The sequence below is a fragment of the Hyperoodon ampullatus genome (assembly GCF_949752795.1).
Source record: "Hyperoodon ampullatus genome assembly, chromosome: 6".
Taxonomy (NCBI): domain Eukaryota; kingdom Metazoa; phylum Chordata; class Mammalia; order Artiodactyla; family Ziphiidae; genus Hyperoodon; species Hyperoodon ampullatus.
This window is the reverse complement of record NC_136919.1, coordinates 31,631,621-31,703,709: the sequence shown is the minus strand read 5'-3', so window position 1 is coordinate 31,703,709 and position 72,089 is coordinate 31,631,621.

Below are 72,089 nucleotides of genomic sequence, written 5' to 3'. Positions count from 1 at the left end.
AAAATTAATGCATAGAAATCTCTTACATTCCTATACACTAATGATGAAAAATCTGAAGGAGAAATTAAGGAAACACTTCCATTTACCATTTCAACAAAAAGAATAAAATACCTAGGAATAAACCTACCTAAGGAGACAAAAGACCTATATGCAGAAAACTATAAGACACTGATGAAAGAAATTAAAGATGATAGCAACAGATGGAAAGATACACCATGTTCTTGGATTGGAAGAATCAATATTGTGAAAATGACTATACTACCCAAAGCAATCTACAGATTCAATGTAATCCCTACCAAATTACCAATGGCATTTTTTACAGAACTAGAACAAAAAATCTGAAAATTTGTATGGAGAAACAAAAGACCCTGAAGAGCCAAAGCAATCTTGAGGAGAAAAAACGGAGCTGGAGGAATCAGACTCCCTGACTTCAGACTATACTACAAATCTACAGTAATCAAGACAATATGGTACTGGCACAAAAACAGAAATATAAATCAATGGAATAAGATAGAAAGCCCAGAGATAAATCCACGCACCTATGGTCAAGTAATCTATGACAAAGGAAGCAAGGATATACAATGGAGAAAAGACAGGCTGTTCAATAAGTGGTGTTGGGAAAACTGGACAGCTACATGTAAAAGAATGAAATTAGAACACTCCCTAACACCATACACAAAAATAAACTCAAAATGGATTAGAGACCTAAATGTAAGACCGGACACTATAAAACTCTTAGAGGAAAACATAGGAAGAACACTCTTTGACATAAATCACAGCAAGATCTTTTTTGATCCACCTCCTAGAGTAATGGAAATTAAAACCAAAGTAAACAAATGGGACCTAGTGAAACTTAAAAGCTTTTGCAAAGCAAAGGAAACCACAAACAAGTCAAAAAGACAACCCTCAAAATGGGAGAAAATATTTGCAAACAAATCAGCGGACAAAGGATTAATCTCCAAAATATATAAACAGCTCATGCAGCTCAATATTAAAAAAAAAACCAACCCGATCATAAAATGGGCAGAAGACCTAAATACACATTTCTCCAAAGAAGACATACAGATGGCCAAGAAGCAAATGAAAAGCTGCTCACCATCACTAATTATTAGAGAAATGCAAATCAACACTACAATGAGGTATCACCTCACACCAGTTAGAATGGGCATCATCAGAAAATCTACAAACAACAAATGCTGGAGAGGGTATGGAGAAAAGGGAACCCTCTTGCACTGTTGGTGGGAATGTAAATTGATGCAGACACAATGGAGAACAGTATGGAGGTTCCTTAAAAAACTAAAAATAGAATTACCATATGACCCAGCAATCCCACTACTGGGTATACACCCAGAGAAAACCATAATTCAAAAAGACACATGCACCCCAATGTTCACTGCAGCACTATTTACAAAAGCCAGCACATGGAAGCAACCTAAATGCCCATCGACAGACAAATGGATAAAGAAGATGTGATATATATATACAACGGAATATTACTCAGCCATAAAAAGGAACAAAATTGGGTCATTTGTAGAGACGTGGATGGATCTAGAGACTGTCATACAGAGTAAAGTAAGTCAGAAAGAGAAAAAAAATATCATATATTAACGCATATATGTGGAACACAGAAAAATGGTACAGATGAACCGGTTTGCAGGGCAGAAATAGAAACACATATGTAGAGAACAAACCTATGGACACCAAGGGGGAAAGTGGTGGGGGTGTGTGTGAAGAACTGGGAGATTGGGAGTGACATATACACTAATATGTATAAAATGGATAACTAATAAGAACCTGCTGTATAAAAAAATAAGTAAAATAAAATTCAAAAAACACCAAACAAGCCATTTCCTCTCAGATCTCCCTATCATTTGTCCCAGCGATTTCCCTTCCCTGGGATTCCACCCCCACCATCAACCACAAGGCCTGTTTATCATTTCTAGACTCAACTCCAACATCACCCCCTCTAAGAAGCCTCTTAGGACACTCCAGGCAGATTCAGTCATTCTCATGTCACTTTATACTAGGTGGAATGTCCCTAAATAAGTGCTTCCCGAAGCAGGAGTTGACTCAGTATTTTGGCACCTAGTATGGCCAAGTTCCAAGTAAACACTCAATAAAGATTAGTCTTGGTTATCCACATAGAAAGCTTTCGATAATAGAATCATAAAAATCAAAAAGCAATTATGTCAGCAACTGTGGAATGTTGGCCAATGCTAGATTTTTTGGTTTATCATTTTCATAATAAAAATGAAAGTATCCAACAATCAAGATAGCCATTTTAAGAAATGTCAATAACATTGTATCACCCTTCAAAAAACATTGAGGTTGTAAAATACTCATCTCTATGATGGGTCCTAGATATATACAAAGATGTTAAATTAAAGTAGTCATGTTTTCTGAACCAAGAGAAATCTACAGGATCTAAAAAGAAAAAGAACAATAATGATAAAAAAATTCTACCACTTACTGAGTACTATGATGTCTCAAGACTCTACCTGCAATAGTATGTGGATTATTTCACTTTAATCTTGCAAAAATTCTGTATGTTAGGTATTTTTACCTCCTTTTTATAAATGAAGAAACTGAGTCTTGGAGAAGTTAAATAACTTGCCCAAAGTTACAGCTTTGGAAATGGAAATCACAGTTTGAACCCACATCTATTTTCAGAACCTGTTATACTATCCATTTCAGGAATAATTTCTATCTTAATGAGATATAGTTTCAAGTCTTAAGTAACTCTTAGTCTAGATGTTTATGAGAAGTACCAAAACATGAGCAATCAGCATTTAAGGACTTTCTGAATTATCTCTTAGCCTCCAGCCCCTTTCATTTTATGAATCATGGGCTTTATTTCTAAGGCTAGCTTCAATGATAGTGCTCCAGATCCAAGTCACACATACCTCTCCTCACCAAGTCATCCTATATATTATTTCCAAATAAATCACCTTAGCATATCATTTCAATTTTGATAAGGTTAAGGAGATAGACTGGAGCAAAGTGGTGGAGGCCCTTGAGAATTTAGCTAAAAATTATCTTCCTATTCTGGAGGGTCCTATTACATTGAAAGTTTCTGAGCACAAAAATGATATATGCACAGCAAGGTTGTAGAATATAAAATACTAGAATATAAGACAGAATGTAAAATATCTACCAGTAATGTAAAGATAGATAAGAAAGGCAGGGAGACCAGCTCAGAGAAAATATTGTGTTGTGACAGAAAACTAGAGAATTGGTAGCAGAATTAGAATGAATGGAGGAATATAAAAGATGCTCTAAGTGTCTAGATAATAGGGGAGAAAGCAAAAGTGGAGACAGATTGACTTTGAGGCTGGGGTAAGGATTGTGAGTTGCTTTTAAACTATTTTTCCTAAGGTGATGAGAAGATAGCTAATTGCTATGTCTGCAAATAATTGGAGTTGTGACATAGGAAGCAGGAAGACAGATGGGTCAGTGGGTAGCAGCTGAGAGAGTAAGAGTGACTGAGATTTCTAGGGAAGTCAGGGTAGAGAAAGAATTTAAAGATTAAGCTTAAGCATTGAAGTAGAACTCCATTCAGAAGATTTAGTCATCCAGTCAATAAATGTCTGTGGAACAGCAACTATATGCCAAGCACTATTCAAGGTCCTAGAGATACACCAGTGAACAAAGTCCCAGTCCTCCTGCAGCTCTCAGTAGAGTCAGAGAAAGAGCAGCCAGAGAGGTAGAGAGAAAACCAGGATGCTGTAAGAATCAAGAGTTCATAAGAAGTTTCAAAAGGAACTGGTGGTCAACCACATCAACTTACAGTCTACCTTTCTGACCAGAAACTCAGAAAGATAAAACTATGTGTGTTCAAGATGTGACATTACCCAAATGGTCTTCTCTAGAGCCCATACTTGGACTATTAGAAACATCTGTCAGAAAGGCTGAAAGTGATTGAAAATTAAAAAGCGGGTCTCTGAAACCTCTTTAGGATGGATAATTGCAGGCTCATCAAGGCATTACCTTTGGTCATTCAAATAAAGTCCCCAAAGTGGGATAGGATCCTAGCCAGAGGGGAGAAAATAGAGCAGTTGAGGAAATCTAAAATGTGACCTGTCTCAAGCAATTTTTAAGAGGAATGTGTATATTTTAAGAGGAATTTAATCCATATGTTCCAGATTCTTTTACATTCTACAAAATGGTAGCACATAAGAGCTCTTTGATGTTCAGCGATCTTTCCAATTCTTTTTATGAGACTTGTTAAGCCATATCACTGCCAAAATGGAAGTTTTGTTTTACCCAGAGTAAACAAGCTCACACACCACCAAGCCAGAGTTTGGGTCAAAGGAGAAAAGACACAACCCTCATTAAACATGTAGAATGTAAAGATGATTTCCTTCCTTGACTTCTGTAGTCCACATGTAAGGGGACATGAATCAGCTGAGCATAAAACCAGATATAAAGCAAGTACACAGTGTTTAAGACCAGCTGCTATAGGCAGAGACAGGGAGTGGGGAGAGTGGCCAGAGAAAACCCACTTGATAGTGGGACCCATGAAGCAATCATAGAACAAATTATTTTTTTTAATCTGAGGTGAAATAATTATTTTAGCCAACACTCAGCCCAGAAACTGTTTCATCCACCGAAAGCCAGAGAGAGCTGTAAAAACCCTCCCATCACAACAGTGCAGAGAAGGAGGCATTTTGTAACAAGAATTGTACAAAACAAGTTTTCCTGAAAGGATATTCTGCCTCTAGCATTTTCATAGACTTGTTCAATAGCAAATAAAAACAGACATCATTGGAGAAATAGAAATACAAGAAGAAATCTTTACTATATAGATTGAACTTAAGCAATTTCATTCATAAGGATTAAAAACTGTGAAATCGTATTGAGAATCTGCCAAGCAGCTTCTGTTTCTCCACAGAAACTGAAAACAGAAACGGATGCAACTGCAAGATTGGCTCAGCCATCTACAGCATGGGTGTGGCAAGAGGCGTTGGTGATGCATTATTTTTCATTATCATTTATATCTTTTCCTTTAGAATAATTCTCTCTATAGGACATTAGATGAAATAAACTTTCATTGGTCATTTCTGAGATTTTATGTGTTATAAGAAAGAAATGTTTATCATTTTTAATATCCTTCTACCGCCTATGGAGGGTGGGCTCTGACAAATGGAGGACCCATTAGTTGCCAAACCTGATATACAAACATTAGAAAGCTAGGACAGGACAAAACTGGTTAGCATAAGAGGGGAGAACATGAGGGAGAGAGAATATATGGGAAAGGGAAGAAAGGAGACAATGAGATGGGGGGAAAGTGGGCTGGAAGAAACCTCTTTGATGATAAATATGGAAAGATATGAGAGAATGGATTTGAGACTTTACCTGAGTTATCTGCTGTGCCCAATTCAGTATAGCCCCATAATTCTATTTCAAGTAGAATCTGACAAAAGAGTAGAATATTATGTCAAAATGGGTAGGGAATCAAAAAAGAGTCAAGCCATGCAGATGTTAGGGACAGAGACCATCTGGCTTGAATTTGGAAAGAATAATTTCCCTCCCTACCACTTGTTCCTGACCCAGTCCACTGCTCTGATAGGTAGAAAGATGCAGGGAAATATCAAATGTAGACCTGAGGACCAGAGAGATCTGTCTCTATGGAGACTGCTGGAACTCATATCAATGACACTGAAATCCATGCCCATGACCTAACCCAGAATGTCACCTGTGACATATAATGCTTAACACAGTCCCTGACACATAGTAATGACTCAATGAATGTTGAAAGAATGAATGAGCATAAAAAGTATCAGTCGAATGTGAACTGACGAAGGGCAAGGGGATCCACATAGAAGTAGATCTGCAGATGCAACAGAACAAGAGAAGGACAATAAAAAGAGTATCCATTGCCTTGTTACTCAAAGTGTGGCGGCTGAGCAGCACTGGCATCTCCTGGAAGCTTTACCCCAGGCCCCTCAATCTGAGTTTACATTTTAATGAGGTTCCCAAGTGATTGGTAAGCCTGTTAAAGTAGGAAAAACACTGATCTAGACCATAACTGGGATAAGCAATACTAAACGCACACGCGACTAAGGGTCATTACCATCATAGAGCAGTGGAACGGGTGGTTACCTCTACACTATCCTGTGGTGATGCCTGTTCATTTTTACCTGTCACTCTAATGAGTGAACTCTGTCTGCCACCACAACTCTTTTTTCTTGTCTTCATAAATGCCCAGAGAAGAACGTATTTGGATACTGTTATAAGATAGACAGACGACAGATAGATAGAGAGAGAGAGAGAGAGAGAGAGTACTTTCCCCTTCTGTTGGACTCAATGCACATTTGCAGTAGTGAAATCAGCAGCCTAAGGAAAAAACACGTATTTCCAGATATACCGCTTACATTATCTCTTGTGATAGTGATAACTGTAACAATAATAATAACAAGAGTTAACAGGCATTGAGTGCTCAGACGCGGGTCTCATGGTTTACACATTTGACCCTCTTAAGAGCCCGTGACACAGATTCTCTTTTACCCTCATTTTCTCCTTCAACACTGTGACATGTGTATTTTTATGTCCGCATTATGGTTACAGATACACAAGGAAACAGCAAATAAATCATAAGCAGTTCTTAAATTCAAATCCAGACCTCCCTGTCTCCGATGCCTGCACTCTTCCCACTAGATGGTGTGGCCCCAGAGTAGCCAAAGTGGACGCAAAGTAACAGTAAGCAAAGCTTTACACACCATTAACGGATGCTTAAGTAACGGTACTGAGGGCTCTAGCAACCCCTAATACTCTGCAACCAGACTCATTAGAACTTGAGGTCGTTTTCCATGTCAGCTGTACAAGGTGATGGGAACAGAAGCCACCCTGAAGTGATTTTTGTCACAAGATGACAGGAGCAGAAAGTGGGTTGTGCTTCACGTCAGCACATGGAACATCTCACCCACCACCTCTGGGTGCTCTTAACACATTTAGGTATCAGTTCCTTACTTTCCTCCCGTGGAGAGCATGCCCTGTTCTCCCTCTAAGTCTGAGGACTATACTTTCTAAGGATGAGTCTTCTTTTAGAGTCTTGCTTCGTCCCAGGCAAGTTGCTCAGATCCTGGCAGTGCAGAAAAGTAGCAAAGCTGCTCCTGGGGTCTGGGGTGGAGGGATAGGGGGTCAGAGAAGAAAAGCTTTGCACAAGGCTACCTCAGATGGTAGAGATGAGCAGAGTCCTGGGGTCTCATGCTGGATTCCTTAACTGTTCTATTTTCCTGTTTCCCTGCCTATGAAATAGGATCGATTTTACCTTAGCTGGAAGCAGTGCTAGGTACATCAATCAGAGTAGAGCCTACTAAGTACTAAAGAAGGAAATTCTTTTTATCCAAACCTGGTTGTTTTACATTCTTTGTGTCGGAGGCACTGATTGCTCAAGATACGCATGTCATTCTGAAAGCAAGTCATGCAAGCTACAGCTGGAGCTCCCAACTCAAACAATTCTGCAAGCTGGCTCCAAATGCCCCTCTTGTACAATCACTAGTGTCAGTAAAAGTTTATTAAAGAAAAAAAAACCATCAATGGGTGTGTATTAGTTTCCTAGGGCTGTCATAACAAAATACCACAAACTGAGTGGCTTTTAAAAAAAGGAATTTATTGTCTCACTGGTCTAGAGACTAGAAGTTTGAAATCAAGGTGTCAGCCAGGCCATGCTCCTTCTAAAACCTTAGGAGAATCCTTTCTTGCCTCCTCCTAGCTTCTGATGGTTTGCTGTCAATCTTTGGCATTCCCTGGCTTGCAGCTGCATCACTTCAAAATTCTGCCTTCATCATCACATGATATTCTCCCTGTGTGTCTGTGTCTTCACATAGCCATCTTCTTATAAGGACACCAGTCCTACTGGATTAGGGACCCACCCTACCCTAGAATGTCTCATCTTAATTAATTACATCCACAATAATCCCATTTCCAAGTAAGGTCACATTCTGAGTTACTAGGAGTTAGGGCTTCAACATACCTTTTTTGGAAGACACAGTTGGATACCCGATACTATACTACAGGACAATTAAACTACAGCAAACTCCCTATCATCCTCAAAAGCACATTCCTCCACATCAGTCCTCATCCTCAGACTAGTCTGAGTTCACACAGACTCACTAGTTCCACCCCAGCCCGATGATGCAAGGAGTAGGGAAAGTCCAGATCTTGGAGTCAGAACAACCTGCATTCTAATGGCAGATCCAACATTTTACATACCAGGGATTCAGGGAAGGTGAGTTCATTTCTCTCAGCCTCAGTTTCCTGGTTCTTAAAATGTGGATAGCAATTAATTGCAGCAAACACTGTAGGTTCCCAGACCATACTCCCTCAAATCTTCCACCTGCCGCCATCTGCACTTTTTTGCCTAAGGATTTCTCTGTCTTCAGGTGCCCGTGCAGCTCATTCATGGTAGGCCAGCAGCACTGGAAATTAACATGCTCCAGAGCACAGGCCTCAACAAATGAACGATTGGAACGGTGCATAAGACACCCCCGCTCCCTCCCATCTTGGTTGAGACAACTCCAAGACACTTGTCCACTATGTTTTCCAGAGTTGCCCCAGAGAAATAAGCCCAGTTGCCCACAGTGTTAACTTGCTTGACAACACGCCCTTTACTGGCTGCTTCCCGTCCCCACTCACATTTCCAGTCCGTCACCAATGTCTCCTGGATCACCTCCCAAATTAACTACTTGCGTGGGAACCTTGCCTTAGGGCCTGCTTCTAAGAAAACCAAATTATGACAATGGAATTTGCATTGCAGAATTATACTGAGGGTAAGAAATCATGTAGGTAAAGAACTTGGTATGTAGTAGGTACCCAGTAAATAGTGGCTATTGAAATAAACATGTTTCATTCAAGAGTGATTAGAATATTTGTGAGGGACAGTGACACAACAAGCCTTGCCTGCTTCTAGAAATACACTCTTCCTGTCTTCATATAGGAATGTAATTAAACCCCATTCCAGTAGGGGTTAAAGTGAAGTTTCCTTCTAGAAAAGAATAGGAATAGGAAAGGAAAGGGAGGAAAGCATAAGAGAGGGAAAAGAAAAAAAAGGAAAAGAAAAGGGAAATTTTTTTCTTGTTCAAATTCCAACTCCATCACTTGTGAAGAGCATGTCCCTGGACAGGTTTCTGAAGCTAATATTAACTACCGTGAAAAGTTGTAAGTGGTGGAGCTGTGAATCCTTGGGAAAGATTCATAAAATTGCTAAGCCTCAATTTCTTCTTCTCACTTGTTCAAGGTCACATGGGTATTATGGGATGGAGCCAACTGTTGAACCCCGGCAGCCTGGATCTAAAGCCTACATGTGTAACCACTACATGCTACTCCTTCCCCCATAGGAAGTGCATTTAATCACCCAGCTGGGACCTGCATTTAAATCAGTCAAACATGAAATTTTGAAGGAATAAGATGCCTTTGCATTGAAGTTAATGTACTTTCCGAGGTTTCCATAGCAACAAAAATCTAAAATCACCTCTGGTGGTATTACTTACAAAAGAAGAGAGCCGTTCCTGCTGACCCTTTATCAAAGAATTTGTTTCTTCCGGACAGGTCTAGCCACACAGAAAAGAATTGTGCAATGGATTCTCAAAGGTGTGATTGCTCCACTTGACTGTGAGGGCTCAACATTAATCCAATCAACAAATATTTTTGAACACTTATGTGCTAGACCAAAGACATCAAAATATTGTTGTTTATTTTATACAGTCCAGTAGAAAAAACAGATGTATTACAAATGCCACAACAGCACGTGACCTGATTAGTGATATACAAGGGCTAAGCACAAAATGTAATGGGAGAAACAAAGGTAAAAATCATAATTGGCTGGAGAAGCAAAGAAAACTTCCCAAAAGGTAAAAATTAAGTAGCTGTTCTCCAAATGGAGGGCAAACCAATCATTACCAAACACCTTTTGTTTTTCCTCTTTCCCTGTCTTACCTTCCCAATCCCCTCATTTGAGTTCCCTGGGATCACCTCCCAAATAAACTACCTGCACTCAAGGGCTTGTCTTGGGACTCTGCTTTCAAGGGAATCCAAACTAAGATGACATCAATCAGGTTGATTCATTCGGTTCCTTGGGGACATAATTTACAGTTAACTCAAGTTAATGGGCCGGGCCTTGAGCATCCATTAAACCAAGTTCACCTGCATTACAAGATTCAGGGTGACCATCCCCAGCACAGACAGCGGCCCGATGCTGGTCCCTGATCACTTTCCTTCCTCTAGGGGCTAAACTTGGCTTCGTTTTGAATTCTTAGTGACCAAGTAGAAGTAGGTACAAAAGCAAAGCTCAAGAGCACATCTCCTACATCCCCGAGTGTCTCTCTGTTGGGAGCCACAGGATACATGCCTTCCCCTTCGCAGACTGAGTTAGAGGTTGCTGTGGTCCCTCTGCTGTCATCCCAGGGTGCTACAGGGACAGCCATTAGGAATTTTCAATGGGTATGTTGCTAAAAGCATTGCTCAGCACACCCTCCATGCCCTATAGGGTTCCACACCTGTGAACTGCTCTTCCAAAATAGCGTCAGGAAAAGTTTTCCTTCTTGAGAGTGAGCGAAATACTTTTCTATTTCAGTCATAAGATCCATGAGGCCGATTATGTCTTCTTTTTCACTCTTGTCACCAAGAGCTCAGTATCAAATATGAAGTTCACCTACGGTCGAAATCCTTGCACTCTCACAGGAACTCAGCTAGCGTTCTTTCTGTCACCAAACTTCATGTTTTACTTCTTTTTATTTTTCTGCTTTCCTCATTCTAATTCTTTATTTCTATTTGATAATGTTTTATTGCACATGACCTTATAATCAACTGCCTCAAATTTTTTGTGGAATGCGGTCAAAAAATGTTTTGAATGTCTACAAATGCCAACACTATATTCAGAAAGAGGAATAGGACAGTGAACAAGACAGGAATGGTCCCTAGCACCACAGAGCTTGCTTTCAGAGGGAATGAGGTGGAATATAAATAAACAGATTTTATTATGTGGTAAATATTTCATAGAACAAAATTTGTCCACCAAATGGACGCCCTTTCTTCCATCAGGAAAAAAAAGTCCAAATGACTTACTATGTCTTCATTTTTGTCTTTATTATTGGGACACTTGGACAGTGCTTAATGTTCAAGTCCAATAATTCATCTCTAACTCTTTGTACAATTACCTCTTCTTTTTTTCCAAACTGTTTTGGATATTTTTCTGGACTATCCTAGTTTGTATGGTTTAAGCTTGTAGTCCATCATAAATATTTTTCTGCAAGAGTCAGGATACCTATCTTAATAAATAACTGCTTTACTGGAAGCCCTGAAATTTCAGCCCCTATGTTGTTTGGTGTTTTCCTTATAAAATCTATCAATTCAGTTTTAACAGCAAGTTCTGATAACCTGTAAACCCAAGGTTCTCAGTGTATTAATGTAGACTTGAGGTGAGAAGCCATGGAAGGCAAAATAAGATGGCAACATCTCTTTCCTTCCCTATACCTGCAAAGTAAGTATCTCTTCAGGGAAAGCAATGAATTCAAGTCTGGGATCTATACCTTGAGTAGCCTCAGGTGACCAGAGAAAGAGCAGTCAGAATGGTGGAGACCCTCAAAACAACACCTTGGAAGGAACTGATGGAACAACTGTGGAAATTTAACTTGGAGAAGAGAACACTCAGCAGAGAAATCGAGTCTTCAAATATCTGAAGAGGCAACAGATTTGTAATAGATGGCCTCAGTGGACCATGGGTAGAATAATGGATGGAAGCTTCAACTATGAAGGTGGAATAACTTTCTAATAGATGTGGTCATGCTGTTCCCTGCGACAAAGATGGGCTCCTATGCTAGCTTTTTGTTCCTTGCAACAAGATCCAGGAAACCACTCTGTTTTATTTTCCTCTTTGAAACAATGCCATTTGAAGCAACATGGATGGACCTGGAGATTATCGTGCTAACTGGAGTAAGTCAGACAAGACAAATATCGTATGATATCACTTATATGTGGAATCTAGTTTTAAAAAAATGAAACAAATGAACTTCTTTACAAAAGAGAAACAGACTTACAGATCTTGAAATCAAACTTATGGTTACCAAAGGGGAAAAGTAGGAGGAAGAGATAAATTAGGAGATTGGGATTAACATATGCACACTACTGTATATAAAATAGATAACCAACAAGGACCTACTGTATAGCACAGGGAACTCTACTCTATATTCTTTAATAACCTATATAAGAAAAGAATCTGAAAAAGAATGTATGTGTGTGTGTGTCTGTATGTATATGTGTGTGTATATATATATATGTATATATACACATCTGAGTCACTTTGCTGTATACCTGAAATTAACACAACATTGTAAATCAACTATACTCCAATAAAAATTAAATTAAAATTATTATTATTATTTTTTGAGGTACGCGGGCCTCTCACTGTTGTGGCCTCTCCCGTTGCGGAGCACAGGCTCCGGACGCGTAGGCTCAACGGCCATGGCTCACGGGCTTAGCCGCTCCGCAACATGTGGGATCTTCCCGGACCAGGGCACGAACCCGTGTCCCCTGCACCGCAGGTGGACTCTCAACCACTGCGCCACCAGGGAAGCCCTAAAGAAAATTTTTAAAAGCTGCTCTAAGAGGTAATGTGTTCCTCATCATTGAAAGTAATCAAGAGAAAAATGAGACATTTACTTGGTGGGGATGTTGCTGACAAAAGTTGTCTTTCCCAGGTATCTCTCAAAGCTCTGGGATCTGAAAGTATGAGTGTCAAGTGGAGGGAAGCAAGCTCCTCCCAAGATTCTCAGTCTTTGATGAGAGCAAGACGTCTTCCCTCTCTTCTCGCACTCTGCAGAAGCCTTCCCAATTTTTGTAAGTGCATTCCTCTCACCCCCTATTCCAACACATTTCTCACACGAGGTGGAACAGATGCTGGGGTAACGCTGGCTAAAAATAAAAGCAAGAAGAGGGGAAAAAAAAAACCTATTTTACAATAAATATCTCAGCAGAAATTTTATATCCTGAATGGATTCGGCAGCAAAAGAGCAGCTGCTGCCTCTTTTGCAGTTCTTCCTTCTCTCACTTTCATAACCTGATTAATATGCCAATCAGAGTTTTATAATTAGGAGCAAGGGACATTAACCTCTTAAAGTGTATAAACTGTATCTTATCTGAATAAAGAAGGATGTGTTTCATGAACTGGTCTCCTTGCTCTTTTTTATTCCTAATTGCATTGAGAATCCAGCCTGGGCTTCCCTGGTGGCACAGTGGTAGAGAGTCTGCCTGCCGATGCGGGGGATGCGGGTTCGTGCCCTGGTCCAGGAGGATCCCATGTGCCGCGGAGAGGCTGGACCCGTGAGCCATGGCCGCTGGGCCTGTGCGTCCAGAGCCTGTGCTCCGCCGCGGGAGAGGCCACAGCAGTGAGAGGCCCGCGTACCAGAAAAAAAAAAAAAAAGAGAGAGAGAGGATCCAGCCTGCCAAAGAAGACTAAAGACCCCTGCCATCTGCCAGCCCTCCAGGCCCTTAAAGTAAACCCTGGTATGCTTACCCCCCTTAAAGTAAACCCTGGTATGCTTACCCTTGCTCCAATGGGCCAGACAGCAGCATCGCAAAGGACCTCCACTGCACTAAGGGACAATGGTACCCACTAAAACTGTCCCAAAAGACCACAGCCCTGAAATGGATCTTGATACTCTCTGGCTCTCTCTAGCCATTCAAGCCAGAGACTGATACATTAGAAAGGCTGGCCCCGAGTGATCACACCAATTTCTGAACATTAATGAGCTAGGCCAACTTTATGGGGCCTTTGTTCATTCACATACAAGCAGTGATTAAGCACCACTAGGTGCAAGGCTTGCTGAGAAATATAAATCAATAAGGTGTGGCAGCTACTCTTTAGAAGCTTATAAACTAGAGGAAAAGATAGGTTATACACACAACTAAGTAAAAAAGGTAAAATGAAAAGAGGTAGGGGACACAGAAGCACCACTGATAAAATGAATGGGGGCTCGGGGAGGGGGGAATAATACTTCTATATTGGGGGGGAGAGGAGAGATACATTTAAAAAGGAGGAGGTGCATTCTGGAAGGAGGTGGCATTGGGTCAAGTCTTGGAAAATGAGTAAGCTTTGGACAAGCAGAGATAGAAGGTGGTGGTGAAGAGTGGGAGACGAAAAGGAAAGATAAAATGAAGGAGAAATCCTGAACAAAGACAAGGGTAGGGAAGCACGGGACACGGTTCTGATGGTCAAGTCAACAATTCAACTAAAGCCGGGAGGAGAGGAGAGAAAAAAGAGCAGGGGGAGGTTGGAGCCAGGGAATGGAACAGAATTCCAGGTTTTACTTTCTATGACTCCAGGATGGAATGTTAAACCCACAGTCTTTACTCCACCCTGTTGGCTAATCAATGCCACTCATTCCTGAATATCTTCCCAACCCTGTCAAAAAAAAAAAAAAAGGCGGGGTGTATCCAAGGTCAGTCCTAGACAGTAGATCCTGCAACATGCTGCCCCATTTAAACCTTGATACACAGAATCTGTAGTTTCCTCTGAAATCATCCAGCAAATAAATGCGTGTGTGTGTGTGATGAGCATATGTGTGTGTAAAGCATATGTGGCAAAATGTTGATAATTGTTGAATCTAAATGATGGACATATGTGCATTCATTATTCTCTTCTTTTTGCTCTTTGTCATTATGAAAGGTTTTAAAAACAAAGTTTTTAAAAGGTTAAAAAGGTAAGTAATTAAATCCTGGGTTACTGGCCTAAGACTCAGTGGAGGACCTCATTTCCAGCAGTGTCCGGCCAGGTTTCCCCCAAGCCCGAATTTTGTGTATAAAAACCAACCCAAAGGCCATGCTGTGCTCAGACTGGGGGGTCATTGGGATCCTTGGTCACGTCTCTGTGATGCCTGTGATGCAACTGCAGAGTTAATAGGCAATGAAATATAATCATGTGTGGGAAGCAAAAAGAGCAGAGCCGTTTGCCATGTGTTCATTTTCACAAGCTGTAGGCGCTTTCAATGGCAAAAATATTCATGGGGTTAAGAATCAGCTTGTTTGGTAAACTGCAATTAGCATGAACTGGGTCTCCTCAGCTTCTGGAAAAGGGATAAATATAGATGTCGATATTTTCTGTGGGAAGACAGAGCCCCGAGCTTCTATTTTAGAATCTCAGGAGAAATGCTTTGGTGAGGGGCATCCCAGCCAGGAAGGCAGACCCACTCTGAAGACGGGGGTGGGAGGAATGCTGCTTGTTTGGGTCAGCTGGCTCAAGGGTCCAGGGCCCAGAAGTGTGCCCTGGACAATCCCTCAAAGAACTCTGGTACAGAGACAAAGCAGGGGAGTTAAACACGGACTCCAGGAAACAGACAGCCGGGGTTTGATCCCTGCTCTGCAGCTCACCAGGTGTGAGACTCTGGCCAAATACAGCTAAATCTGTCTGTGCCTGTCTGTGTAAAATGGAAATGGGATCGGGCACAAAGTAAGCAGCAGATATGTGTTAAACTTTGTTCTTCCATCTTCCAAAGAGTAAAAGGGAAATTTACATGAATATTACCTAATGTACAGATGTTACTTGAATGTCACCAATTTTTCCACTATTTTTCTTTTTCTCTTGTTTAGGATCCCGGATTACATTAAATCATCATGTTTCTTACACTTCTCCAAATCGGTAACAATTCCTCAGTCTTCATCTTTCAGAACCTTGACACTTTTTAAGGGAACTGGCCAGTCATTTCGCAGAATGCCTCTCAATTTTGGTTTGTTCTGTTTTGATGATTAAATTGAGGTTGTGTACTTGGGGCAGGAATATTGCAGAAGTAATGCTGTGCCCTTCTCAGTACAACATACCAGGAGGTACATGACTTCAATATGTCTTATTACCAGAGGTGTTCAATTTTACTACTAGATTAAGGTGGTTCCTATCAAGTTTCTCTGCTTGGGAAAGCTACTATTTTTTCTCCAAGTAATTAATAAGTATCTTTGGAGGAAATACTTTGAGGCTATGCAAATGTCCTGTTTCTCATCATACTTTTGCCCATCATACTTCTGCTTTGCTCACCATACTTTTAATAGCAATGATTCTTGCTTTCCACAATTATCAATGTGGTGTTTGCCTAATGATGATCTTCTATATCCATCATTTCTACTATATCTATTAATTGGAACTCTACTTTAAGAGCTGCCCTTTCTCTCCTATTTATTTATTCAATTATTTCTATAAATACAACTCATGGATATTTCTTTTATCCTATGGGTTAAAGGCTATTGTTTTATTTGTAGTAGTTGTTATTGTTGCTCAAATCATCCAAGTGTTGGCCCTTAGGAGCAAGTTCGAGTTGGTTCCTGTTTCTCTTTGATAATGTATTATGGTTAGTTCAGATGTTAACATTAGGAGAAAGAGAGTGAGGGATATACAGGAACTCTCTGTATTATTTTTTGCAAATTTTCTGTAAGTCTAAAACTATTAAAAAATTTTAAGGTTAAAAAGAACTAGAAGGGAGCATGAAGATAGTTTCTGGAGACCTGGTAATGTTTTATATTTTATCCAAGTGCTGGTCACATAGGTGTAGTTGGTTTGTGAAAATTCATCAAGCTATACATTTATGATTTGCATATTTTTCTGTGTGTTTGTTTTGCTTTAGCAAAAAGTTTTTAAAAGGAGGTCATAGAGTTTATAAATACGGTTTGAGGAGAATTCAGCTGTAAAATACATGGTAACAGAAAATAACACGCAGGGATTTCTTCATGTTGTTGAGTTCCAAACCTTCCTTGATAACCTCTAGGGAAATTCTCAGCCAAGAGTAGCTTAGATCAGGGTTTCCATCTAGATCCTACTCAGACCCCTTCTTTGCTTCTTTTATGTTCTGTGTCATCTTCTGTGTCATTTGCATTCCCCAAGGTGACCCATCTAGCTGGTCACTTCCTCAGACCAGAACTGACACATTATTAGGCTTCAGTCTATCTACAATTCCCTGATGCTCCATCTCTAGGCTATACAGATAGTCTGCTTTGCACTATATCATTTTCAGAAAACTTGCATTGATTACTGTAGTTATTGACATTATTTATTGATCATTTCAATTAATTACTCCTTACCTGTGTTGCCACAGCCCTTTGTATACACCTCTATTTTCCTAAAAAAACTAAAAATAGAACTACCATATGACCCAGCAATCCCACTACTGGGCATATACCCTGAGAAAAACCATAATTCAAAAAGAGTCATGTATCACAATGTTCATTGCAGCACTATTTACATAAGCCAGGACATGGAAGCAACTTAAGTGTCCATCGACAGATGAATGGATAAAGAAGATGTGGCACATATATACTATGGAATATTACTCAGCCATCAAAAGAAACAAAATTGAGTTATTTGTAGTGAGGTGGATGGACCTAGAGTCTGTCATACACAGTGAAGTCAGAAAGAGAAAAACGAATACACATATATATGGAATCTTAAAAAAAAAAAAAAGTTCTGAAGAACCTAGGGGCAGGACAGGAATAAAGACGCAGACATAGAGAATGGACTTGAGGATACGGGGAGGGGGAAGGGTAAGCTGGGACGAAGTGAGAGAGTGGCATGGACGTACGTACACTACCAAATGTAAAACAGATAGCTTAGTGGGAAGCAGCCCCATAGCACAGGGAGGTCAGCTAGGTGCTTTGTGACCATCTAGAGGGGTGGGATCAGGAGGGTAGGAGAGAGACACAAGAGGGAAGGGATATGGGGATATATGTATACATATAGCTGATTCACTCTGTTATATAGCAGAAACTTAACACAACATCGTAAAGCAATTATACTCCAATAAAGATGTTAAAAAAAAACCCATACACTATATTGTTTCTATAGACTATGAACTTCTCAAAAGAAGAGAATTAATCTTTCCCATGTATGCATCTCCAGTGCCATATTGGGGCCTCTCCTTGTAGCACCTGACTTCACCAAGGGAAGCAAATGAGAGGGCCAGGGAGAGTGTGTTAACAAGATGAAAGTCACAATATTTTATAACCTAATATTGAAAATGACATATTGCCCTTTTTGTCACAGTCTATTGATTAGAAGGAAGTCACTAGAACTAGGTCATACGCAAGAAGAGGGGATTACATGAGGGCATGAGTCCTAAGAAGCAAGGATCACTGACTGGGACTGTGTCAGAGAGGCCTACTACAAATGACATTAAGAGATGGTGATCAAGCATAGGTAGCTTCAGAAATCTTTTCTAGAAACTGTTGGTTCCTCTACTTCTTCATTTGTATCAGCACCTATGAGCACCCAAACATGGCTTATTGTTCACTTCTGATAGAAGAAGATAAGAGGTGTTTCCATGGCTCAGGATGCTTGCAAGCCATATAATAACTTTCTCAGTTGTTTCTGTTAATTCCCTTCTTGATATGACATCATCTCACAGCAGCCCACGTTTCATCTATTTATATTAATAATCATGTCAACAAAGATAATAAAAGATTATAATTCAAATTCATAATATATGTATTTTAGGATATTTTACATATTTATATATTTATAACTGAGAATCATTTTTTCTCCTACTCTGCCCTCACCAAAGCACAGATAAAGGTGCAAAGCAATCCCTGATCTAAATACAAGACAGAAGTGTTTGCATGCATTCTTTCATACCTCTAAGGACCATATTTATCTGAAGATGGAGAAAAGAATGAGAGGGCAGTGGAGAGGCTGAAACGGGAGAGGGAGGAGTAGAAGCAGTTAAATATCAGGGAAAAGAAGGACCCATCGACTTGAGGGCCAGGTGGGACTCAGCACCGATTTCTTTTCCAGTATGAACACTCCAGGATCCATTGTCCAAGATATTTGTAAGCTCCCTGAATAGATGGTAGAGGTCTTGGACACCTTGTATGGGGGTAGGTCTTGAAAGGAAATCCTTGCTCCTTGACCAAAGTGGAACCTAAACAAGTATTAATTAATTTGTTCCTAATTAATAAACTACAAGTATCTAAGTTGAGGATTAACTCCTATGAGCTAAGGTAGCAGTGAAAGCATTACCGGTTTTTATAATTATAACTAAGCAATAGTAGTAACTATCATTTTCAAAGCTTCTGTTTGTTTTGTCCTGTATTTTTCTAGATAGAATGATTATTTTCTTCCTGTACTCTCTGTTAGGATTATTTCTTGCTTATGCAAAGTTGGGTCAGTGGCCTTCCTCCATCCTGTAGCTACGCCATCTGAAACACATGGCATCCAACGTCAGCACAGTAGGAGAAAACAGACATAGAGAAGGTATGTAGGTTCTTAATGGCCTTGACCTAAAGGGACCGATATCAGTTCTGCTCACATTTCATTGGCCATAATTAGTCATATGGTCAGAACCTATCTGCAAGGGGATGTTGAATGTAGAGGAAGACATGGATATTTAGCACTAACCTATTCTCCTATATGGTACTTAGGGCAACACTGAGGCTCTGGGAGTTTAAACAACACATGCAAGATCATGTAATAATGAGTGACTATTTTCCTAATTATTTTTCTATGTTCTGTACTTATGTATATCTCAAATTCTTTTTGACTCAGATTACCTTCTTTCTGTCTTACTAATCTCTACTCATCGGAAAACCAAAATGCTGGTCAACACCACTGATAATGTCATTCTTACTCAAGCTCACACATGTAGTGGTTAGAAACCATTGTTATGAGCTCAAAGGAGGCATATTATGGTCTAAATATGGTACCATTTGTTTGTGGATAGCAAAGAACATTTATAACTGAAGACCCCAGTATGTGTGAGAAATAAAAGTATCCAAGATTTCAAAGGGAAGGAAACATTTTTTTCATGAAAAAAAATGTTAAAACATTTTCCTGGCCCATCAGTCACAATGACATAGGCTTTAATTATTCAAAAAGAAATTTTATTTCTGGAATCAAAGATTTGGATCTTTCTTCACAAGGTAAAATTTTTGAGGCATCCACTTCATTGAGTGATCTGTAAGCTTTTCTCTGACCTTATTAGAATTTAACACTCTGTGAGATAAATTGGTGCCCATGTCTCAGAATAGGAAGGCTCTCTCAATCTATTTTCCAGAAAGACCATCCTAAACCACAAATCACACCATGTCATTCCTCTGCTTAAAAATCTCCTTACCTTCCTTGCTGGATACTTTTGGTTGACTATTCCATTCTTTCCTGGCTAACCAAACCCTGATTTTATTCAAGCATCAGACAGATCTTACATCAGATATGTCTAATGAGCACATCTCTCCCAAATTCCAAGATATGATTCAAAATAACCTACGTCAATCACTCCCCATTCAGATGGTTACTTTTCTAACCTCACTACAGCCAACTAAGGGTGAGCATGTAGCATAGCTTTCATCAGGGAGATGTAAGGGGAAGTCATCTAGAAAACTTCCAGAAAAATTGGTATAAACCAAAAAGGAGAGGTTTCCGGCACTACCCCTTCCCCTTTCTTCCTACTTGAAAGTAGTTTTGTAAGAGGTGATATTTAAAACTGCATTATCCATACTGTAACACATGGCAGAGTTTGCTAGCTGAACAGCCAACATATTTCCTCTTCTTCCAAGACTCACTGATCTCTTCATTTCCCATCGTCCCTTGCAGTTAGGTATAACTGAGTTCTAGTCAACAGAATATAGGGCAAACAAATGGGACCTAATCAACGTTGAAAGCATTTGCACAGCAAAAGAAACCATAAACAAAATGAAAAGACAACACTCAAAATGGGAGAAAATATTTGCAAATGAAGCAAATGACAAGGGATTAATTTCCAAAATATATAACAACAGCTCAAGCAGCTCAATATCAAAAAAACAAACAACCCAATCAAAAAATGGATAGAAGTGGACTGGGGGTCAAGATGGCGGAAGAATAAAACATGGAGATCACCTTCCTCCCCACAAATACATCAGAAATACATCTACATGTGGAACAACTCCTACAGAACACCTACTGGCAGAATGCTGGCAGGAGACCTCAGACCTTCCCAAAGGCAAGAAACTCCCCACGTACCTGGGTAGGGCAAAAGAAAAAAGAAAAAACGGACACAAAAGAATAGGGACGTAAGCTCCACCAGTGGGAGGGAGCTGTGAAGGAGGAAAGGTTTCCACACACTAGGAAGCCCCTTCACGGGCGGGTACTGCGGGTGGTGCAGGGGGGGAGCTTCGGAGCCACAGAGGAGAGCGCAGCAACAGGGGTGCGGAGAGCAAAGCGGAGAGATTCCCACACAGAGGATCGGTGCCGACCAGCACTCACCAGCCCGAGAGGCCTGTCTGCGCACCCGCCGGGGTGGGCGGGGCTGGGAGCTGAGGCTCGGGCTTCGGAGGTCACATCCCAGGGAGAGGACTGGTGTTGGTGGCATGAACACAGCCTGAAGGGGGCTAGTGCGCCACAGCTAGGCGGGAGGGAATCCGGGAAAAAGTCTGGAGCTGCCGAAGAGGCAAAAGAGACTTTTTTTTTTTTTTTGCGGTACACGGGCCTCTCACTGTTGTGGCCTCTCCCGTTGCGGAGCACAGGCTCCGGATGTGCAGGCTCAGTAGCCATGGCTCACAGGCCTAGCCGCTCTGCGGCATGTGGGATCTTCCCGGACCGGGGCACGAACCCGTGTTTCCTGCATCGGCAGGCGGACTCTCAACCACTGCGCCACCAGGGAAGCCCCAAAAGAGACTTTTTCTTGCCTCTTGTTTCCTGGTGCGCGAGGAGAGGGGATTAAGAGTGCCGGTTAAAGGAGCTCCAGAGACGGGCATGAGCCACGGCAATCAGCACGGACCCTAGAGACGCACATGAGACGCTAAGGCTGCTGCTGCAGCCACCAAGAAGCCTGTGTGTGAGCACAGGTCACTATCCACACCTCCCCTCCTGGAAGCCTGTGCAGCCCGCCACTGCCAGGGTCCCGTGATCCAGGGACAACTTCCCCGGGAGAACACATGGCGCCTCAGGCTGTTGCAACGTCACGCCGGCCTCTGCCGCTGCAGGCTCGCCCCGCATCTGCACCCCTCCCTACCCCCGGCCTGAGTGAGAAAGACCCCGCCAATGAGCTGCTCCTTTAACTCCACCCTGTCTGAGTGAAGAACAGGTGCCCTCAGGCGACCTACATGCAGAGGCAGGGCCAAATCCAAAGCTGAACCCCAGGAGCTGTGCAAACAAAGAAGAGAAAGGGAAATCTCGCCCAGCAGCCTCAGGAGCAGTGGATTAAATCTCCACAGTCAACTGGATGTACCCTGCATCTGTGGAATACCTGAATAAATAATGAATCATCCCAAATTGAGGAGGTGGACTTTGGGAGCAACAATATATTTTCCCCCCCTTTTTGTGAGTATGTATGCATATGCTTCTGTGTGTGATTTTGTCCGTATAGCTTTGCTTTTACCATTTGTCTTAGGGTTCTGTCTGTCCGTTTTTTTGTTTTGTTTTGTTTTTAGTATAGTTTTCAGCGCTTGTTATGATTGGTGGATTTGTTTTTTGGTTTCGTTGTTCTCTCCTTTCCTTATTCAAAAAAATTTTTTAATAATAATAATAATTATTATTTTTTTTTGCGGTACATAGGCCTCTCACTGTTGTGGCCTCTCCCATTGCGGAGCACAGGCTCAGGACGTGCAAGCTCAGCTGCCATGGCTCATGGGCCCAGCCGCTCCGCGGCATGTGGGATCTTCCTGGACCGGGGCACGAACCCATGTCCCCTGCATGGGCAGGCGGACTCTCAACCACTGCGCCACCAGGGAAGCCCTGTTTTTTATTTTAATAACTTTTAAATTTAATTTAATTTTATCTTTTAATTTATTTTTTTCTCCCTTTTATTCTGAGCCATGTGGATGACAGGCTCTTGGTGTTCGAACCAGGCATCAGGGTTGTGCCACTGAGGTGGGAGAGCCAAGTTCAGGACATTGGTCCACCAGAGACCTCCCAGCTCCATGTAATATCAAACAGCGAAAATCTCCCAGAGATCTCCATCTCAACGCCAAGACCCAGCTCCACTCAATGACCAGCAAGCTAGTGCCGACGCCCTATGCCAGACAACTAGCAAGACAGGAACACAACCCCACCCATTAGCAGAGAGGCTGCCTAAAATCATAAGTCCACAGACACCCCAGAACACACCACCAGACATGGACCTGCCCACTAGAAAGACAAGATCCAGCCTCATCCACCAGAACACAGGCACTAGTCCCCTCCACCAGGAAGCCTACACAACCCACTGAACCAACCGAAGCCACTGGGGGAAGACGCCAAAAACAATGGGAACTACGAACCTGCAGCCTGCAAAAAGGAGACCCCAAACACAGTAAGTTAAGCAAAATGAGAAGACAGAGAAACACACAGCAGATGAAGGAGCAAGGTAAAAACCCACCAGACCTAACAAATGAAGAGGAAATAGGCAGTCTACCCAAAAAAGAATTCAGAATAATGATAGTAAAGATGATCCAAAATCTTGGAAATAGAATGGAGAAAATACAAGAAACATTTAACAAGGACCTAGAAGAACTAAAGAGCAAACAAACAATCATCAGTAACACAATAAATGAAATTTAAAAAATGATAGAAGGAATCAGTAGCAGAATAACTGAGAGAGAAGAACGGATAAGTGACCTGGAAGATAAAATAGTGGAAATAACTACTGCAGAGCAGATTAAAGAAAAAAGAATGAAAACAATTGAGGACAGTCTCAGAGACCTCTTGGACAATATTAAATGCACCAACATTCGAATTATAGGGTTCTCAAAAGAAGAAGAGAAAAAGAAAGGGACTGAGAAAATATTTGAAGAGATTAGTGCTGAAAACTTCCCTAATATGGCTAAGGAAATAGTTAATCAAGTCCAGGAAGCACAGAGTCCCATACAGGAAAAACCCAAGGAGAAACACACCAAGACACATATTAATCAAACTATCAAAAATTAAATACAAAGAAAAAATATTAAAAGCAGCAAGGGAAAAACAACAAATAACATAAAAGGGAATCCCCGTAAGGTTAACAGCTGGTCTTTCAGCAGAAACTCTGCAAGCCACAAGGGACTGGAAGCACATATTTAAAGTAATGAAAGGGGAAAACCTACAACCAAGATTACTCTACCCAGCAAGGATCTCATTCAGAATTGATGGAGAAATTAAAACCTTTACAGACAAGCAAAAGCTAAGAAAGTTCAGCACAACCAAAGCAGCTTTACAACAAATGTTAAAGGGACTTATCTATGCAGGAAAGACAAGGAAAAGACCTACAATAACAAACCCAAAACAATTAAGAAAATGGGGATAAAACATACATATTGATAATTACCTGAATTGTAAATGGATTAAATGCTCCAACTAAAAGACACAGGCTCGCTGAATGGATACAAAAACAAGACCCGTGTATATGCGGTCTACAAGAGACTCACTTCAGGCCTAGGGACACATACAGACTGAAAGTGAGGGGATGGAAAAAGATATTCCGTGCAAATGGAAATCAAAAGAAAGCTGGAGTAGCTATTCTCATATCAGACAAAATAGACTTTAAAACACAGACTACTACAAGAGACAAGGAAGGACACTACAAAATGATCAATGGATCGATCCAAGGAGAAGATATAACAATTGTAAATATTTATGCACCCAACATAGGAGCAACTCAATACATATGGCAAATACAAACAGCCATAAAAGGGGAAATCAACAGTAACACAATCACAGTAGGGGATTTTAACACCCCACTTTCGCAAATGGACAGATCATCCAAAAAGAAAATAAATAAGGAAACACAAGCTTTAAATGATACACTAAACAAGATGGACTAATTGATATTTATAGGACATTCCATCCAAAAACAACAGAATACACTCTTAAGTGCTCATGGAACATTCTCCAGGATAGATCATATCTTGGGTACCAAGTCAAGTCTTGGTAAATTAAAAAAACCTGAAATCGTATCAAGTATCTCTTCTGACCACAATGCTATGAGACTATATATCAATTACAGGAAAAAATCTATAAAAAATACAAACACATGGAGGCTAAACAATACACTACTTAATAACTGAGAGATCACTGAAGAAATCAAAGAGGAAATCAAAAAATACCTAGTAACAAATGACAATGAAAACACGATGACGGAAAACCTATGGGATGCAGCAAAAGCAGTCCTAAGAGGGAAGTTTATAGCAATACAATCCTACCTTAAGAAACAGGAAACATCTCAAATAAACAACCTAACCTTACACTTAAAGCAATTAGAGAAAGAAGAACAAGAAAACCCCAAAGTTAGCAGAAGGAAAGAAATCATAAAGATCAGATCAGAAATAAATGAAAAAGAAATGAAGAAAATGATAGCAAAGATCAATAAAACTAAAAGCTGGTTCTTTGAAAAGATAAACAAATTGATAAACCATTAGCCAAACTCATCGAGAATAAAAGGGAGAAGACTCAAATCAATAGAATTAGAAATGAAAAAGGGGAAGTAACAACTGACACTGTAGAAATACAAAGCATCATGAGAGATTACTACAAGCAACTATAGGGCAATAAAATGGACAACCTGGAAGAAACGGACCAATTCTTAGAAATGCACAACCTTCGGAGACTGAAGCAGGAAGAAATAGAAAATAAGAACAGACCAGTCACAAGCATCGTAATTGAAACTGTGATTTAAAATCTTCCACGAGGGCTTCCCTGGTGGCGCAGTGGTTGAGAGTCCACCTGCCGATGCAGGGGACACAAGTTCGTGCCCTGCTCCAGGAAGATCCCACATGCCGTGGAGCAGCCTGGCCCGTGAGCCATGGCTGCTGAGCTTGTGCGTCCGGAGCCTGTGCTCCACAACGGGAGAGGCCACAACAGTTAGAGGCCCGCATACCGCAAAAAAAAAAAAAAAAAAAAAAAATCTTCCACGAAACAAAAGCCCAGGACTAGGTGGCTTCACAGGCGAATTCTATGGAACATTTAGAGAAGGGCTAACACCTATCCTTCTCAAAGTCTTCCAAAATATAGCAGAACGAGGAACACTCCCACACTCATTCTAGGAGGCCACCATCACCTTAATACCAAAACCAATGATGTCACAAAGAAAGAAAACTACAGACCAATATCACTGATGAATATAGATGCAAAAATCCTCAACAAAATACCAGCAAACAGAATCCAACAGCACATTAAAAGGATCATACATCATGATCAACTGGGGTTTATCCCAGGAATGCAAGGATTCTTCAATATATGCAAATCAATCAATGTGACACACTATATTAACAAATTGAAGGAGGAAAACCATATGATCATCTCAACAGATGCAGAGAAAGCTTTTGACAAAATTCAACACCCATTTATGATAAAAACCCTCCAAGAAGTAGGCATAGAGGGAACTTACCTCAACAAAATAAAGGCCATATAAGACAAACCAACAGCCAACATTGTTTTCAGTGGTGAAAAACTGAAACCATTTCCACTAAGATCAGGAACAAGACAACGTTGCCCTCTCTCACCCCTATTATTCAACATAGTTTTGGAAGTTTTAGCCACAGCAATCAGAGAAGAAAAGGAAATAAAAGGAAACCAAATCAGAAAAGAGGAAGTAAAGCTGTCACTGTTTGCAGATGACATGATACTATACATAGATAATCCTAAAGATGCCCCCAGAAAACTACTAGAGCTAATCAATGAATTTGGTAAACTAGCAGGATACAAAATTCATGCACAGAAATCTCTTATATTCCTATACACTAATGATGAAAAATCTGCAAGAGAAATTAAGGAAACACTCCCATTTACCATTGCAACAAAACGAATAAAATACATAGGAATAAATCTACCTAAGGAGACAAAAGACCTGTATGCAGAAAACTATAAGACACTGATGAAAGTAATTAAAGGTGATGCAAATAGATGGAGAGGTACACCATGTTCTTGGATTGGAAGAATCAACTTTGTGAAAAATGACTATACTACCCAGAGCAATCTACAGATTCAATACAATCCCTATCAAACTACCAATGGCATTTTCCACAGAACTAGAACAAAAAATTTCACAACTTGTATGGAAACACAAAAGACCCTGAATAGCCAAAGCAATCTTGTGAAAGAAAAACAGAGCTGGAGGATTCAGGCTCCCGGACTTCAGACTATACTACAAAGCTACAGTAATCATGACAGTATGCTACTGGCACAAAAACAGAAATATAGATCAATGGAACAGGACAGAAAGCCCAGAGATAAACCCATGCACATATGGTCACCTTATTTTTGATAAAGGAAGCAAGAATATACAATGGAGAAAAGACAGCCTCTTCAATAAGTGGTGCTGGGAAAACTGGACAGCTTCATGTAAGAATAAAATTAGAACACTCCCTAACGCCATACACAAAAATAAACTCAAAATGGATTAAAGACCTAAATGTAAGGCCAGACAGTATCAAACTCTTACAGCAAAACATATGCAGAACACTCTATGACATAAATCACAGCAAGATCCTTTTTGACCCACCTCCTAGAGAAATGGAAATAAAAAATAAACAAACGGGACCTAATGAAACTTAAAAACTTTTGCACAACAAAGGAAACCATATACAAGACCAAAAGACAACCCTCAGAATGGGAGAAAATATTTGCCAATGAAGCAACTGACAAAGGATTAATCTCCAAAATTTACAAGCAGCTCATGTAGCTCAATATCAACAAAACAAACAACCCAATCCAAAAATGGGCAGAAGACCTAAACAGACATTTCTGCAAAGAAGATATACAGATTGCCAACAAACACATGAAAGAATGCTCAACATCATTAATCATTAGAGAAATGTAAATCAAAACTACAATGAGATATCATCTCACACCAGTCAGAATGGCCATCATCAAGAAATCTAGAAACAATAAATGCTGGAGAGGGTGTGGAGAAAAGGGAACACTCTTGCACTGCTGGTGGGAATGTGAATTGGTACAGCCACTATGGAGAACAGTATGGAGGTTCCTTAAAAAACTAAAAATAGAACTACCATATGACCCAGCAATCCCACTACTAGGCATATACCCTGAGAAAACCATAATTCAAAAAGAGACATGTACCAAAATGTTCATTGCAGCTCTATTCACAATAGCCCGGAGCTGGAAACAACCTAAGTGTCCATCATCGGATGAATGGATAAAGAAGATGTGGCACATATATACAATGGAATATTACTCAGCCATAAAAACAAACGAAACTGAGCTATTTGTAATGAGGTGGACAGACCTAGAGTCTGTCATACAGAGTGAAGTAAGTCAGAAAGAGAAAGACAAATACCGTATGCTAACACATATATATGGAATTAAAAAAAAAATGTCATGAAGAACCTGGGGTAAAACGGGAATAAAGACACAGACCTACTTGAGAATGGACTTGAGGATATGGGGAGGGGGAAGGGTAAGCTGTGACAAAGCGAAAGAGAGGCATGGACATATATACACTACCAAACGTAAGGTAGATAGATAGTGGTAAGCAGCCGCAGAGCACAGGGAGATCAGCTCGGTGCTTTGTGACCGCCTGGAGGGGTGGGATGGGGAGGGTGGGAGGGAGGGAGATGCATGAGGGAAGGGATGTGGGAACAGATGTATATGTATGACTGATTCACTTTGTTATAAAGCAGAAACTAATAAAAAAAAAAACTACAATGAAATATTATCTCACACTAGTTAGAATGGCCATCATCAAAAAATGTACAAACAATAAATGATGGAGAGGGTGTGGAGAAAAGCGAACCCTCATACACTGTTGGTGGGAATGTAAATTGACACAGCCACTGTGGAGAACAGTATGGAGGTTCCTTAAAAAATTAAAAATAGAACTACCATATGACCATATGACCCAGCAGTCCCACTACTGGGCATATACCCTGAGAAAACCATAATTCAAAAAGAGTCATGTACCACAATGTTCATTGCAACTCTATTTACAATAGCCAGGACATGGAAGCAACCTAAGTATCCATCGACAGATGAATAGATAAAGAAGATGTGGCACATATATACAATGGAATATTACTCAGCCATAAAAAGGAACGAAGCTGAGTTATTTGTAGTGAGATGGATGGACCCAGAGTCTGTCATACAGGGTGAAGTAAGTCAGGAAGAGAAAAACAAATACCATATGCTAACACGTATATATGGAATCTAAAAAAAAAAAAGGTCATGAAGAACCTAGGGGCAAGACAGTATAAAGACGCAGACCTACTTGAAAATGGACCTGAGGACATGGGTAGGGGGAAGGGTAAGCTGGGACAAAGTGAGAGAGTGGTAGTGTATATATGGACATATATACACTACCAAATATAAAATAGACAGCTAGTGGGAAGCAGTTGCCTAGCACAGGGAGATAAGCTCGGTGCTTTGTGACCAGCTAGAAGTGTGGGATAGGGAGGGTGGGAGGGAGGGAGATGCAAGAGGGAAGAGATATGGGGATATATGTATATGTATAACTGATTCACTTCATTATAAAGCAGAAACTAACACACCACTGTAAAGCAATTATATCCAATAAAAACTTTCAAAAATAATAAAATAAATAAAAAATAATAAATAATTAAAAAAGGGACAATTCACTGTGCAATGTTACACAGCAATATATATAAATAAATACTCATCCAGGCTAAAATATAGATAAAACTTGAAAACACTATTCCAAATGAAAGAAGCCACTCATGAATGACCAAATATTGTAATATTCCATTCATAGGAAATATCCCAAATAACAAATATATAAAGACATAAGGATGCAAAGCAGCTTTGTGGGGCTTAGGACTTGGAGTGGGAGAAGGCTGGGACGAAATGGGGAATGACTGCTAATGGGTACCGGTTTCTTATGGGGGGGTACAAAAATGTTCTAAAATTTGATTATTATGATTGGTGCACAACTCTGCGAATATACTAATAAACATTGAATTGTACACTTAAAAAAAATGGGTAGAAGGGACTTCCCTGGTGGTCCAGTGGTTAAGACTTTGCCTTCCACTGCAGGGGGTGCAGGTCCAATCCCTGGTGGTCCAGTGGTTAAGACTTTGCCTTCCACTGCAGGGGGTACAGGTTCAATCCCTGGTCAGGGAGCTAATATCCCACATGCCTCGGGGCCAAAAAAAACCAAAACATAAAGCAGAATCAATACTGTAACAAATTCAATGAAGACTTTATAAAAAAATGGTCCACATCAAAAAAACCCTAAACAAATAAATAAATAAATAATTGGTGGAAGACCTAAATAGACACTTCACCAAAGAAGATATACAGATGGCCAACAAATACATGAAAATATGCTCAACATCACTATTAGAGAAATGCAAATCAAAACTACAATGAGGTATCACCTCACACCAGTTAGAATGGCCATCATTAAAAAGTCTACAAGTGGGCTTCCCTGGTGGCGCAGTGGTTGAGAGTCCGCCTGCCGATGCAGGGGACACAGGTTCGTGCCCCGGGCTGGGAAGATCCCACATGCCGTGGAGCAGCTGGGCCCGTGAGCCATGGCTGCTGAGCCTGTGCGTCCGGAGCCTGTGCTCCACAACGGGAGAGGCCACAGCAGTGAGAGGCCCACATACAGGAAAAAAAACAGTCTACAAGTAAGAAATGCTGTAGAGGGTGTGGAGAAAAGGCAACCCTCTTGCACTGTTGGTGGGAATGTAAATTGATACAGCCACTATGGAGAACAATATGGAGGTTCCTTAAAAAGCTAAAAATAGAATTACCATATGACCCAGCAATCCCACTACTGGGCATATACCCAGAGAAAACCATAATTCAAAAAGACACATGCACCCCAATGTTCATTGCAGCACTATTTACAATAGCCAGGTCGTGGAAGCAACCCTAAGTGCCCATCAATAGACGAATGGATAAAGAAGTTGTGGTACATATATACAATGGAATATTACTCAGCCATAAAAAGGAATGAAATTGGGTCATTTGTAGAGACGTGGATGGATCTAGAGACTGTCATACAGAGTAAAGTAAGTCAGAAAGAGAAAAGCAAATATCATATATTAACGCATATATGTGGAACCTAGAAAAATGGTGCAGATGAACTGGTTTGCAGGGCCGAAATAGAGACACAGTTGTAGAGAACAAACGTATGGACACTAAGGGGGGGAAGTGGCTGGGTGTGTGTGTGTGTGATGAATTGGGAGATTGGGGTTGACATATACACACTTATATGTATAAAATGGATAACTAATAAGAAGCTGCTGTATAAAAAAATAAAATGGGTGTTTTATAGAGAGGAAAAAAAAATCCTCCCGGGGGCGGCGGGGAGACACACAATTTTGAGAGGCATGAGCCTGCTGTGTCCCCTTTGCTTGGCAAAGCAGTAAAGCTCTTCTTTTCTATTTCACCCCCCACCAAAGAAAAAAAGAATCTGCCTGCCAATGCAGGGGACACGGGTTCGAGCGCTGGTCCAGGAAGATCCTACATGCTGCAGAGCAACTAAGCCCGTGTGCCAAAACTACTGAGCTCATGTGCCACAACTACTGAAGCTCGCATGCCTAGAGCCCATGCTCTGCAACAGGAGAAGCCACTGCAATGAGAAGCCTTTGCACGGAAACAAAGAGTAGCCCCCGCTCACCACAACTAGAGAAAGCCCATGCACAGCAACGAAGACCCAACACAGCCAAAAATAAAATAAATAAAGTTATAAAAAAAAAAAGAAGATGTGGTACATATATACAATGGAATATTACTCAGCTGTAAAAAGGAATGAAATAGTGCCATTTGCAGAGATGTGGATGGACCTAGAGACTGTCATACAGAATGAATTGTCAGCCAGTAAAAGGCAAATATCATATGATATGACTTATACATGGAATCTAGAAAAATGATACAGATGAATTTATTTGCAAAGGGGAAATAGAGTCACAGATGTAGAGAACAAACTTATGGTTACCAAGGGGGAAGGGTGAGTGGGAAAAATTTGTTCATTGGGATTAGTATATATACACTACTATGTATAAAACAGGTAAGTAATGAGAACCTACTGTATAGCACAGGGAACTCTACTCAGTGATCTGTGCTGACCTAAATGGGAATGAAATCTTAAAAAGTGGATATATGTATACATACATGTAACTGATTCACCTTGCTGTACAGCAGAAACTAACACAATGTTGTAAAGCAAATATACTCTGATAAAAAAAATAGAACATAGGGCAAAATACTGTACAACACTTCCAGGGCTGGCACATTAAAAAGTGGTCCTTCATGGGGATATATGTATATGTATATGTATAGTTGAGTCACTTTATTATAAAGCAGAAACTAACACACCATTGTAAAGCAATTATACTCCAATAAAGATGTTAAAAAAAAGTGGTCCTTCATATTATTTCCCTCTCCCAGCTTGATGCAAATCAGTACATTAGTCTTTGAAGATACACTGAAGCTGGTGAAGATGAAAACTATTTGAATAAAAGCCACCTGCTTATTATGAAACCTGTTTTGGATTTTTTAGAAGGAAGATATAAACTTTTGTTGTATTAAGACACTTAAAACTGGGGGAGGGGCTTCCCTGGTGGCGCAGTGGTTGAGAATCTGCCTGCCAATGCAGGGGACACGGGTTCGAGCCCTGGTCCGGGAAGATCCCACATGCCACGGAGCAGCGAGGCCCGTGAGCCACAACTACTGAGCCTTCGCGTCTGGAGCCTGTGCTCTGCAAAAAGAGAAGCTGTGACAGTGAGAGGCCCACGCACCGCGATGAAGAGTGGCCCCTGCTCGCCGCAACTAGAGAAAGCCCTTGCATAGAAACGAAGACCTAACACACCCCAAAATAAATAAATAAATAAATAAATAAAAAGCCATGCTCATAAAATCTAAAAAAAAAAAAAAAAAACTGGGGGAGTTTTCTATTATAACAGCTAACGTTATGTTGACTATACATGACCACGAGGCAAAAAGCCCAAGAATGGAAAGTCAGCATACTGAGGATGCAAAAGAAATAATAGGAAGATCCTGAGCCTTTGAAGACAATGTTGAAATGCTGCATCAAACTGCAATGATCTCTGGACTTCTGGTTCTCTATGAGAAAATTAAATGTCTTTATACTTAAACCACTGTGAGCTAGGTAGTCTGTTGCTTGGGGCCTAAAACATTCCTGATTAATAAACTACAAATATCCAAAGGAAAAAAGATGTTGGCCTTCAAGGTCTTTATCAATCTGACCCCAACCTATCCTTTCAGCCTTACCTCCAGCTACTATCTACATCTCATGAATCCATATCCCATAATGAATTAAAATCTGTTCCCTGATTTATCTGTGGACCACCATGCTTCTTCGATATTGCAAATGTTCATCCCTCTCCCACGACTTTTCTTCCTCCCCTCTCCATCGAAGTCTTCCTTAAAAACCTCAACTCAAATGGTACTTCTTCCTGTATTTACCCGACTCCAGTGGGCAGAAGTAAGTGGTTCCTTCAACTATATTCCAGAGAGCCTCGTAAGAACCTCTAGCTCAGTCCTTAGCTGCTCATTTACCCGCCAATTGACTTGCCTGCCTCCCTCACTAGACCAAAATCTTCTTAAGGGCAGAGATTTTATATATATAATATAATATATATATTTTAAACTTCTGCTTACCCAGTACCTAGCACAGTCCCCATGGAGGACTCTTCACAAATACTGAACTGAAAAGAATCATCAAATACTGAATTGTTGATTTTTTTTCAGAATTGAGAGGATCTTTTAGGATTAAACTGTACTTCCTCCACATTTCATAGATGAAAAAAGAAGAAGAAGAAGAAACCTTGAAATGACCAACAATTTAGTGTTAGAACTGGTATGGAACATAAACCTGACTTTCAGGCCACTGAGAATTTTTTCCGCTTCCCAGTTTCTAGGCTGAAGCTATTTTTTAGTTTGACCACTTCATCCAACTCTGGTGACATGACCTTCCCCCAGCTCTAGCTTTACTAGTCGTAGAAATAATTTTCCATAAATCCTACTTTGAGCACAAGGAAGAAGAGAGAAATGTCAGAAAGGAAAAAAAAAAAAAAAGAATACATCCTAGCTTGGAAATCAATCATCCCTAGGATCACACTAACCTAGCAAGGCCTGCCTTACCAAAGACTTCCTGGCTTGCAATCTAGACATACACGCTGGGCCTAGAAGCCATCCTGGTCTCCAACAGGAATGGGTAGAGTTTGATATCCTGTATGACCCTGCCCAGTCAAAATCCTTTCCTGGAGGCAGCTGAATTCTTCCCTCTAGTCTAGCAACCACTGTCTGATCTCTTATTCCAGGCTGAAAAGAGCACACAGAAATAAAATACTGGCACATAATTCAGCATATTGTGCCTGGAGATACCTGTTGCCCCACACACCCCAGACTACAGCCCTTAGATACTGAGCTCAGCCTGGATGCTCTTTTACCTCTCTGATTGGTCTGATACCAACTCCCAGCATGCTGAGTTCATCCAAGATGAGGCAGGAAAAAGAAATGGCAGTAGCCTTCTTAGCAGGCTTCGTGCAGTATCAATATTCATTCATGCATTCAACAAAAATTTATATTTCTCAACATCACTAATCACTAGGGAAATGCAAGTCAAAATCATGGAATATCACATAACACCCATCAGGATGGTCACAATCAAAAGAACACAAAGTAAGTGTTGGCGAGGATGTACAGAATGTAAAACGGTGCAGCCACTGTGCAAAGCAGTATGGAGGTTCCTCAAAAAATTTAAAATAGAATTACCATATGATTGAGTAATCCCACTTCTGGGCATATATGCAAAAGAAATTCAAAACAAGATAGATATTTGCACACCCATATTCGCTGCAGCATTATTCACAATAGCCAAGGGTAGGAAGCAACCCAAATTTCCATCAACAGATGAATTATAAAGAAACTGTGGTATATACATACAAAGAAATGTTATGCAGCCTTTGAAAAGAAGGAAATCCTGTCACATGTTACAACCTCAAGGATATTATGCTAAGCAAAATAAGCCAGTCACAAAAGGACAAACACTATATGATCTCACTTATATGAAGTAGCTAAAGTAGTCGAAATCTTAAAAACATAAAGGAGAAAGTTGGTTATCAAGGGTTGTTTTTACTTATTGTTTCTTCTCCATCTATACTTTTCCTTCTGCAATGTCATATATTTGTATGTTGGGTCTCTTTAATCTCTGCCCCAGTAACTTTTTTTTTTCAAGATTTCCTTATTTTTATCTTTCTGCTGAAGTATTTGTAGCAGATATGACTGATGCCCTGCTTCACATCCACTTGACCAATCTGACATCAATTACAGCTGCAGTGTACAGTTCCACGTATTCTCAGACTTGCCTTGTGCTGACAGCTGTCCACTTCAACCACTGCCCACATCTTGAAATACAGTAGAGTTAATGTTCCCAGGGGCATCCCTCAATCAATGGGGAATGGGAGACAGTAGATAAATGCTCCAGTATCCTATCCTTCAGGCGCTCAATTCCAGGGAGCATTCTGGATGCTTTTCAGGAGGGCCCAGTGAAACTGAGCCTTGTTGCACATAGCAGTGGTTTCAAGAATGCTTCCTTACAATGGATTTTACTTGTTCCCTCTCTCGTTCTCCATCCTCTAAGTCCTGCTTCCAGAAATCATCTCCAAAACGCACTGTCTGCACCCAAATCCTTGTCTCAGTTTCTGGTTTTCAGTGACTGAGGTGGGGTAGGGGGAGACAAACCAAGAAAACCGTTTAAGAGACTCTTGTATTTACTTCTCCAGATCATTAATCTGAGTCTCAACATTAACCATCCTTTCCTTTAACGTAAATTTTTAGCTCAAAAATTAAGTTATTAAGCTCCAAGAAAGCTATATTTTATTTGGTCCCCTCTCTCACGTGTGTGCTCTCTCTCTCTCTCATTCAGATGGACATCCATCTCCTCCAGTAGAACTATTTCATCATTTTTGTGTCCTAACTGTTCAATCTGATTCTCTTCTCTTTTCTGGCTGTTGAGGCCTATCAAGCCTAAATGCCATTGTATCCTTAATTATGGGAATCTGAAAGAAGGTAAAACCCCTGTGGGTCTGTGGTTTAAGAGTGGGATACCAGCCCCCACTGAGGCTACAGAGGGAAGACTGTCTACTCTCAGTTCTACCTGAACTCTTCCACCCTGAAGAGAAGAAAAGACTTGGCACGCTCTTTCAACTCCCTCCTGCTTTTTTGTATGATGGAAAATGAGCACACTCCCAAGAGTTGGCACTGGATTTTTTCTAACATCCAAAGGTCTCTGAAAACCAGTCTCTCCCCAGAACCAACACTCTTCTTTCCTAATCCTTGGTCTCCAATGCTCTCTCCAGGTGATTGCCCAGCAATTAGAAAAAGTCTCATCCAGTTCTCTCTCAGGGACCTCAGCAAAGCCCGAGGCCTTATCCACACCCAGTCACTGAGAGATCTTGATACCTAGTTGACCCAGAAGTAAGTTTCCTTGGAACTGGAGGAGAAGGAACTGGAGTTATTTTCAGGTCACCATGTTCCTACTACCCCCTTCTCTCAGTTATGGATGATAAGTAAGCCTTGGGACTATCTGAGATCATCTAGGAAGTGAATACATTAAAAAAGATGGCTGAGGACAGGATTCTGGAGCATGAAAACATTTAGAGGACAGAGAGAGGAGAACTTATCAATAATATAATTTAAATAAACTTTTAAGTAAAGTATTTCTAATAAAATTGTATTTTATTAATAAGAATGTACAGGGGTAGCCATCACATCAAAGCTAAAAGAGAAAAATCACATGATCATATCAATAAATGTAGAAAAAGTATTTGACAAAATCTAACACCCATTCATGATTTTTAAGAAAATTTTCAATAAACTAGTAATAAAGAACTTCCTCAACTTGATTAAAAAATATCTACAAAAAACCTACAGCTAACATCCCACTTAATGGTAAGAAACTCTAAGCTTTCCCACTAAGATCAGGTATGAGGCAAGGAACTCCCCTATCACCACTCCTTTTCAATATCATCCTGGAAGATGAGACAAGAAAAAATAATATGACAAGAAAAAGAAATAAAAGGTACACAGATCAGGAAGGAAAACATAAAACTTATGACATTCACAGACGACATGATCATCTCTGTAGAAAATACAAAAAAAAAAAATACAAAAAAAAAATCTCCTGGAACTAATTAGTGCAGCATACAAGGTTAATACACAAAAGTCATTTGCTTTCTTATATACCAGCAATGAACAAATGGAACTTAAAATTAAAAATATAATATCATTTACATTAGTACCCCTAAAAAATTAAATACTAATATATAAATCTAACAAAATACATACAAGATCCACATAAGGAAAACTATAAAACTCTGATGAAAGAAATCAAAAAAGGGGCTTCCCTGGTGGCACAGTGGTTAAGAATCTGCCTGCCAATGCAGGGGACATGGGTTTGAGCTCTGGTCCAGGAAGATCCCACATGCTGCGGAGCAACTAAGCCCGTGTGCCATAACTACTGAGCCTGTGCTCTAGAGTCCATGAGCCACAACTGCTGAGCCCGTGTGCCACAACTACTGAAGCCTGAGTGCCTAGGGCCCATGCTCCGCAAGAAGAGAAGCCACTGCAATGAGAAGCCTGCACACCACAATGAATAGTAGGCCCTGCTCACCGCAACTAGAGAAAGCCCCTGCACAGCAACGAAGACCCAATGTGACCAAAAATAAATAATAAAATAAAATAAATTAATTAAGAAAAAGAAATCAAAGAAGAATTAAATAAGTGGAGAGATATTCCATATTCACAGGTAGGAAGAGTTATAATGTCAAGATATCAGTTCTTCCCAAATTGAACTATAGATTCAAAGCAATTTCAATAAAAATCCCAGCTAGTTATTCTGTGGATATTGACAAATTCATCCTAAAGTTTCTAGGGAAAGGCAAAAGACACAGAATAGCCAACACAATATTGAAGGAGAAGACCATAGTTGAAATACTGACACCACTCGATATCACAACTTACTATAAATTTAGAGTTATCAGAACAATGTGGTATTGGTGGAAGAACAGGCAAATAGAGCAATAGAACAGAATACAGCATCCAGAAATAGACAAACACAGTCAACTGATCTTTGACAAAGGAACAAAGGCTGTCTTTTTAACAAATGATGCTGAAACAACTAGATATCCACATGCAAAAAAAAAAAAAAGAATCTAGATACAGACTTTATATCCTTAAAAAAAAATTAACTCAAAATGGATTATAGATTTAAACGTAAGATGCAAAACTATAAAACTCCTAGAAGATAACATAGAAGAAAACCTAGATTACCTTAGGCATGTTGTTGATTTTTTAGATACAACACCAAATGCACAATGATTGAAATAATTGATAAGCTGGGCTTAATTAAAATGAAAAACTTCTGTGGTGCAAAAAACTAATGTCAAGATAATGAAAAGAAGGGCTTCCCTGGTGGCGCAGTGGTTGAGAGTCCACCTGCTGATGCAGGGGATGCGGGTTCGTGCCCCGGTCTGGGAAGATCCCACATGCCGTGGAGCGGCTGGGCCCGTGAGCCATGGCCGCTGAGCCTGAGCGTCCGGAGCCTGTGCTCCTCAATGGGAGAGGCCACAACAGTGAGAGGCCCGCATACTGTAAAAAAAAAAAAAAAAAAAAAAAAAAAAAAAAAAAAAGATAATGAAAAGACAACTCACAGACTAGGAGAAAATGTTTGCAAAAGATATAGCTGATAAGGATTGTTATCCAAAATATACAAAAAAACTCTTAAAGTTCAACAATAAGAAAACAAACAATCCAGTTAAAAAATGGGCCAAAGACCTTAACAGATACCTCACCAAAGAAGATATACAGATGCCAAATTAAGAAATGAAAAGATTCTCAACAGCATGTCATCAAGGAAATGCAAATTAAAGCAATGAGATATCACTATACACCTATTAGAATGGTCAAAATCTGTAACATTGACAACAGCAAATGCTGTATAAGATGTGGAGCAACAGGAACTCTCATTCATAGCTGGTAGAAATGCAAAATGGTACAGCCAATTTGGAATACAGTTTGATGGTTTCTTACAAAATTAAAACATACTCTTACCATATGATTTAGCAGTTATGCTCCTTGTTATTTACCCAGAGGAGTTGAAAGCCAGGTCTACACAAAAACCTGAACATGGATGTTTATAGCAAGTTTATTGCCAAAACTTGGAAGCGACCAAGATGTCCTTCAGTAGCTGAATGGACAAATACAATGGAATACTATTCAGGACTAAAAAGAATTGAGCTGTCCAGCCATGAAAAGATGCCAAGGAACCTTAAATGCACATTACTTAGGGAAAGAAGCCTGAAAAGGCTATATACTGTATGACACCAAGTATTTGATATTTTGGGAAAGGCAAAACTATGGGGACAGTAAAAATATCAGTGGGTCCAGGGGTTGGGAGTGGAGGGAGGAATGAATAAGTAGAACACAAAGGATGTTTAGGGCAGTGAAAATACTCTGTAGGATACTATACATACATGTCATTATACATTTGTCCAAACCCACAGAATATATAACACCAGTAGTTCAATTTGAAGTAAACTATAGATTTTGGATGATTACAATGTGTCAAGGTAGGTTCATCAATTATAACAAATGTACCACTCTAGTGGAGGAGGCTACACGTGTGCAGGGGCAGGAGGTATGTAGGAACTCTCTTTCCTCTCAATTTTGCTGTGAAGCTAAAATTGCTCTTTAAAAAAAAAAAGTTTTCTGAAATATAGAGGGGTAGTACTGAGAATTGTGTTAGCAAAGAGGCCCTTGGAGGATCCAATTAGGACAGTAAGTGACTCGTCAACCTTAGACGGTACAAGACAGAAAAGAGGAGAAACAAAACGGCAATGATCAGTGAAATTAATTCAGCTACCTTCCCTTGGCAGAGAAAAACAAGTTGCAAAGGAATTAGCTTATGAATTCAAGAAGTGAAGGGTACATTGGCCAAGCAAGTTGGGAGACAGAGCCTGTGTCCACACAGACAAGAGATGAGATGGGTGCTGGAAAGGCAATCTAGCCACTTGCAACACTCAGTGAATACTGGCATGCCTCATTTAATTGCACTTCACAAATATTGAATTTTTTACAAATTGAAGGTTTGTGGCAACCCTGAGTCAAAGCAAGTCTGTCTGTGCCATTTTTACAATAGCATTTGCTCACTTCATGTCTCTCTGTGACACGTTATGGAAATTCTTGCAATATTTGAAACTTTTCCTTATTATCATATTTGTTTTGGTGATCTGTGATGTTAGCATAGGGAAATCCCAATAAAGTTGGGAGGCCAAAGATAGGAATCAGGGTATATCCCCAAGGCTCTCACAGTTATCAGAAAAACGGACAGAGCCCCTGGTTGCAGAGTAGGGAAATAGTGAGTTTGTATGGAATTCTAACAAGTCTGCAGACCTAACACACCCTATATGGGATATATAATATTGTATATCTATTAAACTCCTATTAAGAGTCTTGTAAGAGTGCCTTCTTCGTATCTCAGAAAGTCACAGGCGACCTTGAAAAAACAAATAGTTAATTCATAAAAAATGTGAATGGCCAGGCATGCTACATAAAAGATATAAATACATGTAGAACTTGTCAGTTTGAACCACCTTCACTTCTCTGCATTAATACCATTCTTAAAATAGTCCTGTGTGAAAGGTAGGGCAGATATCATTAATATCCCCATTTTATAAGTCAGGAAATTAAGGCTTATAGAAGGTAAATGACGCACTCCAGGTTGCATCCTAAGTGACAGAACTGGGACCAAACCCCAGGGCTGGTGCCACACTGCCAAGGAAGGCCTGGAAGGAAGGTTAATGACTTGTAATTGAAACGTCTACCAGGAGTGCGATGAGCTCGTGTGGGTAATGGCTGCCCCGACTCGGGCTGGGCCGGCATCAGGCCAAGAGCAGCCTGTTTCCCAAGCATTCCTTCACTTGTTCAAGAGATCATGAAAATTAAATTGGGCTATAACCAGACCTTAATTCCCCACCCTTGATGTGAGGAGCCATATTTGTCTCATTAGCCTAAGTCATAAACTCCAGCAGGAGGGAGAAAAGGAGGCAGAGGATAAAAGGGAGGGAGACAAAGGGAGACGACTGTACAAAGTGTGAGGGAGGAAGGTGCGAGAGTGAAGGGCTGGCACACCTTCTCAGGTTAGGTGCATCCCCCACCTGTCATAAGCATAATTACATTTTAAGTTTATGTTGCTCTTTGTAGTTTTCTAAACGAGTGTGTGCACTCTCTCATTTGGTCCTCATTATCTTTCTGAGAGGCAGACAGGGAAGAGAGAACCACTCATTTTACCAGAGAAGGGATGAGGCTCTGAGAAACTGAGAGATTTATCGAGTGGGTGGCAGACCAAGGGCCAGTGAAACCCTTGTTTTTTGGACTCCTACTCTGTCAACAGCAGGCCATTGTCAAAATCCCCTTGAGCCATGCAGGGGCAGAGGGTAGAGCTCCAGCACTCTTTTGAACATATCGTGCTGCCTCTCTTGTACCTTTCAAAATACAGACGTATATCAAACGAGGATTTTTATTTCTACATAGGAGTCGGGGGTTGCGTACGAAAGATTTATTACCAAAAACTTAAAAAGCCAATGGAATGTCCCTCTTCTTCAGCTATATTGGAATATGAATGAATCACCTATTGCTTAAGCTACTGGATCAAGAGTAGAAACTTAGAATTATTTTTGTTTAGTTTACAGAGATCTATGCCATAATGGTGTGGATTAGAGAAACCTGATCTAAATCAAGCATGAAAGTCTTGACTTCAAATTACATCTCTCAGATGCTTGCCTTCCATATAAAAGAAATATAGCAATTGACTGTCTCCAAAGAATCAGAGAGCCAGAAGAGATACACTTTCGGAAAAGCAATGAGGTCCTGTACAATGATGTAGGCTGTCAAATCAGGGAAGCTGGGTTCAAATCCAGTCTCTACCACTTAGTGTAACATGGATAATACAATAATCAAGAGTGTAGAATTGGGGTTCAAATAGATCCAGGTTCAAATCCTAGCCCTACAACCTTAGGAAAATTATACTGAACCCCTCAAGACTTCAAATTCCAACATCTGTAAAGTGGGGATAACTATGTTTGACTTGTGGGTTATGCTTAACAAATGGTAACTATTATTATTAAGAAATATCTATTCTTCAATGGAAATACATTTTATTGTATCTTTTGCCTAAATGGGACATAAACAGCCCAGGTGTACCATGTAAGGTTTTCTCCAACAGAAATACTGATTGGGAGGAACCAAGATGGCGGAGTAGGACGTGCTCTCATTCCCTCTAGCGAGAACAACAGAATCACAACAAGATGCTGGACAATCATCGACAGGAAGACACTGGAACTCACCAAAAAAGATACCCCACATCCAAACACATAGGAGAAGCCACAATGAGACAGTAGGAGGGGCGCAATCACAGCAAAATCAAATCCCATAACTGCTGCGTGGGTGACTCACAGACTGGAGAACACTTATACCACAGAAGTCCACCCACTGGAGTGAAGGTTCTGAGCCCCATGTCAGGCTTCCCAACCTGGGGGTCCGGCAGCAGGAGGAGGAATTCCTAGAGAATCAGATTTGAAGCCTAGTGGGAATTGATTGCAGGATTTCAACAGGACTGGGGGAAACAGAGATTCCACTCTTGGAGGGCACACACAAAGTAGTGTGCACATTGGGACCCAGGGGAAGGAGCAGTGACCCCAGGGGAGACTGAAGCAGACCTACCTGCTAGTGTTGGAGGGTCTCCTACAGAGGTGGGGGGGACGCTATGGCTCACCGTGGGGACAAGGACACTGGCAGCAGAAGATCTGGGAAGTACTCCTTGGCGTGAGCCCTCCCAGAGTCTGTCATTAGCCCCACCAAAGAGCCCAGGTAGGCTCCAGTGTTGGGTTGCCTCAGGCCAAACAACCAACAGGGAGGGAAATCAGCCCCACCAATCAACAGTCAAGTGGATTAAAGTTTTACTGAGCTCTGCCCACCAGAAGAACAGTCAGCTCTACCCACCACCAGTCCCTCCCATCAAGCCTCTTAGACAGCCTCATCCACCAGAGGGCAGATAGCAGAAGCAAGAAGAACTACAATACTGCAGCCTGTGGAACAAAAACCACATTCACAGAAAGATACACAAGATGAAAAGGCAGAGGGCTATGTACCAGAAGAAGGAACAAGATAAAACCCCAGAAAAACAACTAAATGAAGTGGAGATACGCAACCTTCCAGAAAAAGAATTCAGAATAATGATAGTGAAGATGATCCAGGACCTCAGAAAAAGAATGGAGGCAAAGATTGAGAAGATGCATGAAATGTTTAACAATGCAAGAAATGTTTAACAAAGACCTAGAAGAATTAAAGAACAGACAAACAGAGATGAACAATACAATAACAGAAATGAAAAGTACTAGAATGAATCAATAGCAGAATAAATGAGGCAGAAGAACTGATAAGTGACCTGGAAGACAGAATGGTGGAATTCACTGCAGCAGAACAGAATAAAGAAAAAAGAATGAAAAGAATTGAAGACAGCCTAAGAGACCTCTGGGACAACATTAAACGCAACAACATTCACATTATAGGGGTCCCAGAAGAAGAAGAGAGAGAGAAAGGACCAAAGAAAATACTGAAGAAGATTACTGAAGAGATACTGAAGAGATTATAGTCGAAAACTTCCCTAACATGGGAAAGGAAATAGCCACCCAAGTGCAGGAAGCACAGTGAGTCACATACAGGATAAACCCAAGGAGAAACACACCGAGAAACATAGTAATCAAATTGGCAAAAATTAAAGACAGAAAGATTATTGAAAGCAGCAAGGGAAAAACAACAAATAACATACAAGGGAATTCCCATAAGGTTAACAGCCGATTTCTCAGCAGAAACTCTACAAGCCAGAAGGGAGTAGTATGATATACTTAAAGTGATGAAAGGGAAGAAACTACAACCAAGACTACTCTATCCGGCAAGGATCTCATTCAGATTCGATGGAGAAATCAAAAGCTTTACAGACAAGCAAAAGCTAAGAGAATTCAGCATCACAAAACCAGCTCTACAACAAATGCTAAAGGAACTTCTCTAAGTGGGAAACACAAGAGAAAAAAGGACCTACAAAAACAAACCCAAAACAATTAAGAAAATGGTCATAGGAACATACATATCGATAATTACCTTAAACATGAATGGATTAAACGCTCCACCAAAAGACACAGGCTTGCTGAATGGATACAAAAACAAAACCTATATATATATGCTGTCTACAAGAGACCCACTTCAGACCTAGGGACACATACAGATGGAAAGTGAGGGGGTGGAAAAAGATATTCCATGAAAATGGAAATCAAAAGAAAGCTCGAGTAGCAATACTTATATCAGACAAAATAGACTTTGAAATAAAGGATGTTACAAGAGACAACAAAGGACACTGCATAATGATCAAGGGATCAATCCAAGAAGAAGATATAACAATTATAAATATATAGGCACCCAACATAGGAGCACCTCAATACATAAGGCAACTGCTAACAGCTATAAAAGAGGACATAGACAGTAACACAATAATACTGGGGGACTTGAACACCTCACTTACAACAATGGACAGATCATCCAAACAGAAAATAAACAAGGAAACAGAAGCTTTAAATGACTCAATAGACCAGATAGATTTAATTGATATTTATAGGACATTCCACCCCAAAACAGCAGATTACACTTTCTTCTCAAGTGCACATGGAACATTCTCCAGGATAGATCACATCTTGGGTGACAAATCAAGCCTCAGTAAATTTAAGAAAATTGAAATCATATCCAGCAACTTTTCTGACCACGCTATGAGATGAGAAATGAATTACAGGGGAAAAAACGTAAAAAACACAAACACATGGAGGCTAAACAATACGTTATTAAATAACCAAGATCACTGAAGAAATCAAGGAGGAAATAAAAAAATACCTAGAGACAAATGACAAGGAAAACATGATGATCAAAAACCTATGGGAGGGCTTTCCTGTTGGCGCAGTGGTTAAGAGTCTGCCTGCCGATGCAGGGGACACGGGTTCATGCCCCGGTCTGGGAAGATCCCACATGCTGTGGAGCGGCTGGCCCTGTGGGCCATGGCCACTGAGCCTGCACTTCCGGAGCCTGTGCTCCGCAATGCGAGAGGCCACAACAGTGAGAGACCCACGTACCACAAAAAAAAAAAAAAAAAAAAAAAAACAAACTATGGGATGCAGCAAAAGCAGTTCTAAGAGGGAAGTTTATAGCTATAAAAGCCTACCTCAAGAAACAAGAAAAATCTTAAGTAAACAATCTAACCTTACACCTAAAGGAACTAGAGAAAGAAAAACAAGCAAAACCCAAAGTTAGCAGAAGGAAAGAAATCATAAAGACCAGAGCAGAAATAAATGAAATAGAAACAAAGAAAACAACAGCAAAGATCAATAAAACTAAAAGCTGGTTCTTTGAGAAGATAAACAAAATCGATAAACCATTAGCCAGACTCATCAAGAAAACGAGGGAGAGGACTCAAATCAATAAAATTAGAAATGAAAAAGGAGAAGTTACAACAGACACCGCAGAAATACAAAGCATCCTAAGAGATTACTACAAGCAACTCTATGCCAATAAAATGGACAACCTGGAAGAAATGGACAAATTCTTAGAAAGGTATAAACTTCCCAGACAACCTGGAAGAAACAGAAAATATGAACAGACCAATCACAAGAAATGAAATCGAAACTGTGATTAAAAATCTTCCAACAAACAAAACGCCAGGACCAGATAGCTTCACAGGTGAATTCTATCAAACATTTAGAGAAGAGCTAACACCCATCCCTCTCAAACTCTTCCAAAAAATTGCAGAGGAATGAATACTCCCAAACTCATTCTACGCGGCCACCATCACCCTGATACCAAAACCAGACAAAGATAGTACAAAAAAAGATAATTACAGACCAGTATCACTGATGAATACAGATTCAAAAATCCTCAACAAAATACTAGCAAACAGAATCCAACAACACATTAAAAGGATCATACACCATGATCAAGTGGGATTTATCCCAGGGATGCAAGGATTCTTCAATATACGCAAATCAATCAATGTGATACACCATATTAACAAATTGAAGAAGAAAAACCATATGATGATCTCAATAGATGCAGAAAAAGCTTTTGACAAAATTTAACACACAGTTATGATAAAAACTCTCCAGAAAGTGGGCATAGAGGGAACCTACCTCAACATAATAAAGGTCATATACGACAAACCCACAACAAACATCATTCAAAATGGTGAAAAACTGAAAGCATTTCTTCTAAGATCAGGAATGAGACAAGGATGTCCACTCTCACCATTATTATTCAACATAGTTTTGGAAGTCCTACACGGCAATCAGAGAAGAAAAAGAAATAAAAGGAATCCAAATTGGAAAAGAAGAAGTAAAACTGTCACTGTTTGCAGATGACATGATATTATACACAGAGAATCCTAAAGATGCCACTAGAAAACTACCAGAGCTAATCAATGAATTTTGTAAAGTTGCAGGATACAAAATTAATGCACAGAAATCTCTTGCATTCCTATACACTAATGATGAAAAATCTGAAGGAGAAATTAAGGAAACACTCCCATTTACCACTGCAACAAAAAGAATAAAATACCTAGGGATAAACCTACCTAGGGAGACAAAAGACCTGTATGCAGAAAACTCTAAGATGCTGATGAAAGAAATTAAAGATGATACCAAAAGATGGAGAGATATACCATGTTCTTGGATTGGAAGAATCAATATTGTGAAAATGACTATACTGCCCAAAGCAATCTACAGATTCAATGCAATTCCTGTCAAATTACCAATTACACTTTCTACAGAATTAGGACAAATCATCTTAAAATTTGTATGGTGACACAAAAGACCCCGAATAGCCAGAGCATTCTTGAAGGAAAAAAACGGAGCTGGAGGAATCAGACTCCCTGACTTCAGACTACACTACAAAGCTACAGTAATCAAGACAATATGGTACTGACACAAAAACAGAAATACAGATCAATGGAACAAGATAGAAAGCCCAGAGATAAACCCACGTACCTATGGTCAACTAATCTATGACAAAGGAGGCAAAGATATACAATGGAGAAAAGACAGTCTCTTCAATAAGTGGTGCTGGGAAAGCTGGACAGCTACATGTAAAAGAATGAAATTAGAACACTCCCTAACACCATACACAAAAATAAACTCAGAATGGATCCGAGACCTAAATGTAAGAATGGACACTATAAAACTCTTAGAGGAAAACATAGGAAGAACACTCTTTGAAATAAATCACAGCAAGATCTTTTTTGATCCACCTCCTGGAGTAATGGAAATAAAAACAAACAAATGGGACCTAATGAAATTTCAAAGCTTTTGCACAGCAAAGGAAACCATAAACAAAATGAAAAGACAACCCTCAGAATGGGAGAAAATATTTGCAAATGAATCAATGGACAAAGGATTAATCTCCAAAATATATAAACAGCTCATGAAGCTCAATATTAAAGAAACAAACAACCCAATCCAAAAATGCGCAGAAGACCTAAATAGACATTTCTCCAAAGAAGACATACTGATGGCCAAGAAGCACATGAAAAGCTGCTCAACATCACTAATTATTAGAGAAATGCACATCAAAACTACAATGAGGTATCACCTCACACCAGTTAGAATGGGCATCATCAGAAAATTTACAAACAACAAATGCTGGAGAGGGTGTGGAGAAAAGGGAACCCTCTTGCACTGTTGGTGGGAATGTAAATGGATACAGCCACTATGGAGAACAGTATGGAGGTTCCTTAAAAAACTAAAAATAGAATTACCATATGATCCAGCAATCCCACTTCTGGGTATACACCCAGAGAAAACCGTAATTCAAAAAGACATGTGCACCCCAATGTTCATTGCAGCACTATTTACAATAGCCAGGTCATGGAAGCAACCTAAATGTCCATCGACAGACGAATGGATAAAGAAGTTGTGGTACATATATACAATGGAATATTACTCAGCCATAAAAAGGAACGAAATTGAGTCATTTGTTGAGACGTGTATGGATCTAGTGACTGTCACACAGAGTGAAGTAAGTCAGAATGAGAAAAACAAATATTGTATATTAACGCATGTATGTGGAACCTAGAAAAATGGTACAGATGAACCGGTTTGCAGGGCAGAAGTTGAGACACAGATGTAGAGAACAAATGTATGGACACCAAGAGGGGAAAACCACGGTGGGGTGGGGATGGTGGTGTGCTGAATTGGGCAATTGGGATTGACAGGTATACACTGATGTGTATAAAACTGATGACTAATAAGAACCTGCAGTATAAAAAAAAAACAAACAAAAAAACAACTAATACTAAACTTTCTTTGGGTTATTTGTATGGAAATATGTTAATATAAATGTTTCAGACATTACATGAGATTCCTAAAAATCTTATATGTTCTGGTATAATGTTATAAGTCATAATTCTAGTTATTACTTTAAAATGTGTATCTCAGAAATAACTGAATTTCCTTGTCAATTGCATTATTATGAACTTTCTACAAATCTTTAACCATGGTCATTTTTAAGTCTTTTGTCATTTACAGACAGTTCTGGATGTACTCTGATCCTTTTGCAAAAATGTTCCTATAAAAGGGTTTCATCTTCAGGGAATTCATGGAAAAGACTCTGACAAGTACAGGTTTCTGGTAACTGACTATACTGCTGAACTGAATGAATAAGCATTTTCAGAACTCTAATGGAAAACTGATGCATTCATAAAGGTGTTAACAAAAGATCAAGATGATAAAATAATTAATTACATGGGACTGAGTGAACTGATGAGGATGATTATAATTTTTGTGACTTTCTGTTTGAATAAAAAAAAATCCCCAAAACAAAAGAAAAAGAAATATTGATTGGACATCATCCTTATTCCTTATTTTTGGTATTGGTATTAATTTGATAAGTGCTTCTAAATTTGCCTACCCTAAATAATCAACATAGATTATATTTCCGCTTCAAGTAGGTAGAGTTCACTATACACTTGACACTAGTCAACTTCTGTTGAATTGTTTTGGAAAACAACAGGAGTTTTTTTATTCAAAGAGGTTTCAAGGGCTTCCCTGGTGGCGCAGTGGTTGAGAGTCCGCCTGCCTATGCAGGGGACACGGGTTCGTGCCCCGGTCCGGGAGTATCCCGCGTGCCGCGGAGTGGCTGGGCCCGTGGGCCATGGCCGCTGAGCCTGCGCGTCTGGAGCCCGTGCTCCGCAACGGGAGAGGCCACAGCAGTGAGAGGCCCGCGTACCGCAAAAAAAAAAAAAAAAAAAAGAGGTTTCAAGGATTCAGAAGAAAGATAAAATATTTGATAAATGTCTTTTAAAAGGAATTCTTAAGGATTTAGCTCCTTTAGTTCCAAAATTTAGTTGGAGGCAAAGTTTAAGCTTTCCATATGTAAATATCTCTGCTATATTCTCTGAAGGTAATGCAGCATTTGCTGGGACTTTTTGTTTGTAATTAAGAGACTGGCCCATGTTCATAATGCTGAACCTTCAAGGAAAAATTGGTTTGTCAACACATGGTCAAGTACAATTTTGGAATCTCAAGGAAAAAAAATCTTTCAATAACTAGAGGGTAGATGACTGGCAGAATTTTCATGTATCTTTCTAAGGAAATAAATTAAATGACCTCCGGACAGAGGAAATACAAACATGCTTAGGCCCCAAAGCCCCAATTCCTGGAGGAATTACAAAGGGTTAAAGAACACTACTTCACCTCTTGACATCTGAAGCATTACAGGAGGCTCTCCATCGACTGAACTAGAACTAGATTGCTAAGCGCCAAGCCTTTGATTATGTGTTCTTTGGAAACTCAGATCAAAGGTTACTGCCTTTGCCCCTGGAAGAATTATTTTTGGATTAGAGTAGCATAATAGTTCTATGGTCAGAGTGCCTGTATTTGAATCCCAGCTACTCGTAGCTGACATATGCAAGGCAGAATTCTAAGATATATAATATTATACATGCATAAAAAATAAACATTTTATATAGATACACATATAAAAATGCACAGGATCCTCATAACAACTCTATGAAGTAGATACTTGTATTATTCCCATTTTACAAGTGAGGAAACTGAGGTGTAGAAAAGTTGAGCAAGTTGCCCAGGATCACAGAGAAAATATTGGAGCTAGAATCCAACACAGACAACCTGGCTCCACTCTGCTCTTCCCTCTCAAGGTCAACCACTTTCCAGCTGTGTGGCTTTGGGCAAGGTACTCAGCCTCTCTATGCCTCACTTGCTAAGTGGAGATCATCATAGATCACTAAAGTGTTACAAACTTGTAGGGTTGTTAAAAAGATTAACAAAGAGAACTCCTGTGTTTTTCTCAGCACAGCACCTGGCACATAGTAAATGCTCAACAAGGACCGTGTATTATTTATAGTACTGTCTCCTTGGTGAGAACAGGGACAGCATTTTATTCATTTAACCACATTTGCTGATAAGTAAGTCACTTAACCTCTCTGAGACTTCATATCTTCATCTGTAGAATGGGATAATATGATATTAACATCACAAAGTTATTTTGGCACATAAAAGTCACGTGATGAATTAGTGGAATCTGTTTATATAGTACCTAACAGTCCCACATAAAAATAGGTACTGCAATAAAAACTTCTTGATCATAGCCATCCATAATGTAAAAATGATAATATTGCCTCCTCTTCATCACTCAGGTTCTGTGAGGATAAATGAGACGATCTTTAGGAGAGAGGCTGTTAGCAGAAAGATGCTTTCTAAGTCTAAGGGGTTGGCTATGAATGATGATGATCATCATCATAAATTTGGTATTGGAGAAATCGTAACTCATCATGCATGACTCCTCAAGGGAAGCCTATGAAGGCCTCCTTCAATGACACAGCGGCAGCTGGTGCCTGAGGCCTTGAATCTATGGAAATATGAAAGGGAAGATAGTGAAGTGACAGAGAAATCAGAAAGCCATTTGAGCTGGCCATTTCGAGAGGGTCTTCCCTTCTATGCCCTCCTGCCCCCACCCTCCACATCTCTCACACCAAATCCCCTTGGGTGGGAACACCAAAGCCTGGGTTCTGGTCTTCTATTTGTCAAGCCCGGGAACACAAACATGTCCATACATCCAGACTCTTGGAGATACTCCCCTATAGGAAAGTCTCAGAGAACCAGACAAGTTGGATGGAGTGCTTCCTTGGGGCAGCCTGATACAAAGTTGTCTATTCTCGGAGACATGGTTTTACACAAAAGGCAAAAGACTGGCCCAGATTGGAGAGGTGAAGTTAAGACAAAACTAGCATCACATCACAATGGCCGAGAGCATACAGGTCTGGACAGGAATCCAGCTGCCCTGCTTAGACTCATGCGGCAACCTCTCTGAGCCTGCTTCCAGTAAAACAGAAGGTATCTCTGAGGGGACTTGTAAAGATTAAAGGAAATAGAGTCCATGATGTGTCCAAGCGCAGCAAATGACACATGTAAAGCCCTCAGATCATGACAGCAATCATCATTGTAGTTACTGTGCTGCTAATATTTTGATTTCAATTGTTCAAAGGAAGACTGTGTAGCAAAGCCAGGCTAGTGTGAGGGGAAAGGAGCAGGCCAGACAGCTGATCAGATGAAGGGTCTTCCCTATATGTTCCTTAATCTGGTCATGAGTATGCTGAGTATGGGTGGGTCTACGGTGTCTTTAAAGGCATTGTGTCAGGCTAGACAAACTTCCTGAACTCAGGAGACACCGATACAGAAACCAGACACAAACACATTCACTTATAGATTCAGATTTCCATTTCTAGGAAACACGCCATATCAAGTACACAGGAAACCAAATTAGCAACTGGAAGATGACTTGGTGAGCATGAGATCATAGAAATTGGAAGGTCCAGTGGGGTATTTATCCAGGTATGTCAAAGCTAAATAGACTCTCTCCCACAGCAGACTCCACCTCCTAAGTGATCTGAATACTTGACATTCATGTCAAGTACATGACATCTAGATACTTCTGTTTTACTGGAAACAGAGGCTCAGAGAGGTTGCCACATGAGTCTAAGCAGGGCAACTGGATTCCTGTCCAGATCTGTATGCTCTTGGTCATTACGATGCGATGTTACCAAATAAGATGTCTCCTTCCAGTGTACTCCCCTTTGCCCCAGATCCACAGAGAACACTTCCTTTGATAAAGCAAAGGTTTTAAGGTAACACAAACCTGCTCCACCACTGACGAGCTGTGTGACTTTGGTAACATCACTCAAGCTCTCTGAACCTCAGTTTGCTGATCCATAAAGCAGTGCCAATAGCCCATTTCATAGACTGTGATGAGGCTTAGCAAGAATGTACATAAATACTCAGCACAGTACTTGTAGGATTATTGTTATAGAAGCTACCACTTTAATTCTATTAAACCAACTCTTTCTTCAATTTCTGTGATTCTGGTCCTAAAGACAAATCCTAAGCACACTGTTTGAATGTACAACTGTCCTGTGTCCACTTCCACACACACAAGTATAGAACATCTCACGGGCTGACCATGTCTGAAGATGGCTCAATTCACTGATTCTTTGCTGATCTGTGGATACTTCACCTTCAGAGGGTGACCTCATTACCTACTTCTGGGGACATCTAACTGTAGCTAACGTGTGCAGGGAAAAGAAGAGGAATTCTGAAGGCCCAAAGGAATGCAAAGGACTGAATATTCTGCCAACACCAAGGAGCTCTGGATCTCATAAAGTGCAGTCATTTCTACTTTTCTGCCCAGAACATTTTATTCTTCCCTGAGACCAGCCCCTCTCTCCAGGGACAATTTCTTCTCCTTGCTACTATTAGTCAAGCAGCCGGCATTAATGCGATGTTAGTGGGATCAGCTACAGTGATGTCACATTTTACTTCAGGCCATTCTTAATTTACTATAAATCTCAGGATAAAATGTCCCAGATAGCACTTTCCCCAGTGTCTTTGAACAGTCACTTTCTCTTTCTTTCCAAATACCCGCACAAGCCCAAGCCCTGTTCAATGAAGAAACACATTAACAGCAACCTCTCTATTCCCTCTAGGTTGCTTGCAAGTCTTCTTGTGTTTTTCATCTTCGCCAAGCTCCAAAACCAGCCGTGTTGAATGATGTGAATACCAGGTTTCTCATTTCAGTAAGGAGATGGCTGGATTGGAGTCTGCGAAGATTAATAAAAAGAAAAAAAGTCCACACTCAGAAAAAACCACCAGCTTGGGGGAAAAATGTAGATCACGATAAAGATTAAGAAGAAAGGGCTTCCCTGGTGGCGCAGTGGTTGGGAGTCTGCCTGCCGATGCAGGGGACACGGGTTCGTGCCCCGGTCCGGGAGGAACCCACATGCCGCGGAGCGGCTGGGCCCGTGAGCCATGGCCGCTGAGCCTGCGCGTCCGGAGCCTGGGCTCCGCAGCGGGAGAGGCCGCAACAGTGAGAGGCCCGCGTACCACCAGAAAAAGGAGAAAAAAAAAAAAAAGAAGGAGAAAACAATGCACATCTGATCAGGTATCAGATCCTGCTGGCTTGGAAGATTCAAAAGGCTGTTTCAATTACCACGTAGTGTACACCTCCTTCCCGCTGAAAAGCATTATGCATACGTGCAGATTCTGGTGGTTGCTCTTTGAAAATGAAGTGTGCACTCCATCCTCCCTGCATTTCCGGTGGAAATGAAGTGATTCCAGAGACAGATGCTCCAATTTCATAGATTCAGTGAAGTTTAGAACTGGGAGGGACTGATATATCCATTTTTTTGGTAACTGGAGAAACTGAGGCCTTAGAAGGTAATTGACTCTGTCAAGATGACATATTCTCACAAGTGGCTATATATGTATATTTACGTGTTTTCTTAGCACTCTAAAATTCTTTTTTTTTTTTGCATGTATGATGAGAATCTCACATTTAGCATTGGGTATTTGCCAAGACTGGGCACTGGAAGTACCTGGAAGTACCATGGAGTTCTTCCTTACCATGGTCAACCTGCCTGGGGCTCTGTGTAGGAGCAGGTGCAGCTGCCCGTGCAAACCTAACCTGCAGCCCACGTGTAGTCTTAGGGAAAATGGCTTCTCTTCTGTTCTCACTATTCCGCATGTCCACAAAGATCCTCGTCACTCCCTCTCTCCTTCCTATAACTCCCCCCAAAAGCTGAGGCTTCTGAAAACAAAAGCTAGCAAAGTCTGTTGTCTGCAAGCAACTTCTGCTTTCAGCCCTGCAGCTAAACCTCTGCAGAAAGCAGATCACAAGACACAATTACTATCTTAGCAAATTATTCTGCCACACTTGCCTTGTATACGCCTGCCGCTGGGGCTTTGTTTCTGCTGTGCCTTCCCACCAGGAACCTTCTTCCCCTTCTCCCCAAGCTACCCACGCTCTGCTATCCCCCTCTGTCATCCAGGAAGCCCTCCTTGACCTCTTCACAGAACGCCTAAGGCATTCCCTGTCTCTGCCAATGGCTTTATCTATTATTTCCCATCTCTGGCCTATGTGACTTTTTTCTCCAATCAGATTGTTACTTCCCTGGTAGCTCTATTGTATCCCCCAGATTACCTAATAAGCCAGTCACATGCCTTCAGGTGAGGTTTGGATTTGAATCCTGAGCAAATTATTTTTCCTCTTTGCAACACCATAATAACCTCAGAATGTGGCTGGTAGTATTTTTCCTCAATAGCTTTATTATAACTTTCTTGTTTTTCTTCTGACTATATACATGATATATTCTCATTGTGAAAAATCCAAACACTACACAGTACTATAAAAAATGTAAAGTTCAGGGCTTCCCTAGTGGCGCAGTGGTTGAGAGTCCGCCTGCCGATGCAGGGGACGTGGGTTCATGCCCCCGTCCGGGAAGATCCCACATGCCATGGAGCGGCTGGGCCCGTGAGCCATGGCCACTGAGCCTGCGCATCTAGAGCCTGTGCTCCGCAACATGAGAGGCCACAACAGTGAGAGGCCCGCGTACCACCAAAAAAAAAAAAAAAGTAAAGTTCACATGAATTCCACCTTCTTGATGTAAGCACCATTAACATCTTCTTGGCTACCTTTCATGTATCTTTCTATGACTCACTACATAGCTGTGTGTGTATATATATGATTTAACATTTCATATAAATGGGCTTATTTCATACATGCTGGCTTTTTCTAAGTGGAGAATACTGATGATATGCAAAAGTGTCAAGAAACATTATTTAAATAAAAAATACTAGTTTAATCTGAGCTTCCATAGTTTTTCCCATAGAATGTACAGAAAGCGGAAGTTGTCCCCTAGATCATTTTCCTGTCTCTAGGCAGGACTTCACTGAAAATATTCCACTTAAATTAGCCCAGGGCCCAAAGTATGGGGCATAGAGGACAAATGAACATTTTAATTGGAAGTTCTATACCCGACACTAAGATCAGATTTCTTCAGCCTAGAGCAGCTTTCAGACTTGGTCTGTATTCTGTTTACCAGCTGGAAGCACTGAATAGAATGGACAGAGCCTTACACCTGGAGTAAAATGGTCACCAAAGTTAAGACAAACCAGACCACACTGATGTGTATCTTCCCTGGAGATCTTACAGGAGAGACTCCAGCCTGTAGAGCCCAGGGAAGAAACTTAACTTTCTTATCTTAAATCATCCTGTTTTCATTTAAGCCTGTTTCCTCTTGTTCTACCCCTAGTGAGGGGGAACACTTATTAAGTCAGCTCTCTTTCCCCTCCGCCCCTCACCCTGGCCACACCCACGTCTTTCTGCAGGCCTAATAATTTTGATTTCCCTTCCTCCCTGGGCCCTTTAATCACTTTTGTGGCTCTGCTCTGCATACCCCGACTCTCTACATCCTTTTCAGGGGGTACAAACTCCCGCTCCTCCTGTCTTCAAATGAACGGAAAGAGACAAACATTTTACAACCCAGATGACTCCTTCCTGAACATGAGAAATAAACATATCTCATCTATTAGCAATGGTGTTCAAATTTATGTTAAAAAACTGAAAGAACCAGCTCCTTTTAGTAGTCCTCCTTGAAAGATAAATTTAGACCCATGAGAAATTGGGTTTGCATGATAAGCAAATGGGCTAATAGGATTTTTCCCACTCGATGACAACATCCCACTCTCTGCGCAGTGGCAAGCATCACATAGTTTCTCCTGTCCCGTGCAGAGAGGCTACAGTCTGCAAGTGAGTCAGACAATCCATCACCACCCGTTTACGCCACCCGAAGTATGACTAATAGATGATAAATGTTTCTTCTTCTGTCGACTAATCGGCTGGAATATGATACCTGCTATGACACATAGTAGACACCTAAGTTGTGACCACCTCCTAGCAGGTGTGTGTTGGCAATAGAGACACTGATCAGCCAGATGGCCGTGACTGTCAGCGGCCTCATGGAAGAGCCCAGATATCCCGGGCCAGGACCTTGAGTTTCTCATGCTATCCTATTTTCTACAAGGCATTTATCACTATTTGAAATTAAATGATTTATTTACTTATTGCCTGTCACTTCCACTAGATGGTAAAAGAGGTGCTTTGCGCGTCACTAAAATGAACTCCCTCACCTCCTTCCAGTCTCTCCCCTGCCCCTCACTTCCTCAGTGAGAAATACATTAAACTGCAAAGTCCCCTACATACACTATCTCTGGCATTCCTGATCCCTTACCTTGATTTCCTTTTCTGTTTTTTTAACTGGAAGTTGTGGATATCAGGGTATACATTAGATCCGTGAGTTGGGGGGAGGGGAAGACCAGAATCCCTTGAATTGTTTCGATGCAATATAAGCATAAAGATCACCTTGTATTCTCTTTGCCTTCTAAAAGCCATTATTACGATCTTAGAAGAAGAGGAAGAAATTCAGGTACAGAAAATGTGTTTTAATAGCCTAAACGATGGTGCTTGGTGAGTCTTGGTTCTAAAGGTACCAAATGAGGCCAAAGTTCTCAAACTGCTGCATACTTTGACAAGGAAAATCTATTTTTGTCTTCCGATCTACATTTATGACCTAAGTCAGGTAAATACACCTGGTTTACTTTAACCTTTTTATGCAGACAGTCTGTTATGCACTGTGGTTTCAGATGTGCAATAATTTGTACAATGGTTTATTCCCAAGTATGCCTTAAGCAGAACAAATGTTTTTTTCTATATAGTTCCTTGCCTTAATAAATATGTAATATAAATTTAAGCAAACTTCTATTTTGTATATTTGTAAACTACGAAGTAAAAAAATGAACATTTTGTGGAGTTTGTATTTTGCATACTCAAGGTGAGAATTAAGTTTTAAATAAACCTATAATATTTTATCTGAAAAAAAAAAAAAAAAAACTGCTTCTTTCATCTCCTAACAGATTATGTAATTAACCATGATAAATATCGTTTGCTTATCTCCCCCGCCCCTGTGAGAATGAAAGGTCCATGGGGGCTGAAATCAATAAATATTTATCAAATGGATGAAAATAAATCATTCACTTTATTCTTAGCTCCTGTAACAGTGTCTGGCATATAAGAGCTGCTTAATAACTGTTGAATCTATTGCTTTCCTGTGGAAGCCCCTGAGTTTACAAATACTTTCTCTAGTGTCCAAGCACTCGCCCATCTAAATGCCTTTCACTCAATGTCTTATGTCCCTAGTTAATAGCATCTGATAGGAAATAAATGAATGTCTGACAAATTAACTAACCAATTAATAAATAATTGAATCGATTGTGCTCAATGCTCAATGCACAACGACTGACATCCACATCTGACACTCTTATCCGACTGCCTCTTCCCTCAACATCAGCGGCACTAAACTATCCCTTTTGTAGTTCAATTCAACAAACGTTTCCTGGATACCGACTGTATTAAGTCATTACGCTAGATTCTGAGTGGGACAGTCAGCAACAACAACAAACTAACAAGTGTTTATTGAGCACTTACTTGGTGCCAGATGCCATACTAAGCGCTTCACACGCATGACCTCATTTAATCCTCGTAATAACAATATGAGGCAGGGATTACTGTTATGCCCACCTGACAGACAGAGAAACTGAAACCTCTAGAGGTACCTTGTCCAAAGTCAGGCAGATAGTCAGCCAAGACAGTAAGCAGACAAAGCCTGGCTCCTCACCCAGACACCATCACCACAGAGCTCATACTCTTAAGCTCGATGATGACCTAAAGATTGAAGAACAATCAGAAGAAATGTGTTTTCTCAAAGAAACTTGGATATATTGAAGGAGGTTAAAAAAAAAAATTTCAAAAGCTCTGAATCTCTCATCTTTTGGTCCCTAGTGACTACCATAGACTATAGTACAGAGTGGGTAATGAATACATGTTGGCTAAAAAAGAATGATACTATGCAATAAAAAGAGTTAAAGCTATGAGAGAAACATGAATTCTGATTGGAGGAAACTGAGAACAACCCAGAACAACTGAAATATCTAAATCAAGAATATGTAGGATTCTAAAAGATTGAGAGGACAGCCATTCTTAGTGGAGAGTGTACTGGTCATCTACTGCCACATAACAAACTTAGTAGATTAAAACAAAAATAAACATTTACTGTCCTTATGGTTTCTGTGGGTTTGGCATTCAGGAGCAGCCTCACTGGGTGATTTCAACTCGGGACCTCTCCTGAGGTTGCCATTAAGATGTCGGCTGGGGCTGCAGTCATTTGAAGACTTGACTGGCAAGAAGATTCTCTATCAAGGTGAGATACACATGGCTGGAAAGTTGGAGCTAGTTGTTGGTGGAGGCCTCAGTTTCTCCCCACAAGGGCCTCTCCACAGGCTGCTTGAGTGTCTTCAGCAATACGGTGACAAGCTTTCCACAGAGTGAGTGATCCAAAAGAGAAAGAGAGAGATCTAGGCAGAAGCTATTTTTTGATGACCTACCCTTGAAAGTCATATAGCATTTCTTCTGCCACATTTTATTGTTAGAGGCAAGTCATTAAGTCTGACTCACATTCAAGAGAGGTAGAATTAGGCTCTACCTTTTGAAGGGAGGAGTGTCAAGAATTTGCAGACATATTTTAAAACCACTAGAGAGGCAGCCCACAGGAAAGCATAGGGAAGATTCTGGAATGACAAGTTTTCCAGTGTCCCAGTTAATGGACTTCTATAACCTGGTGACCTCTCTTATTTTTGCAATTTTCACATCACTCCATCTATTTCTTATACTTTGATCCTTTGGTCTTTGTCATTTTACAGAGAGAATCTGTCAACATTTCTTATCCAGTTTGTCCATTCCTCCACTTCATTTAAATATCATTCTATTCCATGTGCTTAGCACTGGAAACACAAAAGGGAAAAAGACACGACACCTGCTGTCAAGTAGTTTGCCATCCACTCGATAATCACATATGTAGTCCACATAATAATCACATACAATACACCAAGGGCCCTAAGAGAGGTATGTACAAAGTGCATGGGGACATAGATGAGACGGTTTTCTTGTGAGAGTGACCTTGTTGCCCTGCTAAGGAGTTTGGACTTCATCTTCTCTGCAATAAAGGTTTTTAAGCAGGTATTTGCCAAGATTCAGATCTGTAATTTAGAAAGACAATTTGGAGGGCAGTAGAGAGGATGGAGTTGGTGGAGGCTATGTGAGCAATGGCATGTGGAATGGAAAGGAGAAAATATAATTGCGAGGTGTTTATATTAGGATTGACAGGGCCTAGTGATTGATTACACATGCAGAACAAAAGACCGGGAATAACTTCTAGATTTCTGGAAGGCACGTGATGATCTCATTAACTAAGATAGGAAATACAGGAAGAGGATCCAGGTGTTTTATGGGGAAAAGAATGAAATAACTTCAGTTTTAGACATATTGAGTTTGCATTGCCTTTAGTTACATTGTTGAAAGATGTACCACATAGGTGATAAGAAAGGTGCAACCCAAATTCCAAGAGAGAAGTCCCAGCTGGAAACATAAACTTTGGAAATACTGGCATTCAGTATAACTGTGCTAGTTAAACTCATGGTACTGAAGGAGATCATCTAAAGAGCTTACAATGTAGAAAAGGCAGCCAAGAATGGGACCTTTGGGGATACCAACATACAAAGGGTAGTGGAGAAAGAAGAGACATTAAAATCCGTGAAAAGGAGAATCTAAAAGAGGAGGAAGACTTTTAAGAGATTTCAGGGTCATGAAACACACAGAAGGAGAGATTTTCAAGAAGAGAGAACCAACAGAGGCAAAAAAGAAAAAAAAATGCAGAGACATCAAATTAGAGGCAGACTGAAAGTTATACTTCACATTTGTCAATTAGGAGATTATTAATCACATAAACGTTCCAGTAAGGTGATGTAGGATGGAATCCAGCTGCAGTAACTTAAGGGGTGAAAGAGAGGTGAGGGAGTGAATACAAAGGTAGACCACATTCACGAAAAGTTTCAAAGTGAAGAACAGCAAAGAGACTGAGTGCTACTATTATGAGGTGAGAAAGTGAAGCAGGATCCATATAATTCCATCCCATTAGGGCTGTGCTTTCAGGATTCTTTTTTATTCTCAATCTAGTCTCAAAAAAGAATATTCATTCTCCTTTTGGTTTTTGCAACTGCTTCTACCAGATAATGTTATCAAAATGAAGATGATTTAAAGGGCCAAGGAGAAGACCTAGAACAAACACAGGATGTCAACTTCAAGATAGAATGCCAGTAACCGAGAGAATCTGGATTTATCAGCCTGCCCATTACATTCAATGGAACAAATCCCCTCTCAATTCTCAGAGGGATTAGGTGGTCAAAAATTTATAACATTTTTCAAGGTAAGTGAAGGTCAACTAATTATTAATGAAGGCAACCAAAAAAGAGGGAAGTATGTGTTTATTTGATTTACGAAAACCTTCCCTTTCCTCTAAGGACACAGCATGTGCCTATGAATATAAAAATCTTAGATTCATAATATTTTTCATCTCAGTGATATTTTCATCATTTCACATAAGAAGAATCAGAATCTAAACATAAATTTCCACACTGGTAGACTGAAGGACAAAACTTGGACATCCAAAAGGTAGAGGAGTGCCCCTGAACGACTGTAATTAGTTCTCTGGTGGGTAAATCTGGGCATCTTAGCAGAGTTCACCAATCAATCTCAGTTATCAGAAAGAACACAGAAACAGAGGCAAACTCTAAAGAATATAAGACCCAGTTTAAAGAGGTCTTACCAAGCAAGAGTCAATTCTTTCTCTCTCAGTGAAAATAATATAAAAGTGTATAGGAAGCATGAAAAATAGAAGAGAATACTGCCCATAATCCCAATACTTCAGCATTATAAGTGTTGTATTTGGGTGCTCCTTTTTAATAACAATAGAAATAACAATAATTGATTACAATCCTTTATTTCACAAACATTTACCAAGCATTTATCTTGTGCCAGAGACTGTGTTAGGTGCTGGTAAACAAAGCAAACCTCTCCCTGGCCTTATGTACCTCATATTCTAAAGGGAAAGCAGACATTTAACAACTAAATATATACTTACTGGACAACAACTGGGATTGATAACATGAAAATGGTCCTTAAAGGCATTATAAGGACCTGTGTCCTTTACCATCTGAATAAAACAACTCAAGCTCCTTTGTGCATTAGGCTGAAAATCCTGCCTCTGCATGAATATTCCCAAGAAGTCCTGGGACAGGTGCTCACAAGTCATGGTTGTCTCCTACCAGCCCAAGTTTCCTCTGTATCCCCTTGGGCCTCCTCATCAGCTCTTCTAATGCTACTCCAGCTCTCTCTGGTTGATTTCGCAGTAACCACAAGAGGGGCCCTTTATTCTTCAAGACAGCATTTATAGTACAAGGCTAGCTAAATTAGTCACTAATATGGATTTATTAAAAATTTTACAGTGAATGAAGAGAAGGAAGGAGAAAGAGGAAAATTAAAACACTAAGTATTGGGTATCAGACATGTTTGCGTCACCTACACATCCACACACCTTGTCAAAGGAATCTCCTGCTGGAACCCTCCTCTTTCATTAGTCTTTTATCTCCTGCCGTCTTCCTAGGATCTGTGTTTACTCAGAACCAGGTCCTTCTTTCCAACTCCTCTCCTCTTCCCAATGCCAAGACTCCTTACAAACTCCTGATCAGAGATGTACTCTGATGAAGCCCAATGTGACTGCACAGCAGAAGAGCTTCTAACCCTTTTATTATAATACAGGAAAGCTTAGTATCCTTAATCGACACTTCATCATATCATCTCACATCATCTTAACCCCACAGCAAAGTTCCATTAATATGTCTTCTAAATAAAATACCAGGTTTCTCCTTAAGAATAATTCCTCACCAACCTTAGAATGTAGAAGTGGTTCCAGTTGTTTTATTGTTGTTGTTGTTTAATAGCAATTTTTCCTTTCAGCTACAACAATTCATCAGTAGGGAAAAATGAGCTCTTTGTAAACTGGGGAGCACAAATTTAAAAGATCATTCTAATCTAAACCCTGGGCAAAGATTTAAGCATAAAAATTCCCAACCCAGAGTTATATTTCATTGTGAAAAAAAGTGGAAGCAATCTAAATGTCCAACAATAGAGAAATGACTGAATGAATTATGGTAAAATCATTTGATGAAATATTATATAGCCATTCAAATGGTGTTCCTTTAGACTTTTGGCAATAAAGGAAAATGCATGTTATAATATTAAGTCAAAAATGCAGGATTCTAAATTTAATTGAGGACTTAATATCAAATATTCAAAATGTTTGTATTTCTAGGTCCTGAGAAAGTGGAAAAGTAACTAGGGTGACTGGTTCTCTCTCAGCCCCCAAAGATCAATCACACTAACAGTAAATAAGGGAGAGGAAAGCAAACATCTGGGAACTACCTAATACTGTGAGAGCTCCCTGTAGAGCCTGAGGATGTAGTAATCCCGGGAAGGAAGGAAGCGGGAGTACACTGACATATTATATTAGATGCTCCAGGTATAGCAGAAGATGAATTGAAAGATAGGATTTACATTCTGCTCCTGACTCACTCTAATATTGTCTTGAAAGGATAATGGCTGACCATTACCCCTGTGAGATAAAAACCATGGTGTCAGCAGGACAATTACAAGGAAGACCCAAAGCCCTGTTGGGGTGAAGGGCCAGAGAAAAAAGGTAGAGGTGGATCAGCAGCTTTCACCACTCTGACCTAAGGATAGATGGATTATAATCCAGGACAATGGCTTTCAAAATGTTTGATTTGGGTCCACAGTAAAGAACACATTTTTCCCCATACATATCTTTGTGTGTATTAGAGATATAGATACAGAGATAGCGATAGACCTAAAACAAAAGTTTCACTAAACAGTACTTATATTTATCAACTGTGAGGTACTCTGATATTTTCCACTATATTCAATTCTACTGCATTTTTAAAACAGTGGTTGTACTCTACTAAACATTTACCGTGAAAACCACTTGTCTGAGATTAACTCTACTCAGTGCTATTTCTACCAGATAGTTTAGAGAAGAATCCCTCACCAGAGATGTTGCCTGGTAGAGTAGTGGCAAAAAAAGGACAGTCAACAATTTCTCTCTCCTCTTTCCTATATTCACCTGGAAGAATGTAACATAGAGGTTGAGTACTGGCCTCTTGCCCAAAATACATTAGTAGACGGTAGTTAATGATCCAAAGAAAAAATAAGTAGACAGTTAAGGTGAACAATGACTATTTAAAAAAAGCAAGCAAACAGCATCATATGCCACAGGTAGCATAATTATAGGAACATAAATATTTTACGTTAAGCATAATAAATATTTTCAAAAGAATAAGGGAAGATATTGATTAATTGAAACAGAAATAAGAGTTCATAAAAAGAATCAAATGAAATATTAACTATGAAAAATATAACAGTTAAAGTAAAGAATGTATATAAATGAAATAAATTGTAAAGTGGATGTTGTTAGTGAATGAATTAGTGAGCTGTAAGATATGAGTAAGGAGCTCTTCCAAAGGCAGCAAAGAATTATAATGACATAAAAAAATATGAAAGAAAAGCTAAGTCACATGGAGATGAGAACTGGAAACACTAACTTCCAGATAATAGAAGTCCCAGAAAGATATGGAAAAAAATAAGGGAAGAAATAAAGAAGATAATAACTTTCAGACTGAAAAAAAAAAGATGAAAAAGATGAAACATGTTTAATCTAAAGGCTCAACACAGTGCCACTCAGAATATAGAAAAACCCTCGCTGATACATATCAAAACAAATGTTTGACCAAAGAGAATATTAGATACATTAATAAACTTTTAAAAAAAAATTCCAAAAAGGGGCTGCAGATAACCTGCAGAAGACAAAGAATCATAACTTCACACTTCTCAAGAGCAAGCACTGGATGCAAGAAGGCAGTGGTTATTTTCTTATCATGGGAAGAAAAAAATTTTGACCAGATTTTTTCCACCCAAATGATCATTTAAAGGTGAAGGTGCAGAAGTTAGCTTCTGGCCATGACAGAGTAACAGGAACAAGATTTACACTCTCAACTTAAATTAAAAAACTAGAGAAAATATATGAAACATGAGTTTTCAAACACTGGAAAACAATAAAATAGATATACCTCCAATCAGACTAACCAGCAAGAGAGAAAGAGAAAAAAGAATTTTCAACATCAGGAATGATGAGGATACATCACTACAAATCCTACAGATATTAAAAGGATAATAAGCAAAATACTGAGAACAGATTATGCCAGTAAATATGACACCTTAGATGAAATAGCAAAATATCTGAAAGACACAAACTACCAAACCTCACTCTCTATTTATTAAAAAGTCTTTACTTTGCTTTTGTTTCTTAACAATATTTTCATTGGGTTTAGAAATCTAAGTTGACAATTTTTTCTTTCATTACTGTTATATGTTGAATGGTGTCACCTCCAAAAAGATATGTTGAAGTCCTAACCTTCAGTGCCTGTTAATGCGATGTTATTTGGAAATAGGGTCTTTGCAAATATAATCAAGCCTTACAGTGGATCCTAATGCATCATGACTGATGTCCTCAAAAGAAGGAGAATATGCCATGTAAGTCAGAGACACAAGAGGAAAAAGCAATGTGATGCCAGAGGCAGAAATTGAAGTGCTATAGCCTCAAGCCAAGGATTGCCAAAGATCAGTAACAAAGCATCAGAAGCTAGAAAGAGACAAGGAAGGATTCTCCCCTACAGGTTTCAGGGGATCCTGCCAACACCTAGATTTTGGACTTGTAGCCTACAAAACTATGAGACAATAAATTTCCATTGTTTAAACCACTCAACTTGTGGTACTTTGTTACATCTGTCCTAGGAAACTAATTCAAATCTATTAAGATGCTGCTCCACTGTCTTCTTCTTTGCATTCTTTCCAAAGAGAAATCTGCTATCACTCTCATTTTTTCCCCTCTGTATATATGTGTCCTTTTCAAAATTTTATCTTTATAACTGATTTTGACTAATTTGATTATTATGTTCACTGGTGTAGTTTTCTTCATTCCTTGTACTTCAAGTTTATTGAACTTTTTGGATCTGAACATCTTGCTTACATCAAGACAAAATCTGGTCTTGCTTTTGTGGTCTGTTGGGCAGGCCAGAACCAATGCTTAGTCTAGAGATACTGATTCTCTACCACTGAGGCAAGAGCCTTCTGTGTAGTCTACCCAGTGCCCCAGGAATCCTGAGTCTTCCCCATTTGTGTTTTCAGGTCCTTTTCTACTAACACTATCATCTGTGTCATTTCTGGGTTGTTTCCTATTGACTGATTCTTCTCTTCTTTATGAATAGTATTTTTCTTCTTCTTTGCATACCTGGTAATTTTTTAATCGAATAGCAGACATTCTGAATTTTTGTTAAGTCCTGGATATTTTTGTAATATTACAAATATTTTTGAGCTTTTCTCTGGGATGCAGTTAAGTCTTTGGAAAGAGTGTGATATTTTTGAGGTTTTATTTTAAGCTTTGAGAAGTAACAGTAGAGCAACCTTTAGTTGAGGGCTAATTATACTCCACTATTGAAGCAATACCCCTCTGAGTTCTCTACTTCCTGTTTATGAATCATGGGGTTTTTTTCCACTGGACTGGTGGAAGCACAAATTAGTCCTGGTCTTGGCTGAGCTCTAGAGATTATTCCCTCTAATCTAGTCATTCTCAGCTGGAGGCAATCCCCCACCACCTCAGGGAACATCTGGCAACATCTGAAAACAGTTTTGGTTTTCACAACTGGGAAAAGGTACTGCTAGTGTTTAGTGATTAGACACCACACATGCTACTAAATATCCTACAATACACAGGACAATCCCTCCCCCACCACCATCCACACACAGCAAATTATTTGGACTAAGACTTTAATAGTACCAAGGTTGAAAAATCCTATTCAAATACCTTTAGATGATTTTCTCCAAGTTTTGGGACAGGAAAACCTTCAAATAGATGAAACCAAAGAAATCTAGAATGTATAAAATCTCTCAAAATATAAAGACAAAAACACAATAGGTAACAAAAAGAGGTGTCATATTATCGTAAAACAAAGAGTGGAACAATAAGATCTAACAATCATGAACCTATATGGATCTAACAGCATAGTCTCATACTATATAATGCAACAACTAATAGACCTACAGAGGGAAGCAGATAAATTGGTAATTGTGGTGGAAAATTTGGGAGACTGTAATACATGCCTTCAAATGCTGGTAGATCAAAAAGCCAAAAAGTAATCAGATATACTGAAGACATAAATAATTCAAAAGTTTATATTATTAGATACATAGAGATCTTTTCACATTATAAAGGATATCCTTTCTTTTCAAACATATGGTCAACATTTACAGATTAACCATGTTCTGGACTACCAAAAAAAAAAAGTCAATAAATTCCGTATAATTAATACCATAGAGACCAATAGCAAAAAAAAAAAAAATTGAAATCAATACAAAATATACAAAATTCCACATCACCCCAATTACCACTGCCTATACTGCTTTCAGGATCCATAGACTAAAGGGGAAAAGGATTTTCAAAAATTGAGAAAAAAGGAAAAACAATGTATTCCTCCTAGAGAACAGTTAGGGAATTTACATTTTCCCCTCTTGAATTGCCACTGTAGTTTGTCTCCTGATGACCTGTACACGTTCACCTGTTTTCTGCCTGCACATAGTGTTTTTTGTCCAGAGAACTTCTATCTGTCATGATTCAATACATTTCTGCTTGAATCATATGCACTTCCCTCTTCTGACCTCACATGCTACATGGTACACTTTGTCCCTCTAACTTTACCCATTTTTGTAGAAGCCTGCATCTAGAAGCTTGCATGCTCCTATTTGTTTTGTCTGCCCTTTATCCCACCATGTTCCTGTTTTCCTCATGCACTCTTGGAGCCTGGCATGTGAAGTGGACCTGATTCAAAGACCATCTGAGGCCCTAGAGAGTGGCAACCAACTAATATTCAAACTGCCAAGGACGTAAAACCTATAGTTATAGATATGATGATCATATAATTTGTTAGCCAAACCAAGACACTTCCAGATGAGAAGCCAGGATTGCAGAAATAATCCAGGATGTTCCTAAGAGACTGGAAACCTTCCTAATCACTCTAGTTAGAGAAATGGTGGTTGGAAAGCCTCTGTGGATGGCATTTGATTGCTCCTTAAAGAATTTCTGCAAACTTGAAGGAAATTTCCTGGCTAAATTTCTTTCATAATTTGATAATTTAAATAAGAATGGACTAAACTACAAATCCCCAGTCCAGACTGGATCTATTATTGAGGTTCTGTCAGAAGATTTTGATTAAATAAAGATGTGATCTCTCTGAATCTGATTTTCCCAGCCTTTAGACATTCTGTTATAAAACAGGATGATGATGTTTATGAGGAAAACTTAAGGAGGTTTTTTTGGGGGGGGATCAATAACTAGTGTTAAGACAATGCTGAAAGATGATAGAAACAAAGGATTCGTATCTTCTCCCAGAGAGAACTTCAAGGAAAGAAACGATCACATCATTAACCAGTATATCCAAGGATGGCAAGAATGAGAGAGCTACCTGACAAATCAGTTCCATAGGCTCAGGGAAGACTTCCATAATCAACCAGTTCAAGTGAGACCTAAACTCTGACAGTAAAACCTATGAGACTTCAAGCTTTCTAGGAAATATTAATGCCATATACTAGTCTCAGCCATGCCCAATCTTTTGCTCCCTGGATCCAACTGGTAATGTTATAGTCTCTGGGCCTCCCTGTACCCCCTCAGAGTGTCAGGGTTCCTATTATATGCTGAACTTTGCAGCTCATGCCACCATAATTTCTGCTGCATCTGAAGCTGTCACCTCCTACAAAGATGCCTTTAAAGTTAGCAGCGCATATCCCACTATACAGCATTTTTGGCTACCTCCACTTGAAGATTACGTGCAGGGATAGAAGGGAGAAATGTCCCCACAGGAGCTGTAGGAAATTAAAAACTAAATGTTTCTCCTATTTATCCAAATCTTACCCTCAAACACAGCTTAGAAGTTTGAGAGAATGCAGCTGGAGATTGGTAACTCTGGGCCTCCACCAAGACTGGAGCCTCTGAAGTCTCTCCCTCCAAAGTAGATGGGGTTGGGGCAAGAACTAAAACTTTATGTCCCCAGAAAGGAAGCTCCCCAGAGGTGGTCACTTTTGCTACTACCTGTTAGACCAGAAAAAAAAAAAAACAGATTCATGGATTCACGGATTCATTCATGGATTATGAGCACACGGTTTGAAAACTTCCTCACCGTCTTACAGTTATAAATACTAAAACCACAAGTTTCTTTTGCAAATATTTCGTAATAAGATCAAGAGGTCAATTATTTCTTTTCAAAAAACCTGGAATTTCACAGTTATCAGAATCAATTCTCTAGATTTTTTTGTGAGTAGCCTAGGCAACGGTAACCTTCTTCCACTTATGTTTTTTGGTTTGAGGTTTATTTTGAATTGTTTATATTTTGTGTATCCAATGTACATGCCAAATGTCCTAAGTATAAAAATTGTCTCAGTTACAAAATAAAGGCTTCATTCAAAAAATCCCATATATCTGAAAGTTAACAATATAGTATTAAATAGCCCTCGAGTTTGAAGGATATTAGAATAGAAATTAGAAATACTTAGAACTGAATGCAATGAAATATAATATGCCAATATTTACGTTACACAGCCAAAGAAGTATTTATAAGTATATGGGTTGAGATATATTTTATCAGCAAAGACAAAATAATTTAAGGAAAAAAAGCTAAGCTTTTAGGGCAAGAAGTTGGATAAAAAAGTCCCAAGAGAACATGTATTCCAAGAAACACAAAGGCAGTTAAATAATAAAAGATAAGTACATAACTCAATAAAATAGACAAGAAAAGAAGAGGAAGAAATGAGTTTAACAAAACTAAATCTGGTTTTGTGAGAAAACTTAGTAAGATAGTCCTTTAGCCAGACTGAGCAAAACAGGGAGAGGAGAATATAAATAATTAAATGTAGAATTTAAAAGAATAACTACAGATACAATTAAAAAAACTTTCAAAACTATATAAAATAATATTATGAACAACTGTCCATTAAGTCATTTGAAATCTAGACTAAATGAATACATTCCTGCAAAAAAATCATAAAATGTTAAAATTGGTACAAGAAGAAACAGAATAGTTGACCAGACCAATAAGCATAAAGATGTTAAAATAACAGGGAAGTTAAAAAGACGTCTCCACTGGAAAAATCTCTAGGCCCACAAAGCTTTTTTGTTGACTCCTACCAAATTTTCAAGGAACAGATAATCCCTATTTTATATAAATTGTTCTAGAAAATAGGAAAAGTGAGAAAACTTTAGATTATTTTATAAGACTAGTGTCATGTTGCCCCCAAATAAAATAAATTTGGTGCCATAATCAAAGTTCGCATTTAGACAGAGCTTACTATATGCCAGGTATTCTAAGTGTTTTTTCTATTTTAACTCATTTATTCATAAATACAAATTATAAGTTAGGTATCATAAACATTGATTCCATTTTATAGATGGGGAAAATGAAACCAGAAAGAAGAAATCTGCTTCCTCAGATTACATATCTAGTAAATGGCCAAGCTGGAATTGAAATCTAGGCAGTCTGGTTCCAGAGTCTGCATTCTTAAGCTTTATACCATACTTGTCCTAAAGAAAGAACTTAGAGGCCAAATTAATTTTATAGATGCAAAAATACTAGGTAACAACATCTAATAGTATATATAAAACAAAATACATCATGATCAGGTAAGGTGTATCTCAAGAATGCAAAGATGGTTCAATAACAAAAAATATTCCAAGGAAATGCAACACATTAATAGTGAGAAAACTAAATGAGAAAAATCCTAGATACAGCAAAAACTATAAAGTTTATCTCCTATTTATGACAAAACTCCTAGCAAACCAGGGATTGAAGGAAACTTCATTAAAATGGGAAACATTATATCTGAAAATTCACTATATATATTTCTCTTATTAGAGAACGTTTAAGTACATAAACAAGACAAAGATGTTTTTTACCATTTACCATAATACTAGGTCATGCCCAATACAGTAAGAAAAGAAATAACAGATGTGAAGACTGTAAGGAAAGAAATAAAATAATACTTAAAAATAGTGTGATCATATACATAGAAGAAAAAGCAATGAAATTATCAAGCTATCAGAATAATTATAAAGTTCAATGAGGTTTGTATGTACTAAATACAAGGTAAACATATTAAATATAAATAGCATTTTTCTTCCTGGAATAGCTAAAGGGAAAATGTTATCAAGTATTAGATACCATTCAAAATAACCAGAAAAATTATAATTACCTAAAATTAAGTATATAAAGGCCTCCATGGAGTTATTTTTAATTTGTCTTTTGAGGAGAATAAAATAAGATCCATGTAAATGGTGAGAAAACTCATCATCTTAGATAATAATACTTTATATCATAAAATTATTAATTTCTCCCAAAATTAACCTAAAAATTAAATCTCATACTATATTTCAGTTAGGTCTTTAAGGAACTCAATTTATTCCAAAATTTATTTGGAAGAAAAAATGCTTATGATTAGCTAAGTCAAGTTTGAAAAAGTTGAATAAAGAAAGAGTGGAGACCTCTACTCAATATTCTGTAATAACCTATACGAGAAAAGAATGTAAAAAAGAATGAATATATATATGTATAACTGAATCACTTTGCTGTACACCTGAAACTAACATAACATTGTAAATCAACTATACTCCAATAAAATTAAAAAATAAAGAGTGGAGACTTGTTTTCCAGATATTAAGATCTGTACAAACCCATTGCAATAAAATCAATATGTAACAAGAACAAACAAATCAGTGGAGGAGAGTAGACAGTTCTGAAACAGATCCATGAATTTACAGTAACCTGATATATAATAAAGGTAGCACTACAGAGCAGTATAGAAAAGGCTGATTCTTTATAGATGGTATTAGAAATAACTGGCACAGTATGAAGAGCAACTAAACCTAGACCCCTGCTTTACACCATGCACAATATTGGTTGCAGATGGATTAAAAATGTAGATGAGAAAGACAACAATGAGTTTGATATAAAATAATGTAGGAGAATATCTATATCCCCAGGGTAGGGAAGAACTTCTAAAACAAAACTCTGAAAGCTTAATCCATAAGGCAAAAAAATGATAGATTTATTACACAAAAATTATGGATATCCATTTCATGGAGAACACCTCTGACAATGTTAGCAGACAACTGACAGATGGAAGAAACTCTTTTCATTATCTAAAAACAACTAGAGACTAATATATAGAATTCATAGGATATGCAAGGAATTCCTAGAATCAATAATGAAAGAACAGGAAATCTAGCCAGAAAATGGGACAAAGATATAAACTAGTAATACACAGAAGAGGAATTTCAACGGGTTAACAAACATATGAAAACATGCTTACACTCATTTGTATTTATAGAAATGCCATTTAAAACAACAATGAGGGATATGAAAAAAGGGGAAATCACTACAGATCCCATGGGTATTAAAAGGATAATAAGGGAATGCTGTGAACACTACTAGGCCTATAAATTTGATAACCTAGATGAAATAGACCAATTCCTTGAAAAACACAATTTGCCAAAACTCACACAAGAAGAGTATGTCATTATATCAATACATTTGTCCAAACCCATAAAATGTATGATACCAATAGTTAACCTTAAGGTAAACTACAGACTTTGAGTGCTTATGACGGGTCAGTGTAGGTTCATCAACTGTAACAAATG